This window comes from Engystomops pustulosus, chromosome 7 (assembly GCF_040894005.1).
Source record: "Engystomops pustulosus chromosome 7, aEngPut4.maternal, whole genome shotgun sequence".
Taxonomy (NCBI): domain Eukaryota; kingdom Metazoa; phylum Chordata; class Amphibia; order Anura; family Leptodactylidae; genus Engystomops; species Engystomops pustulosus.
Window position 1 is genome coordinate 25,775,209 of NC_092417.1, and position 72,089 is coordinate 25,847,297.

Genomic DNA, 72,089 nt, shown 5'->3' on the forward strand with positions numbered 1-72,089 from the left:
CAGGTCTAAATTTTAAAAGTGACTTATTGTATATTTATTAGCGTTATGCTGTTATTTACATTTATTGTCCTAGATCTGTCTAATATTTTTGATACTTTGTACTTTCCCATTTGATTTTGTTGTTCACTTGTTTAAACCTTTCCGCTCCTATGCCACAGGTGTGTTTAATTGGGTTTCTCTCCGTGTGAGCTGCTCTAGAGGGAGGTTCCGTTACAGTGACGTGTTTCCTCCTCTCCATAAAGCCAGCTCACACTAGACGAAATATAGGTATGAATAAGGACCTCTATTTGTTGGTCCGAAACGCGTAACCTTTTTCTCTCCCCAGTGATCACTTTTTAACCACCATGTATTGAAAATAAAGATGAATTTTTTTACATCACCTGCCTGTTGCCGATGACATCACTTTTTCCTTTTTCTCATTACCCATTTGGCCCCCGGGACCGGACCGGGTCTTGCATCGTTGCACGGCTTTTTCTTCACTGCAGCTGCTGATCAGGTGAGCTGACACCATTGCCTTTTTTGGCTTTTTCCTATAACTACTATAATACTGCCCCCTATCTACAAGAATATAACTACTATAATACCGCCCCTGTGTACAGAAATATAACTACTATAATACTGCCCCTATGTACAGGAATATAACTACTATAATACTGCCCCCTATGTACAATAATATAACTACTATAATACTGCCCCCTATGTACAATATTATAACTACTATAATACTGCCCCCTATGAACAAGAATATAACTACTATAATACTGCCCCATATGTACAAGAATATAACTACTATAATACTGCCCCCTATGATCAAGAATATAACTACTATAATACTGCCCCCTATGTACAATAATATAACTACTATAATACTGCCCCCTATGTACAATATTATAACTACTATAATACTGCAACAAAGAAAAAGTATGCAGTCGGTAACAAGTACCTCCAGCCCCGGCTCACACCACAAATGAGGACGACCCCTCTTGTCCTAATGTGCACGGACCGGTCAGGAGCATGACCGTAGACACAGCAGGCAAAGGCATATAGCCATAAGTCCAGCACAAAAAGGTGGAGAGGTAAAAGGATATTCTTTATTGTTCAAGGATAAAAGCCTCCATACAGGACATCACAGGCGGCGTCACAGACTGACGCGTTTCGACACAACAGTGTCTTTATCAAGGTCTGCTCCTTCCCCTGTGTCATTTGCTGCCTCTGCTAGTCAGCCCCCTGACCAGGACCCCGGTACAAACACCTCCCGGGCAAAAACCACACCTTTGCCTCCATGATCCTCCACAGCGTCCACCAATGTCTCCATGCGCAGCGTCCAGCTCTCTATAACCCAGACGCTGAAGCGCAAGAGGCAATATAGTGCAACCCACACACACGCCCAAGCCCTCAATGTCCACATCTCCAAATTACTCAGCCTGGAGATGCTGCCCTATAGGCTGGTAGAGACCGAGGCCTTTCACAACCTCATGGCAGCGCCCTCCCCTCGGTATTTGGTCCCCAGCCGCCACTACTTTTCCCAATGTGCAGTCCCAGCCCTGCACCAGCACGTGTCAGACAACATCACCCGTGTCCTGACCAATGCCGTTTCTGACAAGGTCCACCTGACCACGGACACGTGGATGAGTGCTGACGGGCAGGGCCACTATGTATCGCTGACGGCACATTGGGTTAACTTGGTGCAGGCTGGGACCGAGTCTGACCCTGGGGCTGCACATTTACTGTCGACGCCGAGGATTGCGGGGCCTACCTTGGTCCAGGTCTCTCAGGCCTGCTATGCCTCCTCCTCCTCCAACCCCTCCGCCTCCTCTTCCTCATTACCATCCATGGGCATGGCGCCATCAGTCGGTAGCTCTAGGCAAAGCAGCAGTGCCGTCAATAAGTGACAGCAGGCGGTGCTCAAACTGCTGAGCCTAGGCAATAAAAGGCACACCACCCAAGAGCTATTACAGGGCATCATGGCGCAGACTAATCTGTGGCTGGCACCGCTGAACCTGAAGCCAGGCTTGGTTGTGTGTGACAATGGCCGTAACCTGGTGGCGGATCTGCAACTCGGCAGACTGACACATGTGACATGCCTGGCTCATGTGTTAAATCTCATAGTTCAGCGGTTCCTCAAGACATACCCCAATCTGCGCCACATCTGTGCGCATTTGAGGAAGTCCAGCACAGATGCTGCCATTCTCAGGGCAGCGCAGCGCCGCCTCCAACTGCCCGCTCACCGACTGTTGTGCGACGTGCCCAAGAGGTGGAATTCAACATTAACCATGTTATCCAGAGTTTACCAGCAGTGCAGAGCGATTGTAGACTGCCAGATGTCAACTTCCACCAGAACTGGTAGTCAGGTCAGTTAGATTCCTGAAGTCTTCAATGAGGAGTGGATGTAGATGTCTCATATCTGTCAGGTGCTGAGTAACTTTGAGGAGTCAACACAGATGGTCAGTGGTGATGCCGCCATCATCAGCCTCACCTGACAATGGCCGTAACCTGGTGGCGGATCTGCAACTCGGCAGACTGACACATGTGACATGCCTGGCTCATGTGTTAAATCTCATAGTTCAGCGGTTCCTCAAGACATACCCCAATCTGCGCCACATCTGTGCGCATTTGAGGAAGTCCAGCACAGATGCTGCCATTCTCAGGGCAGCGCAGCGCCGCCTCCAACTGCCCGCTCACCGACTGTTGTGCGACGTGCCCACGAGGTGGAATTCAACATTAACCATGTTATCCAGAGTTTACCAGCAGTGCAGAGCGATTGTAGACTGCCAGATGTCAACTTCCACCAGAACTGGTAGTCAGGTCAGTTAGATTCCTGAAGTCTTCAATGAGGAGTGGATGTAGATGTCTCATATCTGTCAGGTGCTGAGTAACTTTGAGGAGTCAACACAGATGGTCAGTGGTGATGCCGCCATCATCAGCCTCACCATCCCGCTGCTTGGCCTGTTGAAAAACTCTCTGGTCAGCATGAAGTCGGAAGCTTTGCGCTCATCACAAGATTCCCTTGTTGATAGCCAAAGCACCCTCAGGTCTGTTTCTCAGCGCGTATCGGAGGAGGTGGAGGAGGATGAGGAGGAAGAGGAGGAGAATGTTTGCGAGACAGAAGAGGGGAGCATTGCTCAGTCCTTCACTGTTCAGCGTGTATGGGCAGAAGAAGAGAAGTTGGAGGAGGAGGAGGAGGAGGAGGAAATGGAGAGTCAAGCCAATGAGGGGAGTAAATTCTTGCGCTTTGGGACTGTGGCGCATATGGGAGATTTCATGCTAGACTGCCTATCCCGTGACCCTCGCGTTCAAAGAATTTATTCCAGCACCGATTACTGGGTATTCCCTCTCCTGGACCCACGGTACAAGCAAAATCTTTCCACTCTCATCCCTGTAGAAGAAAGGAGTGTGAGAATGCATGAATACCAGCAGGCCCTGGTGCACAAGCTGAAACAGTATTTCCCTTCTGACAGCGCTAGCGGCAGAGGGTGTACTTCTGGAGGACAAGTAGCGAGGGAGAGTAGGCAGCTTGTCCAGCACTGGCAGGGGTACACTTTACAAGGCCTTTGCCAGTTTTATGTCACCCCAACAAGACACTGTCACCTGTCCTCAGTCTCGACAGAGTAGGGCTGATCTTTACAGAAAGATGGTGAGGGAGTACGTAGCTGACCATACCATTGTCCTAAATGATCACACAGTTCCCTACAACTACTGGGTTTCAAAGCTGGACATGTGGCCCGAACTGGTGCTGTACGCCTTGGAGGTTCTTGCCTGCCCTGCCGCTAGCGTGTTGTCAGAGCAGGTTTTCCGTGCAGCTGGTGGCACCATCACCGATATGTGTACCCGCCAGTCGACTGACAGCGCTGACAGGCTGACGCTTATCAGGATGAAAAAAGCCTGGATTTTTGGGACTGCCACATACAGACACTATCCAAATGTAATTGTCTCCATAGCAGCCTCCACACGTCGTCTTTATAGCTGCCTCCACACGTAGTCTCCATTGCTACCTCCACACGTCATCTCCATAGCTGCCTCCAAAAATCGTCCACATAGCTGCCTCCATACATCGTCCCCTTAGCAAACGAGCTGTGTCAGGCAGAATTTTGGGTTGTTTTATCGGCTGTGTTATCCACAAAATATACCGCCAATCTTTTATCATTTACCGATATTATTTCAGCACTACTTGCGCATCTGTTTACTTTCCCCTCCCCTGCCATAACCAGGCCAATTACTTATAAGAACAGTACTGCACTTGATCTTATACAAAAGGTTCTTAGAAGTGCTGTTTGTAGCCCCCGCCTGCTTTGAAAATTATAATTTTTTCAAAGTAAACGCTTCTGGCTCCCAGGTCCATTTTGGATGGGGAGGAGCCGAGAGACAGGGGCTTGGACAGGCGAAAGCTCGCCTGACAGCGGACCGCCAGCTCCATCCCAAGATTAGGCAGCCTCAGAGGCATCCATGCATGCTGCCCCTGCTGTTTCCTGTCCATTTCGCCTCCACGATCCTCCACAGTGTCCACCAATGTTTCCATGCGCAACTTTCAACTGGCTATACCCCAGACCCTGGAGCGCGAGAGGAAATACACCACATCATCCCCTTATCAAACGAGCTGTGTCAGGCAGAATTTTCAGGTGTTTCACCAGATACATAATGGAACTCGGCCCATCTGTTGCCGCCATGCTGGAGACCTGAAGTTTCAGTTATAGCAGCGCAATATGGATGCCCCATACTGTCACTCTTTATCATGGAAGTCGTCTCCATGGCTGCCTCCACATGTCGTCCCCTTAGTAAACGAGCTGTGTCAGGCTCATTTTTTTTTTTTTTTTTAGTTTTCAAAAAAAACTTTATTGTAATAAAACTTTGCACTTACAATGTCTTTCTATAGTTCAGCCATCTTACAACATCATCAGATCAAGCTGCAGAAGGAGAGCTTTCTTTACATCAGCAAGACAATAGATCATGCAATCATGGAAATATTTCTTTGGCCCTCATCTCCCATAAGTCAAGGTCAGTTTGTGAGGTGGTAGCAGGAGTGCTTTGAAGGGGTTAGGGTGGGAGGGGTGGTGGGAGAGGAAAGGGAATGTAGATAAGGGAAAGGTAAACAATAGATTTCTAACCTTATCAACTAATAGAGCACTTTAAGGTAAGTAGCTTCCTATGGATAAATGGTAATGCACAGGTAACTATTTGAACATCTAATAGTGTCTCTGACTGAGTCAGAGTAGGTCCGAGTGGTCCACATCTCCATCCTTTTTTATATTGTTGTAGAAAAAGATATCTATTTGAGTCACTTGCAGTTCATCCATTGCTTGGCGCTTCTGGTTTTGTTAAGGATCAGGTTATCGGTTATCTCAGTTATCACCCACCTATGAGGAAAATGCAGTATAATGTGGGTTTTGTTTGAGAGGGCAAACAGTGTTAAGTTTGTTTACACCACAGAAGAGGCTCTGGTCAGCTTTTGTATTTAATCCACTTCTCCCAAATCTTTAGGAAAGATTCATATGTCCTATCTGTCCAACTAGCTATTTCCTCTAATCTATAGATCTGATTCATTTTGTCTCTCCATTCTTGGATTGTTGGGGGAGCTATGCTGGGCCATTTTAGTGGGATCAGATTTAGCTGCCTGGACCATAATTGTGGGAAGATGGTTTTTCTTAGGCTTCCAAGTTTGGTTTGGTAACCACAATAAAACCGATTCTGGAGTTAATTTAATATTTAGATTTGTGATGCTATTTATAGCGTGAGAGACTTTTTCCCAGAACGGTTTGATTTGGGGGCATGTTCAGAATATGTGGAGGTGGGACGCTCCATTCAAATTGCATCTCCAACATTTGCTATGTGGGATCAGTCCCATTAGTTGGAGAGAAGCCGGTTCTGTACCATCTCGATATAGTTTTATAGGAGTTTTCCTAAAATTTTGTACATCTGGAAAAACCATGTGAGTTACTCATGATTTTCCGTATATCACTTTCGGAGATTGTTAGGCCTAAGTCATTTTCCCATGCTAAGATATGTGCAGGCTTGGATCCCTGATCTTCCAGAGTCACTAATTGGTGATAGAACTTAGATAGTAGATGTCTTGTGGTGGATGTAAGGAGAATCTGTTCTTCTAGCCATGATGTTGATGTATTAACTTTTGCCATAGCAGTTACCTGTTTACATAGTGATGAGATATCCAGTTTGTGTATGAAATGTAAATTAGGGAGGATTCTGTTCAGATAGTTTAATAGAGTGTCTGGTTGATCTGCTAACTCTAGCAGTTCTTTTGTTGTGAGGTGTTTTAGGTTTTCCCAGGCCCCTGATATTGCTTTGTTACTTTTAATGCTGATATGTAGTATTAAATTAGCCGGCATAGCTGGCGATAGGGTATTTGGTTTTGGGGCAAACTGTTTGGCTACTGTCAGAGTACCCTTGGATATGTCACTTAGGAACTTAGGGTTTAAGTTGGAAATGGGGTCCCAGGCCCATGCTAGTGTAGTTGGGGGAAGGAGGGAAAGTTCTAAATCGATCCCTAAAATGTTAGCCGATTTGTTATTTAGTTGGACCCATCTCCTTAGGTGAACTGCAGAGTAATATTTTCTAGAGTCTGTGAGGCCAATTCCTCCCATATGCTTTGGCTTGATCAGTCTATTGTAAGCCAGTCTAGAACTCCCACCTTTCCACAAGAACTTCCTGAATAACGATCTTACAGAGGTGGAAAAGCTTATAGGTAAGTTTATGGGGATGATTTGCAGCATATATAGGAGTTTGGGCATCATAAATGTTTTCAATAAGTTTTTCCTGACCAGCCAGGACATGTATGGGGCAATTATTGATTTTAGTTGCTTTTCGATTTGGATGAGTAGTGGGTGGTAGTTATCTTTGTAAAGTGAGGAAGGATTACTGGAGATAAATATTTCTAAATATTTAATTTTTGTTGTTTGCCATGAGATTGGGTATCAACTTTGTAAAAAAGTGATGTGGGACGCCGGAGCTGTTATGTTCAGAGCTTCTGATTTATTGAAGTTTACTTTGAAGTTAGAGACATGTCCAAATGTCTCCATAAGCTGGAAAATATGGGGAAATGCTGTTTTAGGGTTGGTTATCATCATTAGAAGGTCATCTGTGAATGCAGCATTTAGGTGGACGTTGGGGCCTAGTTTAATTCCTTGGATATGAGGATGCTCCCTAAGGGCCTGTAATAGGGTTTCCATAACCAGTACAAACAATGAGGGAGACAAAGGACACCCTTGTCTAGTACCATTATTAATATTAAAAGGATCTGAATAAGTGCCATTTATCTTGATCCTAGCACTGGGTTGGGTATATAACATTTTGACTGCTCCTAGAGAGGGTTCCGGAAGCCAAACTTCCTCAGGGTTTCAAACATGTAATGCCAGCTTATCCTATCAAAAGCCTTCTCGGCATCAGTGCAAAGAAGGACCAGGTGTATATTTTTCTGTTTGGCGTAGTTAATAGCATGAATGACTCTGCAGGAGTTTTGGTTTCCCTCTCTACCTGGGACAAATCTGGCTTGGTCGGGGTGTAAAAGCCTAGGTAACACCTTGTTTAATCTCTGAGATAGCACCTTTGCCCAAATTTTAATATCTATATTTAAGAGCGAAATAGGGCGGTAACTACCACAATGTTCAGGGTCTTTGCCCTTCTTGTGGAGAACAGTAATGGTCGCCTCCAGTGCTTGCTTTGGGAGTTCTGCACCTGTGCGAAGGGCTTCGCACCAGTTAACTAAATGCGGAAGTAAGACATCTGTAATTTTTTTGTAATATGATGCGGAAAGGCCGTCCGGCCTGGGGCTTTTGTGTAATGGCAGAGAGTTTAAGATCTTCCGTATCTCTGATTCTGTTACCGGACACATTAATTCCTCTTTTTCTGCAGGATTAAGGGTGGGGAGGTGGATGTAATTTAGGAATTTTGTATTTTATGAGTTAAGTTTGAGCCATCTGTTGGGACATGGGGTGGTATGTTATACAGAGTATTATAAAAGTTTTTGAATTCTCTGGCTATTTCTCTAGTGTCTTTTGTTGTAGCAGTATTTGAATTAGAGATAGATTTGATATAAGAGGCGGCTCTCTGTTTATGGAGGAGCTGAGCCATCATTTTATTGCCCTTGTCACCATGAGCATAATGTAGGTATTTGGAGAACATGTGATTTTTTTCTTTAAGTCTTTAAGTTTATTCCTGAGAGTGGTGAGCTCCTCCAGATCAGAGATCACCTGGTTTCTCTTGTGGGCTAGTTCAAGGTGATATATTTTGTGTAGCAAATCATCAATTTGTTTTGTTTTCTGTTTTTTTACCGCTGCCCCAAGGGCTATGAAATCGCCTCTGATGAAGGTTTTATGTGCCTCCCATTACAGTGGGATCCAGGTATCCGTGGAGGAATTACGTGCAAAAAAGCTAGTAATTTCTCTCCTGTTTCATTTAGTCTAGTATCTGAGTCTATGAGAGCCTCATTCAGTCTCCATAGTCCCCGGGGTCGTGGTAATGTCTCTATTGTTATTTGTGCTGTTACTGGTGCGTGGTCTGAAACTGTCCTCCTCCCCAATTGACACTGATTGAACAGCCGGAAGCGTTGAATTCGGTAAGAATATATAGTCTAATCTTTGATAGGAATCATGGGGTGTGGAGTAAAAGGTGAAGTCCTTAATGGTGGGATGCGTGAGTCGCCATACATCTATTAGATCTAATCTCTGGAAGGCTTTGTGTAGTTTAGCTAAAGCTTTCCGAGATTGAGTTCAAGTTCCTCTAGATGAGTCTAGAGTAGGATGAAGGACTAGATTAAGATCTCCCCCGAGAACGATTGTGCCTTCTGCAAAGTTTTGTAATTTGTCTAATGTGTTTAGTAGCCACTCAATCTGGCCTGAGTTTGGGGCATATAAGTTTGCTAAAGTGACTTTCGTGTTGCCCAGACTAACTTTCACAAACAAAAATCTGCCTTCACTATCTTGGAATACTGAGTTCAGTTTGAAGGGTATATTCTTCGCTATGGCGATTGTTACACCTCTTGCTGCCTTCTCATAAGTGCTATGGAACCAATGTTGGTACCAGTGTGTAGGTAATTTGGGGGTTCTCTCGTGTTTAAAGTGCATTTCTTGTAGAAAGCATATACAGGTGTGTGACTTACGTAGTAGAGCAAATACCTGTGACCTCTTCTGCGGTGTATTCAGACACTTTGTATTGAATGTTGTCACTATTACTGTTGCCATATTTGGATTTGTCTCAGGTAAGAATGTTGGTTGACTGTTGGCGAAGGATGCTGGTGGAGATGTGGACCTTCCTGTGCGAAACAAGTTTGGACCTGTGTGAAAACATAAACAAGGACAATGAACAGAGATTTAAACACAAAAAGTAACGATAGGGTTTGGCTTTTTCATCTTAGAGTTCAGATGTATAAAGTGTTTTTTGTTCTATGTGTGTTAGCTATTAGCCTCTTCTTCTCAGTCCCCGGCTGAGAGGAGTTTAAGGGGGGGGGGGGGGGAGTAAAGTGTTCCTGATCGGTGGCTGTGGCCAATATAGCCTTTAGTTAAACAAACTAGCTAGCTAATGGTTACGAGCATGGGAATGGATACCTAGAATAAGTGTGAGAGAAGTGTATTTTAGCCTGCCTTTAAGGGGCATAGAGGCATTATAATACATTAAACTTTAGTTAGTCTATTATAGGTAAATATATTATATATAGATTTAGTCTCTAGGTAGTTAGTTAGAGGTTTTAGCTGCCGCGTTTTGTTGAGTGTGGTAGAGGATATATCTTGAAAAAGCAGATATTTTTCTCCTTTAAGTCTGATTTCTTCATTGTTCCTGGCAGCTTTCAAGATGGCAGCTGTATCCACGTATGACAGGAGCCCACAGACTACATCCCTTGGTGGTTCATCTTGCTTGGGAGGGGGTCTCAGAGCTCTATGTATTTGTTCTATTTGTATGCCTTCAGATCTATCTTTCCCTACTAGTAAGACAAAGATCTCTTTGGCTGCCTCAGGTAGTTCTTCATGTGTAATTGATTCAGGTAAGCCTTTGAATCTGATATTCTTTCTCTTGCTTCTATTTTCCTGGTCTTCCAGGAGGGTAAAAGCTGAGTTGAGCGCTCTTAATTGAGCCTTATAGACTGTTTCTAGTGCAGAGCTAAAGTAAATGACCGCTTCTTGCTTAGTCTCTAAGTCCTCCACTCTCGCGCCCACGTGTCGGAGCTCAGATTTGATATCTGCGAGCTCTCTCATGACAGGGGACAAGGCTTGCAGAAGGGTCTTTTTTAGAAAAGACCTGGTTATGGGTACCTCTGTGTCCCTCGGCGAGTCTCCTGTGGTGGAGAGGCTGTCTGCCTCCGAGTCGTCAGCCATCTCCATTTCATGCAGTGTGTCCGGCGCCATCTTGCGCGCCAATGCCAAGGGAGAAGGAAACCTTTTCTTGAGGAACTTGTCCATGTCCCCTTGCATTTTCCTCTGTCTAGGAGTGCTTAGATGATCCCCAGGCTTCTCTCTGCTGGAATTACCCATGTTTTCACCAGGTAGGAGCAAAATTTATAAGGCTTTATTGGCTAAGCCGCGAGAGCTCACACTGAAGCGTCCGTCTCTCTTTGCGGTCAGGCTTCGCCCGGCGCCAAAAGGAATTTTTTAAATTGGTTTGAAGCCTGAGTCCATTTGGGGTATGTCGCCATGCCACTCTCTAGCCTGCCGCTGCTTCCGCTGCCTCTGCATGCCATCCCCTATAGTGTCAGGGTCAATTATTGGATGTTTTAGATTCTATCTAGCCTCATTCGGTCACTCTGTCATCGCCATGCAGTTGCCCCTGCTGTTTCCTGTCCATTTCGATGGTGTTTCCATCATTTTCTGAGGTTTCCAGGTGTTTGGCCAAGCTTCCCTGTGCAGATCCTTGGTCCCCTTGAAAAATGCTTGAGTCTCCCATTGACTTCAATGGGGTTCGTTATTCGAAACGAGCACTCAAGCATCGGAAAAAGTTCGACTCGAGTAACAAGCACTCGAGCATTTTAGTGCTCGCTCATCTCTAGTTAGGGCCCTTTCACATTGTTTGCCATTATTTTTCACCTTCATGGTTCAGTGATTTTCACAGATGCCTCACAAAGCCATTGATTTCTATGGCATTTTCCTGGATGCAGATCACGGAAGACAATAGAAGTTTATGGTTCCCCTAAAAAATGGATACAACATCTGTTTTTTTTTACTGAAAAACCAGGTTATGATATTTGCAAATCATTGTTACACCTTCAGTTTTTTTTGCAGACACTGGGGCACATTTACTTACCCGGTCCCTGCACAATCCCCAATCCAGACTGTCCAACGAGGAAAAAGTCTGCCGCAATTCACTATGAGCGGGTGCCCGATATCTGCATGTGTCACTCCCCGCTCAGGTCCCCCAGAGTTCACCTCCTTCTTCCTGGTGCATGTAAGTGCATGGCTTGCGACACAATTTTAAATGTTAAATGCCGTGCGTTGTCCGAATCCATCGGATCATCCAACAGCCCGCCCCCCCCCCCCCCCCGATTTGTGTCGCCTGAAAGCCAGCGTCATTGAGACACAATCCGATCTTGTGCGACACAATCCCCAGCACGATCCCCGAAAAGTCAGGAAACCCAACGAAAATGCAGCCACGGGACACTTAGTAAATAAGCCCCACTGAGACAAAACAGATGCAACATGGAAACAGAGACGCAACAGATACAAAAGGCAAGGATACACAACTGAAGCTGAGCACCAACGCCGATATGAAAGAGCCCTTATTGTGTATATAAAGTTTCTTCTGCCATATAAAATAGTAATGAACTTTCTGTGCAAAAGACAACATCAAATACCGTTCCAACACCATATGATTTTTACTTGCTCTCTTGACAAATTTATATAATATAATATTTATTTTTTTCATAATTCTTCTATAAGCCTGTCCTGAGACATTACCCTTTTGTCTACACCACCCACTTACTCGAGTGAGGCTGTGACACTTACTGTGAGTTTATAAATAAGCTGCATTGGTTTGTCTACTGTAACGGGGCTGACCACGCCCACTTTTTTAAAAAGAGAAGTGAGAGTCAGAAAACTGCTTCATTTATGTAAAGGTATCCCAAAAACTCACAAAACCATAAGTTATGTCCCTGTTAAGACCAGGGTTGTGGTGGTCATGGATTCATATGTTAACTTTATTATGGTATATTATGTAATTTTGCCCACTTTTAGTGGATGCTTTTGTGTATGCTATAGTATATAGTTTTTGTGGTCAAACTTATCTTAAATTTTACTGTAAAATTCTGTTACCCTGCGGGGAAAGAGATATCATACATTGTAAGATTAGTGAAATCTCAGATGGCTAATTATTATTCCACCTCGTTTAATCACATTACAACTAATTTAATTTCACATCTGTATAAAAGCCGACGGTGAGGACACACAATATCCTTCTCAATTGCATGAAAAAGGCTGTCAATACGGTACGGTAACATGATATTTAATTATCACAAAATACACTCTGGATCCTCATTTTATCTTCTTTGCAGGTACAGACGAAACTTAAAATATTTTATTTGTATTTTAAGAAATAACTGGAATTTTAGTCAAAATCCATTAATTTTTATATTAGTTTTTATTAACTCAGCATGGTAATTTGTAATATTTAGTGCCACGTTGTTACTATACTTTTTGTTACTGTATTTGTAGGGAAAAAATGATAAATGCATCCACTTCTTTATTTTGTATGTGATTCTGGATAATTCCACTTAGGTTATTAATAGTATTTTTGACATAAAAATTGCTGTGAAAAAGAACTCTTGACCACATACCGTATTGAAAATTGTATCGAAAACCATATCGAAATCGAAAATCGCACAACTTTGCTCATTTTGATCAGACTTTGGTCAGAGTTTGGTCAAGTGTGTTCAGAATTTTTCGTAGATAATTCAGAGTTCAATAAAACAATGGGGGAACATTTATTAAGAATAATGCAAACTTCACTATGTGCAGTGTCCTGTGTAGTGTGCAGAGGGCAGCACATTCAGGATTTCGGGCACCTGTTCTGCATGAATCTGTTGCCTCCTAAACTGCCCTGACAGGGTGCACTTCTTTATTTGGTGCACCTGTAACATGGGGCATGCAACACATTTTATTAGGACTTTGGAATCTGGCGCGTGGTCTGACTGAGCACCGGAACGCCCCCCACAAAAGGGTCAAGTACAACAACCAGTGTGTTTTTTTTTTTTGTTGGTAGGAGAAATTATCTTCCACAGATTCTCACAGATTTCCTCTGCTCCCAACTACTTCCTAAACGCTCCTAAAAATAGTTTCTAAAAAAAAACCAGGATGATCCTAGTTCTGTCAGTTTTTTTTTCATACTTAGACTTCATTGGGCACATCAACGTAGAACAAGCTCTACTTTTGACATATCACATGGCAACGCAGACGCACAGAGAGCAAAAAAAGAATGTGTGTAAAGATCTAATGAATAGCTACAGAGTTTACCAAATACGATCTAACACTTCCTAATTGCATATCAATTAAAATGACTCACAATCTGTGTGCATGGTTGTGTAGGTGCAGCACACCTACGCGTTTCAGCTTAATTCAAACCCTAAGGCTACATTCACACTAACGTATGGGGGACGTATATACGGCCAACATATATACGGCCGATATATGTCCCCCATAGGCAGCAATGTGCGCACGGCACCCTACGGGAGCGGTACGATGCAGCACACGTGTGGCACCATACCGTTCCGTACCCGGGAAAAAGATAGGACCTGTCCTACCTTTACCCGTAATACGGCGCCGTACGCCATAGGTTCCTATGGAGAGGGGCGGAGGTGAGCTGTGCTCACCTCCTCCTCCTCTCCCCGTGCACTGCCGTTGCCCGCTACGGTGCGGTACGGGCGTGCAATGACAGTGTGAATGCAGCCTTAGCCTTACCATGGTGTGTTGGATCATATTGCATGGATGTGCTCTGGCTGTACTTCATTGTTTCTTGTGACTGCTCTACATGCCAGACGCCGTGGAAGCACTCACTTGGAAGGCTCCACCTTACAAATAAGCCAGGGTATACTCTTTTGAGACTCAGACTCTTTTTTCAGGGTAGGGTCTGTGAGACATTTTTGTGCTGCAGAGTTTAGTGTGAGTCTAATGTGATGACGGTTCACGTTGGACTCGCACAAGAAGAAAGCTTGTGGGCAAGAGGCCTAAGACTGATGCCTAAATACTGTACATCAAAATAAGGTCTGCACAACTGATCGAGTCTTCTTGGCTGACCAACATTTGAAATATTAGTTCTGCAGATATAAGAACGAAGCCTACTGGTGCATTCTGTAGCCCACCATGAATCGAGTTGATACAAAGACATTACGGGCAATTTGCTGTTTCCTCCATCGAATGTAAGGTAAAACAACTTCTATAAATGGTTACGCATGATAATACACTGGCAAAAGACAAAACCTGCCTATGTCATCTATTGTGTATGCTTCCCCCCCCCCCCCACCTTATTCACACACATACATTGAATGAAGGATTAAGTATGTTCGATTTTATCATCCCAAACTAATGTTTTATTACAATGATGACTGACAATATGTGAAAAGGTTTAAAAGAAAAAAATTCTCTGTGGATTTTCATCAGTGATTTATTTGTTTAATTATAAAACTTTCTTGCTCAGTGAAAGACAAAAATACAGATTTTATTGTTCTATGTAATTGACCTTCAGTGCTTTTTTTTTTTAAGAGAATCTACCATCAAAATCCATCATGATAAACCAGGGACACTTACTCATAGATCCAAGCACTCCGACAGTGGAAATCTTCTTTCATTTTTTATCCATGGCCTCCTTCTTTAACTTTTTAAATTATGCCACAAGGACTTGGAAGCCCCCCCCCTGTAGTTTCACAGAATTTTACACTGTCTCCCCCTGATTCCTCAACACTCCCCCCTTTCCTTTGCCTGATATAATCTCACAGAAGAAGATAAAGTTTGGAGGGGCTCTGTTAACATCCCAGAGCCCTTCCCACTCATTAGCATAATTATAAAAGATGATTTTACAAGGAAGGGGGCCATGGATAAGAAATATAAGAAATAAGAAGATTATTACAGTCTCTGTGCCTCAATCTATGAGCGAGTGTCCCTGATTTACTATGCTTGATTTTATTAATGGATTTCTTTTAAGTCCTATATTGAATATCATGAAGCCATGCTTAGAGCACCTGTATTAGAGCTGAAGGAAAAAATAGTAATGCTCCATTTTTGATTTCTTATAATTCTACATACAATAAAGGAATTTTAACACAACCTCGAGAGAGCACAGGAGTGAAATCTGGTTCATAGAAATCTCATTATACCGTTTGGTTAAAATTGTGACAGGCCCCCTGAGGAAGCGGCAATGCGAAACGCGCGTCGGGGTATCAGCGCCCACACCTAACAGAACATGGGTAAGCCAATTTTGTTACTCAGTACAATGCAAAAAAAAGGCATATAACATTTAAAAACTTTTATTAGATATTTATGTCGGGTTGCACTGCCATTTATCGTTGCAGTGGCACTTTATAGTATTTTCTGTGATAAGTTTACGCATGGAGTTTGTTGCACTGGCACTTTACATATACCTCTCTTTGATAAATTTATATGTGGCTAGCAACCTGGATATATTCCTGTGTTTCTGTGGAGTGTGGACGCTATAGTGGAACTCCCGAGGACAACTTATTTCTTGTTTGTACTTTACAAACTTTATTGTCATACTGTTGTTTTTAATGTAATGATTAAATAAAAGTAATTAAATTTTAACCAAACGGTATAATGAGATTTCTATGAACCAGATTTCACTCCTGTGCTCTCTCGAGGTTGTGTTAATGTATAATAGAGTGGGTTCGCATTAATTTACGAACAAATGTCACGACTGAATTTTGTGCTAACTTTTTGGTTCGGAATAAAGGAATTTTGTCTGATGTATTAAGACTGGCACATTTTGCAGTTCATGCTGTGGCATGTGCTTGGCTACTATAGATGTGACAGGTAAGTACTGTACATACAGTATGAAAAAAAAGATGAGAACCCACAAAAATTAAAGGAATTGCCACCTTCACATTAAATCTTTATAAATATGCCCATTAGCTTAAAATAAAGTTACTACTTCACCAGTCCCAGGTGCGGTGATAAACCCACTCAACACTTTTTTTCTATGGGTCCCTGGTCTCTTTCCCAGCTTCTGACAGTGTCCCCTACTGGACAGGTTCAGATGGTGCCATCCTCTTCAGTAGTTACTTCTGGAATCATCTGGGCTTAACTCTGTAACGGCACAGTTATGAACACTTAAAGTAGAGAATTGGTCTGCAATGTGGATGCACATACAGGACAGGAGGAGATCACATTTTCCTCCAGTGAGCGAGACTGGAAAGATGTCCAGCAACCAAGAGAGGACAGAAGATGGAGAAAAGTCCAAAGGTTCGCACAGAAGGATAGTGGCAAATAGAAAGAATTCCATATAAAAGTGGGGGACATAAATGTCACCAAAGCCCTACCAAAAGATAGATGAAATTTACCCACCCCTTTGTGGTAAAAATGGCATTATAACAATGGTGTTCATATATCTATATAACAAAATGTTACTATGATCTAAGTTTTAATAATACAGGCAGTCCCCGGGTTACGTACAAGATAGGTTCCATAGGTTTGTTCTTAAGTTGAATTTGTATGTAAGTCGGAACTGTATATTTTATAATTGCAGCTCCAGACAAAAATGTGTGCCGCAGTGACAATTGGAGTTTCAAAATTTTTTCCTGTAATTGTAGCAAGGATTATCAAAAAAGCTTCATTACAGACACCTTACAGCGGATCATTGCAGTCTTGGACTATAGTAAAGCATCCAGAGAGCTTCACCAGAGGTCACAGTGGGCAGAGGGATCCGTCTTTAACTATGGGTCGTCTGTAAGTCGGGTGTCCTTAAGTAGGGGACCGCCTGTATTACAGATTTTCTATGTGTCAATTGCATTTTTCTATATTACTTATGATGAAATAGATGTTTTTTTTTCAGGAACCCTCAAGATGATACCGACTAACTACACTAAATACGGAGACTTCATTTTATTAGGACTATCCAGTGACCCACACAAAAAGATTGCACTATTTGTAATATTCTCTCTGGTTTATGTCGTATCAATAACAGCAAATATGCTGTTGATTGTAATCACCCAACTCGTGAATGAACTCCGAACCCCAATGTACAGATTCATATGCTGTTTAGCTCTTTTGGATGTTACTTTTGCCTCGGTCACTGTCCCGAAAATGCTGATTGGACTACTTTCAGAACGTAACTATATCTCATACGCTGGATGCTTCACTCAGCTCTATTTCTTTCACTTCTTGGGAAGTTCTGAATGTTTTCTTTTGAGTATCATGGGCTATGATCGGTATGTGGCTATTTGCCATCCCTTACGTTACTCTCAAATTATGGACACGAAAACATGTATCCAGTTGGCATCAGGTTGTTGGATAACTGGGTTCCTCTACTCCTTTGTCCATACTATTCTTACGTCCAATCTATCGTTTTGTGCGTCGAGGGAAATCAATCACTTCCTATGTGACATGCCCCCCCTATTAAAATTATCATGTACAGACACAAAAACCAATGTCATTGTTATTTTGGGATTGGGTGGATTAGCTGCCGGTGCATCTTTTTTATTGACCATAATATCTTATTTTTATATAATTTCAACAATTTTGCAAATCCGTTCTAAAGAAGGCAGATATAAAGCCTTTTCTACCTGTGCATCCCACCTCATAATTGTATTAATGTTTTATGGCACCATCATAGTTATGTACTTACGGCCCCAATCAAGTTATTCAATGGAACATGATAAAATGCTCTCTGTATTTTATAATATAGTAACCCCAATGTTAAACCCGTTAATATACAGTATGAGAAACAAAGAAGTCAAGAGCGCATTCAAAAAAATTTGGGTAAGAAATTTTTTTAAGAAAAGGTAGAGCAAAATATTGTTTGATTGTTGAGTAGTTTTATGATTGTTTACAATATGAAAATGTGAAAATAAAAATAGAATAATAAAAAATGTAAATGTAGCCTAATGAAATACAGACAATCCAGTTATAATTAGAGATGAGCGAGCACTAAAATGCTCGGGTACTCGTTATTCGAGACGAACTTTTCCCGATGCTCGAGTGCTCGTCTCGAATAACGAGCCCCATTGAAGTCAATGGGAGACTCGAGCATTTTTCAAGGGGACCAAGGATCTGCACAGGGAAGCTTGGCCAAGCACCTGGGAACCTCAGAAAAGGATGGAAACACCACGGAAATGGACAGGAAACAGCAGGGGCAGCATGCATGGATGCCTCTGAGGCTGCTTAATCGCACCATTATGCCAAAAGTATGGGCAACAGCATGGCCATGACAGAGTGACCGAATGAGGCTAGATAGCATCTAAAACATCCAATAATTGACCCTGACACTATATGGGACTATGCAGAGGCAGCGGCAGCAGTGGCAGGCTAGAGAGTGTCTTGGCAACATACCCGAAATGGACTCAGGCTTAAAACCAATGGGTGGCAGAGAGGAACCAAAGGAGGTGAGCAAGAAGCGCTCAAATAATATTGATAAATGATAAAAGTTTGCCAGTATATTTTGTGGATTACACAGCAGGGTGGCGACAAAGTTAAAAAGTTTGATGAGGAAGCCATGAAAACAACCCAAAATTCTGCCTGACACAGCTCGTTTGATAAGGGGACCATGTATGGAGGCAGTGAACTAGTAGTAGATTAAAGGTGCTGCAGTTAAAACTATGTTAGTTGGATCTTGGGATGGAGCTGGCGCTCCGCTGCCAGGCGAGCTTTCGCCAATCCAAGCCCCTGTCTCTAGGCTACTCCCCAAACAGCACTTCTAAGAACCTTTTGTATAAGATCAAGTGTAGTAGCGTTCTTATAAGTTTGGGTTCTGGCGGGTGAGGGGAATGTAAACAGATGCGCAAGAAGCGCTGAAATAATATTGGTAAATGATAAAAGTTTGCCAGTATATTTTGTGGATTACACAGCAGGGTGGCGACAAAGTTAACAAGTTTGATGTGGAAGCCATGAAAACAACCCAAAATTCTGCCTGACACAGCTCGTTTGATAAGGGGACCATGTATGGAGGCAGTGAACTAGTAGTAGATTAAAGGTGCTGCAGTTAAAACTATGTTAGTTGGATCTTGGGATGGAGCTGGCGCTCCGCTGCCAGGCGAGCTTTCGCCAATCCAAGCCCCTGTCTCTGGGCTACTCCCCAAACAGCACTTCTAAGAACCTTTTGTATAAGATCAAGTGTAGTAGCGTTCTTATAAGTTTGGGTTCTGGCGGGTGAGGGGAATGTAAACAGATGCGCAAGAAGCGCTGAAATAATATTGGTAAATGATAAAAGTTTGCCAGTATATTTTGTGGATTACACAGTAGGGTGGCGACAAATTTAACAAGTTTGATGTGGAAGCCATTAAAACAACCCAAAATTCTGCCTGACACAGCTCGTTTGATAAGGGGACCGTGTATGGAGGCAGTGAACTAGTAGTAGATTAAAAGTGCTGCAGTTAAAACTATGTTAGTTGGATCTTGGGATGGAGCTGGCGCTCCGCTGCCAGGCGAGCTTTCGCCAATCCAAGCCCCTGTCTCTAGGCTACTCCCCAAACAGCACTTCTAAGAACCTTTTGTATAAGATCAAGTGTAGTAGCGTTCTTATAAGTTTGGGTTCTGGCGGGTGAGGGGAATGTAAACAGATGCGCAAGAAGCGCTGAAATAATATTGGTAAATGATAAAAGTTTGCCAGTATATTTTGTGGATTACACAGCAGGGTGGCGACAAAGTTAACATGGAAGCCATGAAAACAATCAAAATTCTGCCTGACACAGCTCGTTTGATAAGGGGACCATGTATGGAGGCAGCTATATGGACTACTTTTGGAGGCAGCTATGGCGATGACGTGTGGAGGTAGCAATGGAGACAACGTGTGAAGGCAGCTAAAAAGACGACGTGTGGAGGCTGCTATGGAGACAATTTAATTTGGATAGTGCCTGTATGTGGCAGTCCAAAAAAGTTTTCAAACCAGAGGAGCAGGTAGCTGGTCCTCCAGAAAAATTACATAGATTGAGTGCCTGTATGTGGCAGTCCAAAAAAGTTTTCAAACCAGAGGAGCAGGTAGCTGGTCCTCCAGAAAAATTACATAGATTGAGTGCCTGTATGTGGCAGTCCAAAAAAGTTTTCAAACCAGAGGAGCAGGTAGCTGGTCCTCCAGAAAAATTACATAGATTGAGTGCCTGTATGTGGCACTCCCAAAAATTGTTTAAAACAGAGGACAGGGTAGTTGGCCCTCCAGAAAAATTAAATACATAGAGTACTATAGCCAGAGCCAGTTGGCCCTGGCAAAAAAAATAGCCAGTTTCCTCTGCTTTAGTGTACAAAGAGGAGGAGAAGGAGGACAATGAGGAGGAGGAGTGCATACATTATTCAGGTTCAGCTTCTTTCACCTGGTGGAGAATGGAAATGCGGAGAAATCCAGGCTTTATTCATCTTGATAAGCGTCAGCCTGTCAGCGCTGTCAGTCGACAGGCGTGTACGCTTATCGGTGATGATGCCACCAGCTGCACTGAAAACCCGCTCGGACAACACGCTAGCGGCAGGGCAGGCAAGAACCTCCAAGGCGTACAGCGCCAGTTCGTGCCACATGTCCAGCTTTGAAACCCAGTAGTTGTAGGGAGCTGTGTGATCATTTAGGACGATGGTATGGTCAGCTACGTACTCCCTCACCATCTTTCTGTGAAGATCAGCCCTACTCTGCCGAGACTGGGGACAGGTGACAGTGTCTTGCTGGGGTGACATAAAACTGGCAAAGGCCTTGTAAAGCGTACCCCTGTTAGTGCTGGACAAGCTGCCTGGTCGCCTTCTCTCCCTCGCTACTTGTCCCGCAGAAGTACGCCCTCTGCCGCTAGCGCTGTCAGAAGGGAAATACTGTTTCAGCTTGTGCACCAGGGCCTGCTGGTATTCATGCATTCTCACACTCCTTTCCTCTCCAGGGATGAGAGTGGAAAGATTTTGCTTGTACCGTGGGTCCAGGAGAGTGAATACCCAGTAAACGGTGCTGGAATAAATTCTTTGAACGCGAGGGTCACGGGATAGGCAGCTTAGCATGAAATCTGCCATATGCGCCAGAGTCCCAACGCGCAAGAATTCACTCCCCTCACTGGCCTGACTGTCCATTTCCTCCTCCTCCAACTCCTCCAACTCCTCTTCTTCTGCCCATACACGCTGAACAGTGAAGGACTGAACAATGGTCCCCTCTTCTGTCTCGCCAACATTCTCCTCCTCTTCCTCCTCATCCTCCTCCACCTCCTCCGATATGCGCTGAGAAACAGACCTAAGGGTGCTTTGGCTATCAATAAGGGAATCTTCTTCCCCCGTCTCTTGTGAGGAGCGCAAAGCTTCCGACTTCATGATGACCAGAGAGTTTTTCAACAGGCCAAGCAGCGGGATGGTGAGGCTGATGATGGCGGCATCACCACTGAACATCTGTGTTGACTCCTCAAAGTTACTCAGCACCTGACAGATATCAGACATCCACGTCCACTCCTCATTGTAGACTTGAGGAAGCTGACTGACCTGACTACCAGTTCTGGTGGAAGTTGACATCTGGCAGTCTACAATCGCTCTGCGCTGCTGGTAAACTCTGGATAACATGGTTAGTGTTGAATTCCACCTCGTGGGAACGTCGCACAACAGTTGGTGAGCGGACAGTTGGAGGCGGCGCTGCGCTGCCCTGAGAGTGGCAGCATCTGTGCTGGACTTCCTGAAATGCGCACCGATGCGGCGCACCTTCGTGAGCAAATGAGACAGATTGGGGTATGTCTTGAGGAAACGCTGAACTATGAGATTTAACACATGGGCCAGGCATGGCACATGTGTCAGTCTGCCGAGTTGCAGAGCTGCCACCAGGTTACGGCCGTTGTCACACACAACCATGCCTGGCTTCAGGTTCAGTGGTGCCAGCCACAGATCAGTCTGCGCCGTGATGCCCTATAATAACTCTTGGGCGTTGTGCCTTTTATCGCCTAGGCTCAGCAGTTTGAGCACCGCCTGCTGTAGCTTAGCGATGGCACTGCTGCTGTGCCTAGAGCTACCGACTGATGGCGCCATGCCCACGGATGGTAATTCAGAGGAGGAGGTGGAGGAGGGGTGGGAGGAGGAGGAGGCATAGTAGGCCTTTGAGACCTGGACCGAGGTAGGCACCGCAATCCTCGGCGTCGGCAGTATATGACCAGCCCCAGGGTCAGACTCGGTCCCAGCCTCCACCAAGGTAACCCAATGTGCGGTCAGCGATATATAGTGGCCCTGCCCGGCAGCACTCGTCCACGTGTCCGTGGTCAGGTGGACCTTGTCAGAAACGGCGTTGGTCAGGGCACGGAGGATGTTGTCTGACACGTGCTTGTGCAGGGCTGGGACGGCACATCGGGAAAAGTAGTGGCGGCTGGGGACCGAATACCGAGGGGCGGCCGCCGCCATGAGGTTTCGAAATGCCTCGGTCTCTACCAGCCTATAGGGCAGCATCTCCAGGCTAAGCAACTTGGAGATGTGGACTTTGAGGGCTTGGGCGTGTGGGTGGGTTGCGCTATACCTCCTTTTGCGCTCCAGCGTCTGGGGTATGGAGAGCTGAACGCTGGTGGATGCTGTGGAGGATCGTGGAGGCGAAGATGGGGTTTTCGCACGGGAGGTGTTTGGGCCGGGGTCCTGGGCAGGGGGCTGACTAGCAGATGACACAGGGGAAGGAGCAGTGGTGTGCCCGGCCGGAGGTGAACGGGCTTGGTGCCATTGAGTGGGGTGTTTAGCATTCAGATGCCTGCGCATACTGGTGGTAGTTAAGCTAGTAGTGGTGGAACCCCTGCTGATCCTGGTTTGGCAAAGGTTGCACACCACAGTTCGTCGGTCATCCGGAAGAACCTCCAGACTTCTGAAAATCTAGCCCTCGCCACGGGAGCTTGACTACGGGCAACATTTGGCGCTGATGCACCAGCTCTGGCCCTGCCTCTCCGTCTGGCCCCACCACTGCCTCTTCCAACCTGTTCTGGTCGAGGACTCTCCTCCGTCTCAGAAGCACTGTGTTCACCCGGCCTATCAACCCAGCTTGGGTCTGTCACCTCATCATCCTCCGATCCCTCAGTCTGCTCCCCCCTCGGACTTCCTGCCCTGACAACAACTTCACCACTGTCTGACAACCGTGTCTCCTCATCGTCCGACACCTCTTTACACACTTCTTCCACTACGTGAATAATGTCATCATCACCCACAGACTGCGACTGGTGGAAAACCTGGGCATCGGAAAATAGCTCAGCAGCAGGACAAGTGGTTTGTGACTGTGGGAAGGGTCCAGAAAACAGTTCCTCAGAGTATGCCGGTTCAAATGCCAAATTTTGGTGGGAGGGGGCAGACTGGGGGGAAGGAGGCTGAGGTGGAGGAGCTGGAGGAGTGCCGATTTCGGTGACATGGGTGGACTGCGTGGAAGACTGACTGGTGGACAAATGGCTAGAAGCATTGTCCGCAATGCACGACATCACCTCTTCGCACTGTTCTGGCCTCAACAGTGCTCTACCACGAGTCCCAGTAACTTGAGACATGATGAACCTAGGGAGTGTACGTCTGCGGCGTTCCCCTGCACCCCCATCAGCAGGTGGTGTCTCACCCCGCCCAGGACCACGGCCTCTGACCCCTGCAGTAGTTGGACGCCCACGTCCACACCCTCGTCGTCTACCCCTAGCCCTCGGGTTAAACATTTTCCAAATTAAAGTGTAAACTTGAAAAAAAAAAAATTTTGTGTTTATTTTTTTTTTATTTTTTTATTTTTTTTAACAAAACAATGCTATCCTATTGCTATGGCTAGTTTCTAACCTACACTGACAGCACACAACTGGATTTTGTGCTTTGCAAGATGAGTTTGAGCTATAAAATGAAATAAAGGTAAAAAAAAAAAAAAATCTGCAGACTCTGCCTAATTCTACTCAAACCCCTAATAAATTGTCCCACTTCGGTGTTTGAGGTGGATATGCGTGTCACTAAGAGCTAAACACAACGGTCGCAGGTCTCCCAGCAAATTCCTCACAGTATGGTACTAGCTGCACTACTAGTGCCAGCAAGCCCAGCCACAAGCAAACAAAAAAAAGGAAAATATAACGCTATTGTAGGCCTAAGTAAGCCGCTGGGGTTCTCCTATGGCTATTTTGTAGCCTACAATGAGAGCACACTGCTTTGCAAGATGAGTTTGAGCTATAAAATGAAATACAGCTAAAAAAAAAATAAATCAGCAGACTCTGCCTAATTCTACTCAAACCCCTAATAAATTGTCCCACTTCGGTGTTTGAGGTGGATATGCTTTTCACTAAGAGCTAAACACAATGGTCGCAAGTCCCCCTGCAAATTCCTCACAATATGGTACTAGCTGCACTACTAGTGCCAGCAAGCCCAGCCACAAGCAAATAAAAAAAAAAAAGTATAACGTTATTGTAGCCCTAAGAAGGGCTGTTGGGTTCTTGTAGAATCACTCCTGCCTAACACTATTCTAATAGAACAGCCTAACGCTTTCCCTGACCAGCAGCAGCTCTCTCCCTAGCGGCATCCAGACACAGAATGATCCGAGCAGCGCAGGCAGGGGCTAGTCTATTCCAGGGTCACCTGATCTGGCCAGCCAACCACTGCTATCGACGTGTAAGGGTACCACGTCATGCTGGGTGTAGTGCAGAGTCTCTTGGCTTGTGATTGGCTCTGTTTCTGGCCGCCAAAAAGCAAAACGGCGGGAGATGCCATTTTCTCGAGCGGGCGAAGTATTCGTCCGAGCAACGAGCAGTTTCGAGTACGCTAATGCTCGAACAAGCATCAAGCTCGGACGAGTATGTTCGCTAGTTATAATCCAAAATAATACTTTGACTATTCGTCCTGTGCTTCCTGGACTGTTATGGGATTTCTGGCAAACCTCACAGAACAAGCTGATGCCACAAGTGATCTTTATAGAGCTTGTGGTCATCCATTTGCTGACTTCTGGGACACTCACAAAACCATAACCAACAACCCAACACCCATAACCCTATGATCAGTCAGAGCCAGGAGTTCATATTATAGTAAGCGAAGTAGAAGAAGGTAACGGCACTCACCAGATCCAGAAATGGGAAAGTCGTCCTTTATTAACAATCGAGCATACAGGGAGGTATTAAAGCAAGCCTCAGCAACGGGGCCTTTTCGCATGCTGCGGCGCTTTCTCAAGCCGATGGCCCACACGCGTCATCACATATGTACACGTGACCGCGAGTGGGCCATCGGCTTGAGAAAGCGCCGCAGCATGCGAAAAGGCCCCGTTGCTGAGGCTTGCTTTAATACCTCCCTGTATGCTCGATTGTTAATAAAGGACGACTTTCCCATTTCTGGATCTGGTGAGTGCCGTTACCTTCTTCTACTTCGCTTCGCGGGGCCATCAGCTTGAGAAAGCGATGCCGCGCATGAAACGGCCCCGTTGCCAAAGTTAATAAAGGACGACTTTCCCATTTCTGGAACTGGTGAGCGCCGTTACCTTCTTCTACCTTGGTTACTGTACTCCTTTGTGATCGACTGAGCACCACCAGAAGATCCTATTTGGTCACATTGGTCCCAGCACATAATTCAGGTGTGTGTTTGAAGCCTGATCTGACATAGCGAAGATAGTGCCCGTCAGCTATATCTTTTCTTGTACATTATTTCCAAGTATATTATATCTTCCAGATCATGTCTTTTCGATAGCCCAGCATAACAACATCTAGTGTCAAAAATTAGTGGCATAAAATCATGGGGGCGGAGAATTTACAAGAGCACTGAATTCATGCTCTACTCAGAGAACCACATAATTGATATCCCTACATCCATAGTCAGCAGTATCTTGCTCTACTGAAGTCTGGTGTACCACGTCAATCACAGCAAAGTAGACGTTCTGAACAGGGAAGGGCCTGACTTCCTTGCTGAACTCTCCACTTCCATGACTTTACACAACCAATTTACATCTCACTTTAAAGTTTTTTTCCGGAATAATGGCACCATGGCGGACCAAGAAGGAAACATGATCTGGAAGGTGTTTAACAACAAATTGATAGTGGTACATTAGGTTAATTTCTGCTGCTTATCGTTGTACTTTTTTTCTACCTTGTATGTGGTCATGTTTTTTATGTGGGACCAGCCGTAACTTTAAATTACATAATTTTGAGTAACATATGTCCTACCAATGAATATTTAGTAACCCACTTCAGTCCAGTATAGTTAAAGAAGAACACAAACTGTATGTTGATTTTTCTAATCATTTATCATGCAACATAAGTAAAATAAAAACAGGTTTTTTTCTGGGTTAATACAATTACAATAATTCCAATATGTCTCCAAAAAAATAACCTACATTTGCTAAGTGGAAAAAAAATATTTTTGCATCATTGTATTCTATAAGACATAACTTTTTGAATTTTTTACATTTTTGCTGTGTGAGGACTTATTTTTTGCATAGAGGCTGTAGTTTTCATTTATACAACCATGGGTTCATAAAGCTTTTGGATACATTTTAGACTACATTTTTGTGTGATGGATGATTTTAGGATATCAAATTGGTCAATGCTTTTCCTTTATTCTTTTAAAAGTTTTTTTGAAATATATACATACATAATTACTATTATGGTTTTATAGTTTGGGTTGGAACAAGTGTTGAAATAACTGTTTATATTCTTTGACTACTTTTTATTAGAATATTCGAGTAGAAATATTTAGTGTTTTGGTGTTTTTTTCTTACTTTTTTCATAATTCATAGGTTATTTTAACATAAAACTTTATTTTTTACCATTACAGACAAAGTAACTACTTTGTCTCACAAGAGGTTACTGACATCATTTTTTTGTTATTATTATATTTATTTACACCATTAATTTCATAGTGCAGTACAATCTATAAGGGTTTTATATACATTACATAAAAACAAGTACATATGCAAATATAAATACAAAAACTACAGAGATCTGGAACAAGTGAAGGGAGGACCCTGCCTGTGAGGGCTTGTAATCTATATGGGAGAGTAGAGGGAGATATGACTTGAGTGAGCAGAGCTGTTGCTATGTGTTGTAGGCAATCTTGAATAGTTGGGTTTTCAGGTTACGTTTGAAGGCTTGGAAAGTTGAGTACAGTCTTAAAGGACATCTACCATTTGTTTTCATGCATTGTGAATCAAACATACCTTGAGACTGCTGTAGCTACACTGATGCAGAAACGTATCTTGTTTAATCCCTGATCTGAGTGGTTTTGCTGATAAAATAATTATGAAATTCAGGACCTTGGGAAAGTTGGGTGCATACTGGCGGCTGTGTTTCACAGAGCTTCCTGAACTGTCCAGACTAATCAACCTGAGCTGGATCACTTATACATAGCAGATGGGGGATGGTGAAGCGATTGATTACTTCTGCCTCTCAGGGCCAGCACACTGACTACAGCGTTCTCTGAAGCAGTACATAATAAGAGTAAGAGAAGAAGTGCCAAGAGCCTCATTATCATTATTTTATAATAGTTTTGTTTAGCAAAACCACTCAGCACAGGGATTAAACAAGATATGTTTCAGCATCAGTGTAGCTACAGCATTCTCAAGATATGTTTGATTCACAATGAATAAAATCAAATGGTAGATTTCCTTTAAACATTTTGGTAGAGAGTTCCTGAGTATAGGAGATGCACGACAGAAGTCCTGGAAATGGTTGTGAGAAGGGCTAGTAATAGAATGAAGAAGAAGGTCCAGTGAGGAATGGAAACATTTAGGACAGTATTGGCTGATGAGTTCAGAGATGTATGGAGGCGAAAGGTTGTGGACGACTTTGAAAATCATGGTAAGTATTTTAAATTAAATTTGCTGCGCAATGGGTAACAAGTAGAGAGACTGCCAGAGAGCAAAGGCAGAGGAGTACCAAGGAGACAGGTGGATTAGCCGGGCAGCTGAGTTAAGGATAAATTGGAGGGACTTTAGTGAGTGAGCTGGGAGACCACAGAGAAGAATATTGCAGTAGTCCAAGCAGGAGATCATGAGGGCGAGAGATGTACTTGAGATGGCAGCGGCAGGTTGTAGTAAGGGACTGGATGTGAGGCTTAAAGGACAAGACAGAGTCAAAGATGACACCAAGGCAGCAGACTTTAGGGACCTGATAGGCCTGGTGGGGGAATGTGTTAGTTGGAGGAAAGATTACTAGTTCTGTTTTATCCATGTTGTGTTTTAGTTAACGTGAAGAGAAGAAGGCGGGTATGGCTGATGGACACTGTGGAATTCTGTGGAATAATATATAACATTTATGGAATATATAAAACACTTCACTAACTATGCAGTACAATGTATTACAGTTTAAGATAGTGAAAGGCATTCTTTTGGGCCATGCCTGTGACGTGCCTATGACATCATCTACATCCTGGGATTGCAGCAGAGGAATACTGATGGGTTACAGAGGATAGTATTGGTACTAACACTCAAGACCGGTAAAGCTCAGTGCCTAAGGGGTTAAACCACTTTGCGCGTAACTGTCTACAATTGTCATACCACCTGTGCAAGATGAGTTGTAAAAGGAAGGTATCATTTCCAAGGTTACTCTCCTATGTGAGGTAGCAGTCCAGAGTCTCACCTCCATGATGAAAGGGTGAGTATTTTACCTATGTAGAATAAAAGACAAGTATGCTAGTCCTGATTGGCTGGGGCTTACTGTGACCAAGTGATCTGCATCAGGAGGCTGGCTGTAACACACAACCTAATTGTCTAGGTCCTACGAGAGAGAGAGCAAGAGAGCTTATCTGATCTTTTGGAATTAAAGATAAGGATATAGTTTCCATTTTGGAGCACACAGAACCACAAGCAATATGAAATTCTTATCTTCAATATGATACAAAAAGCATGGTTGTAGGTACTATTGAGCCCAGAGCCTAATTTCAGGGGCACCTGAAATGACTTTTCTCTGTTCATGTGAGGGATTTTCTGCTTATAGGTAACTGAGATTTAACATAAAAGAGGGAATTCTAGAAAGCATATTTCATACACTGAGTAGGCTGATAGTTTAGTGGGATAAAACCTGGTTAACATTGGTGTTCCGTAAAGGACATCTACCAACAGGATGATTATAAACCAAGTACACTGACATACTGGTGTGTTCCCCCTCTGGCAGGATCCGCTTTTCTTTCAGCTTTTTATGCCCTATAAAATTATGCAGGGTCCATAGGGGTTAATGGAGCCTGGAGCCCTTTAGACTAATTTGCATAGTTTTTAAAGCTTTAAAAAAAACTAGGGCATACGAAGCTAACAAAGAACATATCCTGCTAGAGGGGGCACACATCTGCATGTATGTGTGCTTTGTTTACAGTCCCTGATCCTGTTGGTAGATTTCCTTTAAAGCTTACTAAGTATCTGTTAGGAAAACTCACGTCTGGAATACTGTACACAACACTACCACACAGGCTGACAGAATGGAGCAAGAGGGCGAACTAACCCTGTGCTGATCTACCAACTAGACACTACCAAGGCAGAAACTCCCTTGAAGGTAGGGAGCCTCTGCCGCAGGAACCTCCTAACTACCATGCAAGGTCTTGGGAGGTGAGAGGAACCCAAATAGGTCTGTCAGCCGGCAGTGAGGTGGTACAGACAGAAAACTGCAGTGTGGGATTTAGGACAGTATTCAGACAGGGGGAAAAAACAGGACGAAGAAGGATGAAACAAGCGGGGTTCAAGACAGCATAAGAAACCAAAGCAGACATGAGGAAAGAGAACTAAAAATGCACAGACACTGAACATAGAAAGGTAAGCAAAACCGCCAGGTCACACCAGAGGGTACGTCAAGGTCAAACCACAAGACAAGGAAGAGTAACCTAACTGGTGAATACATTACCAGGGTGAAGCAAACAATGCTACAGGAGACCAGAAAACCAGCTAGGTCGTAAGTTCCAGAAGGACAAACACTGGCACAGGTGGAAGTTCCAGATCCAATTTATCCGCCCCCAGAATCCCATAGGAGCAGGAACCCATGCTGATTCAGACAGACAGCTTTAATTTCCCTAAAGCGCACGCGTCCTGGATGCCCGCTGCCCCGTGCGTGTAGCAGGGTTAACTCGCTGCGGACCGGGAGCAGAGCCAGCGCAGAGACACGCAGAAACTCAGGGAGGACCGCTAGCATTGTCAGCATGGAGGGTAGACCAGCAGACGCGGTGTCCCTTCCAGCAGATCTGACAGTATCTTTAACATTTTTTCCTCAATCACATCAAGTGGGCCATCATACATTTGGACAGCCAAACCACATCTTGCATAGATGTACACATGCAAATAGTATATCAATTTCATATTAGGAACTTAGTAAGACTAGAACATCACAAAAATCTCCAAATCCAATATAAATCAGGACTTTACTGTCAGGTTACATCTTAACCCTCCTGTTCTACAAGTCTCCACTAAGGCTTTTTCACTAGTTTTCTAATGTTACCTTTAGAGATGAGCGAGTATACTCGTCCGAGCTTGATGCTCGTTCGAGTATTAAGGTACTCGATACGGCTCGTTGCTCGGACGAGTATTTCCCCTGCTCAAGATCGAGCATTTAATTAAACAAACACAGTGAAGAACAATGAAGAATAGAATAAAAACAGTGAACACAGGATCATTTAAGTGAAAAACACAGTGAAGAACACAGTGAAGAATAGAGTACAGATGTTCGGCACATCTGCTTACTTGTCGGAAGATACACGCGGAACGGCAGCAGGGAGACATCGCGCACCAAGGAGACATCGGGCGCAGCAGGGAGACATCGGGCGCAGCAGAGACACATCGGGCGCAGCAGAGACACATCGGGCGCAGCAGAGACATATCGGGCGCAGCAGAGACACATCGGGCGCAGCAGAGACACATCGGGTGCAGCAGGGAGACATCGGGCGCAGCAGGAAGACATTGCGCGCAGCAGGGAGACATCGCGCGCAGCAGGGAGACATCGGGCAGCAGGGAGACATCGGGGAGACTTCAGTGGAAGAAGAGGAGCGGATCCCGGGACAGCGTATCTCCCGACAAGTAAGCAGATGTGCCGAACATCTGCAATCTATTCTTCACTGTGTTTTTCACTTAAATGATCCTATGTTCACTGTTTTTATTCTATTCTTCACTGTTCTTCACATCTGTTAACTTGTTGGGAGATGATATACGCGCGGAACAGTGAAGAATAGATTGCAGATGTTTGCATACATCTGCTAACTTATCAGAAGACATTCATTTTCAATTAAATAACACATTTTATTCCCGAACCATGGTCCCTTTGAAAAATGCTCGGGTCTCCCATTGACTTTAATGGGGCTCGTTATTCGAGACGAGCACTCGAGCATCTGGAAAAGTTTGTCTCGAATAACGAGCACCCGAGCATTTTAGTGCTCGCTCATCTCTAGTTACCTTACATCATACAGAATCTAATCACAGAACCAAACGTACCACCAATTCTTACCACCAACAGCTCCCTTAAATGCCATGTGACATGTCCATTCCCTTTAAATCAGCAAAGGGACATAAAAAATCTGTAACACAAGTGCATTGTTGGACCAGAGAATGATACCAATATTTGAAGACAGCAACTGCAATTACAATCTGTAATTGGATTTTGGAAGAACAAGCTGGTTGTACTCGTTCTGCTCGTTCTCAGAAACACAGTCTCACAACGCCATGACTGGCCACCAAATAATATATATATATTTTTTTACAGCAAGCATGGGTAGGGGCATGTATTTATTTGTGGGGAAAAAGAGGAACACATTCTTGAGTTCTCTAGGTTTTTCAACCAGTATACCAAAATACAAGTTGACTTAATAAATATGGTTTAGTTTTACTTTTACAGGAGGCAACTGTTTTTTTTTCACCTACCAATACAATTCTGGATATGACTGGCAATTAGTCCCACTCTCAACAGATGTCTAATTTCAAAGTCCTTGTGGATTAATTATTAGGAATGCAATACCAATTTACTCTATAGAGAGGCATTCATTTATTTTATTATTAGTAACTTTTTTTCATCCTAGTACTGATCACACATCTGTAAAAATCCCCAAAGACTACCATGGTATAACTTTTGTCTAAATCCCATCGGACATTTCAATTAGTATATATAATTGTTGACGAGACAGTTGTATTGATTTGGGTTGCATCTGGCTGTTGAAGGACTCTCGAGTTTAAGATGTAAGGTCAGTAATTATAATATTGTTCATTCTTAGCAACAGTACTCAATCAACCCCCCACCCATTTAATTGCTAAATAGTAAACTGGAATTGGAATGTTCCAGCAACAATAAACAAAAAAATAAAATCAATACAAAAATATTGAATCAGAATAGTACAAACACATAAACTACTACACTTATGATTAAGATTATGGTTATTTAAGTAGTAATTTTTGTGCCATAACTGGTCCTTGCAAAAATTGCAACATCTGGTACATTGGCACCATTTGTATATTACTACTAGCTAAAGATGAAATATAATACCCATTTTTTATCCATATAATACCCATCTATTTTTAGTAATTTTGATATTGAGCTTACTTGTTGTTGAGAAATTTTTTACTTAGCTACTTTACCTTCAGACTCCTCCTCTGCCCCAGGTTAAAAAATAATAAATGCATACAAGGGCGTAACTACAGTGGTAGCAGCCATAGCAGTTGATATGGGGCCCACATTGTCAGAGGGCCTCAGAATCCAATCGGACACACTAAAGAGAGGAGGATGTGCACCATTATATACATATTATGCTGCACATTGTACAGCATAACATATATGTGATGTATATATGCTGTATGGGTATACAGTGTAATACTCCAATATATATATACTACTCTACTATTCTACTGTATTTGTGTACACATGGTGTACATTTGTATATGACCCTGTTTGTGTGTATGTGCTCTATATATGTATGTACATGAGTGTTATAGATGTGGGATTATAACTTGCATGTGTGGGTGTACAGAAGCCTACTATGGTGCCCTGCCTCTCCTAGTTACGCCCTGGTATTCATAAATCTCTTTTGCTCCTCCATGAGCCCTGATTTGTCACCTGGCATATATGAGCCCTCTCCGGCTCTAGGCCCAGTCGTGGTCACACTCCCTTCAACCATTATTGTTATACCACTGCCCATAAAAAATGTTACAATATTGACAATTCCTAAGAAAAAAAGGTAAATACCAAAATACCCCTGTCTGGGATGATGACATCTAACATGTTTATCTTTCTGTTTATTAGGCCCTAATGATGAATTAAATCATATTTAACAATCTCAAGAATCCTCCAGTCGTAACTTGGGTGGTCGGAAATTCTGTGCAGTTTAATAAAGAAATTTTAAGGAAGGTGAAATATTTATAGAATTCTGAAATCTATTGATTGTAGTTCTTTGGGAAAGTATTATTTGGTCCCTATTGATATTTTTTTTAAATAACACAAATTTTTGCTACCTGTTTGATAGAAATATGCTAAGATTCGGCTAAGACACTGAAAAAGAATCCAGAAAATGTCACATTAGTGTCAATCATTAAATCTTATTTCTTACCATGCTTAATAATCAAAGTGTCACAGAATTCATAGTGGTTGGCTTCACCAGCATTACCCGATACCACTCATTCCTCTTCATATTATTTTTTTCCCTCTATATTATTATCACTTCCGGCAATGGAATTACATTCATTATCATCCTTTTGGACTACAACCTTCACATTCCTATGTACTTCTTTATAGCTGCATTATCTATGGTTGAGATCTTCATTGTTACGACGGTCTACCCAACAATCTTTGATCTTTTCCTGAAAGGAAGAGCCTCTATTGCTTTTGATTTTTGCCTTTTGCAAATGTATGCCTTTGATGCATTCTTGATAACAGAGAATTATATTCTGAGTATAATGGCTTTTGACCGATATGTGGCCATTTGTAATGCTCTCCGATATCATGCCATAATGACGTTAAAGTTATGTAAAGCGTTGATATGTATGTGTTGGCTTCTTGGTTTGCTGACTCCATTGGCCATGATCGCCATGATTTACAGATTACCATTCTGTGGGCCAAACGAAATTGAACATATATTCTGTGACTCTTCCCCACTCTTGACTTTAGCTTGTACCGACAGTAGTCTAGACGTTTCGATGGACTTAACCGTTAGTGCCTTCTCCATTATCATCAATGCTATCATTATTGTTTTCATATATGCAAACATCTTATTCACAATACTGAAAATGAAAACATCAGAGGAACGTAGAAAAGCTTTCTCCACCTGCATGTCTCACCTTTTTATGTCACTCTTTTTCTATGGAAGTGTTGCCTACATGTACATCAATCTTCAGTCATCCTATTCTGCTGCATTTGACTTAGCTGCATCCATACACCATTCTGTCCTGACTCCACTTTTAAGTCCACTTGTCTACAGTTTTCGGAACAAAGAAATCACAAACTTTTTGAAAAAACAACTTAGGCCTAAAACTCTATTGCTTTGGAAGGAAAACAAGATTGTTCAATAAAAAATAGATGATTTGAAATATAAAGGTTTTTTTCTGACCATTTCACCAAATAAATTGGAGCTATGAACATTTGCCCAGATTTATTAGAAGGGTTAACCGAGATTGTCAATAAATTAAGGCTGGGCTGGGGTGGGCTTTTTTAAAAAAAAATAAACGTGTACTCACCTCCACTGTTGCTGAAGATGTCCCGCCATGCGGGTCGTCTGATCCGAGCCCTTGTTTGCTTGTGGAGCTTCCAGCTGGCAGAAGGTGGCCGGCCACTCCCATCCGTCCATATCTCTCAGCATTGTAGGCGTTGGGATATGGTGACAGATGGCAGTGCTTAGCCGGAAGCTCCCCGAGCGTAGCTTCTGTGCCCCTGTAAACAAACAGCGACAAGGATCAAACAGATCAGACTGGAAGTGTGTCAAGGCATATACACAGGGAAAAGTAGTTTGCAATGCAATTATGGCAAACATTTTGAGTCTCTTGTCCACTGCATGTTACTAGATTGACTTAAGTCTCCATTTTTCACTTTGATTGCATTTACATAGAGAAAAAAAAGTATTGTAAAATATAGGCAGTACTCCCATTAGCAATTGGGGTTTAAAAAAACTCTGTCATCTCAAAGTCTATGAAATTGATAGAGGTCAAATTCTGTAATTCCCTATCTTTACCAGTGACCTACTGTCATTTTAGTGGCAGTGGCTGGCTGTTACTCAATTAACCTTTTAACAATCTGGTCTTTTTTGTTTTTCTGCTTCCATTTTTATTCTTTTATTTTTCTATGTGCAGGCCTGTATGAAGTCTTGTTTTATGTGTAAATTGTACTTCTTAGTGCTGGTATTTAAAGGGGTTGGTCACCTTCTCAAGAAAAACTTTTACTTTTTTTAAATTTGTTTACCCCCAATTTCCTCCAATAGATAATCCCTTCCAGTACTAATTGTGTGTGCTAAAAACCATTCACTAGATCCGTCTGTCCATTCCCTGGATCTGCGAGAGGTTTGCGTCGCCGGGCCATGGTGGCCGGAACTAGCGGCCACCATTTTAGGTGCGTTTCTTCACACATCAGGGGCAACGACATCACTGTGTTTTACAGTAATAGCTACTTAGAATATTCCTAACCAATCTCTTCACACATGCAGTAGGTCACAGACGCTAACTTAGCGGAGAGGCAGCTGTGAGCACTCACAGCAGAGGATGGGCATCATCGTGAGAGCGTGCACAAGACAGTAGGGACACGTGGTGTTCCTCCTTTCCAGGTCGGTTGACAGGAAGAAGATATAAGAAAATGCGAAAGAGGTAAGTTACAATGCCCAATTTTTATATTAAAGTGGCAATCCCCTTTATACGTCATGGAATGTACTGGGAAGCTGTAAAAAAAAATTAAATGTTGTTAAAATTTACCAAAAAACTAATTTGCGCCATTTCCTTTGTTGATGTATTTGTGGCATCCATGTGCACTCCAAGTGACTCTTCTGCTTTATTCTTTTGGTCAAATCGATCAAAGGGATTCCAAATCTTGTTTTTTTTTATGTTTAATCATTTTTAAAAATTTGGATATGTTGCAAAATTGCAAACATTTTAACTTTCGGATTCTATAGTCCTTTATGAGTTACCACAAGGAATAATTGTTTTAATAAAGATCTGCACTTTTGGGATTTGGTGATATTTAAAATGTTTATTTTTATTTGCTTATTTTTACCTCAGTTCTCAAGAAGGGGGGATTTCAACTTTTGAGGTTTTTATTAAAGGACATCTACCATCAGAATCACTGATGGTAGATGATTAGTATTCACCTCCCCGCAGTCACCTACAATGTTTGCAGGGAGATCATGACATGACAACTGCCTACGTAGTAATAAGTGCAAGATTTGCAGAGAGTCAGTGATTTCACCAACTCTCTGCAAACATTGTATGAAGAAGTGCTGGGAGAGTAAATACATTAATTCCGGGCAGCGTTGAGTGGTGCTCTACAGAGCACCTCCATCTAATTTGAAAAATAAATAAAAGCATTTTACTTAAGCTGTTCCAGCTCATAACAAAAGAAGATTCCAGCACAGCAGGACGGGACGGGAAGGTGAGTACTAATCATCTACCATCTGGTAGTAGTTTATTTGAACTTTTTTTTAAAGTGTTTTTAATTGCATATTTATTGCATTTAGGTTAAGTTGAACCCTAGGGGGTCTGATTGCTCATACCGATTATACTGTAAATAAACATTTTTAATTCTTTTAACATACCATAAATAGATGTTTAAAGGAAATCAACCACTTACTGTTCAGCGTGTGCTTATTGATAAAGATGGTATTTTTCCTTTTACCCGAGACAAACAAAATGTTTTAAAATTGGCCTAGAGTACTCCTGTTAGCCTTGGTGTTTTCAGCTGTCTCTCATGCAGCTGACAGTCAGAGAGGGAGGAGCTAATGCTTATGTACACAGGAGGTGTGCATAACTATGCAAAGACAGCACACCAAGCACCCTAGCAGTGAAGTATGGGGCGCCTGATGTTGACTCAAGCTCCCGAGCACAATTTTAAAACTTTCTATTTTTCTCTGCAAAAGATTGTTGCCTTTAAAAAGAAAACATAATCAGTAAGAAAACGCTGAACAGTAAGTGAGCTTAATTAAAACAAGTGATTGATTTCTTGTAGTTCCTAAAGGTTTTTTTTAGAATTGTGTAAAAATTGAAAAATTGTACAGTATCATTTAAATAGTCATTTAAAATTTGGGGATATTTTTATACTATTTAAATTTTTTTATTCGCTAAATATCTTTGATTTATAACATTTGCATTTATTTAATTTTTTTTTTTTTTTTTTTTGCATTGATATTTTTATTGTATCTGTATCATAATATATGAGTTTTAGGAAAGATTCTCGTCCAGTCTAAACTCCTACAGCATCTTTACCATAAAAAACACTTAGGCTATGTGCACTTAATTGTGTGCAAAGACGGGCCGCAAACAGCGTAATGAGGCTGCTCATCTCTTCCTTCTCCATAGGAGCTGAGCAGCTGTGCCCCAATACATGCAGGAATACATCATTTGTGTCGTGGATCGTTTACTGTGCAGAAAACACAGAGGGGCACATTTACTAAGGGCCGAGCGCCAGTTTCCTGCACGTTCTTTTTAGTGCAAACTACTTGCACAGGTATTTAAGAAGTGTCTGCACCACATTTGTGTCACACACGACCCTTTTGTGCTGCATCTGGAGCACACTGCACAATACACAGGCAAACGGCACATAGCTACTCAACCAACTATTACAGGCACATGTTATATATAGATAGGCTGACACACATGTGTCCCTTCTATAAATCAGTGTGACCAACTCTTTGCATAGAAATATAAATATGTTAATCAAGCTGAGATACGCACCTGTGGCGAGATCCCGGCCTCGGAAGTGGGGGAGACATGGTTCATCGTGGATCTATTGGTGGAGATATAGATTGATAGCAGGAGTTCTGAGCCATGTTTGGTTAAAATAGTGAGAGGAGTTCAATAAGTCATATGCCCCCTGAGGAAGCGACAACAGCGCGAAACGCGTGTTGGGGAAATATTGACCACAGCTCAGGACCCAGGAGTCTTTCTTGAATGGGTAACTAATCTCTATATGTTGATGTATACTGAGCACGATTTCAACAAGGCCATGGTGCCATAATGATTTTTATGATGAAAGAGTAATGTTTACTCATTAGTATTTATATATATTTTGCACTTGCACCTTTTCCTCCAATATATTTCCTGGGTTTTAATCCGGATAGGTAGCAATATAGTCTATTTTTGGAGTACCAACAATGATGTTTTCTAATATGTGTGTTATTCATATTTATCTTTAGGTCTTTTTTCTTAATAAAGTATTGATTTAATTGGAACTGAATACTCTTGATTCTTTTTGTGGTTTTAAACTGCACATAGTGTAGTTAGCACTATTATTAGTAAATGTGCTCCAGTGTGCTCACCATACACCATGGACATGCACTGGTTTTTTTTTGGGGGGGGGGGGTTGCCTTCTTTGGGAGGCAAAGAAGCACTAAAATGGATTGTTTGCCTGGGTTATTTGCAATGTTAAGTATGTAATGTGTTTTGTTTTTGTTATTGTTTTATTGTGTTCCCCACAAAATGTGGCATATGAGACCTAATGGTGCGTTATGCACCTTAAAGTCACAAAAGCAGGAGGAAAAATATGAAAATGGAGGGGAATGGGAAAAAGTATATCAATGTATAGATACCCAAAAGAGATGTTGAAAGCAGTGTAATTGAATTGCCATTCATGTAAGATGTGTTATTTGTCCATCGTAATCTGCTTTCATGACCTATTTTCCCAATAAAAAAGTTTAAAAAAATAATAAATAAAATGGATTGTTTTACAATTGGAGTCACATGTTCAAAGAGTTACAATTTCTTTCCAACTTGGTTCATGACTAGAGATGAGCGAGCACTAAAATGCTCGGGTGCTCGTTATTCGAGACAAACTTTTCCCGATGCTTGAGTGCTCGTCTCGAATAACGAGCCCCATTGAAGTCAATGGGAGACTCGAGCAGAGAGGAACCAAAGGAGGTGAGCAAGAAACGCTGATATGATTTCCTATGTGAACAAAAGTTTGACGGTATATTTAGTCGATAACACAGCATGGTGGCAACATAGTGACCAAGTTCCATAATGTATCTGGTGAAACACCCGAAAAATGAGCCTGACACAGCTCGTTTGATAAGGGGACGACATGTGGAGGCAGCCATGGAGACGACTTCCATGATTAAGAGCGACAGTATGGGGCATCCATATTGTGCTGCTATGATTGAAACTTCAGGTCTCTAGCATGGCGGCGACAGATGGGCCGAGTTACATTGTGTATCTGGTAAAACACCCGAAAATTCTGCCTGACACAGATCGTATGATAAGGGGATGATGTGCTGTATTTCCTCTCGCGCTCCAGCGTCTGGGGTATAGACAGTTGAAAGTTGCGCATGGAGACATTGGTGGATGCTATGGAGGATCGTGGAGGCGAAATGGACAGGAAACAGCAGGGGCAGCATGCATGGACGCCTGTGAGGCTGCCTAATATTGGGATGGAGCTAGCGGTCCGCTGCCAGGCGAGCTTTCGCCTGTCCAAGCCCCTGTCTCTCGGCTCCGCCTCACCCAAAATGGGCCTGGGGGCCAGAAGCGTTTACTTTGAAAAAATTATAATTTTCAAAGCAGGCGGGGTCGTTTGAATATTTCATCTAGGAATAATGGAATAGCATAGCGGTTCTATTTTTTATTTTTTGGAAATAGTTCCATGATTAAGAGCGACAGTATGGGGCATCCATATTGCGCTGCTATGATTGAAACTTCAGGTCTCCCGCATGGAGAACTTTTGTAAAAGATCAAGTGTAGTACTGTTCTTATAAGTAATTGGCTTGGTTATGGCGGGTGAGGGGAATGTAAACAGATGCGCAAGTAGCGCTGAAATAATATCGGTAAATAATAAAAGTTTGGCAGTATATTTTGTGGATAACACAGCAGGGTGGCGACAAAGTTAACAAGTTTGATGCAGAAGCCATGAAAACAACCCAAAATTCTGCCTGACACAGCTCGTTTGCTAAGGGGACGATGTATGGAGGCAGCTATATGGATGACTTTTGGAGGCAGCTATGGAGATGACGTGTGGAGGTAGCTATGTAGACAAGGTGTGGAGGCAGCTATAAAGATGACGTGTGGAGGCTGTAATGGAGACAATTAAATTAGCATAGTGCCTGTATGTGGCAGTCCAAAAGTTTTTAAACCAGAGGAGCAGGTAGGTGGTCCTCCAGAAAAATTAAATAGATTGAGTGCCTGTATGTGGTAGTCCAAAAAAGTTTTCAAACCAGAGGAGCAGGCAGGTGGTCCTCCAGAAAAATAAATAGATTGAGTGCCTGTATGTGGCAGTCCAAAAAAGTTTTCAAACCAGAGGAGCAGGTCGGTGGTCATCCAGAAAAATTAAATAGATTGAGTGCCAGTATGTGGCAGTCCAAAAAAGTTTTCAAACCAGAGGAGCGGGTAGGTGGCCCTCCAGAAAAATTAAATACATAGAGTACCTGTATGTGGCACTCCTAAAAATTGTTTAAAACAGAGGACCCAGTAGGTGGCCCTCCAGAAAAATTAAATACATAGACTACTATAGCTAGAGCCAGTTGGCCCTGGTAAAAAATAGCCAGTTTCCTCTGCTTTAGTGTACAAAGAGGAGGAGAAGGAGGAAAATGAGGAGGAGGAGTGCATACATTATTCAGGTTGAGCTTCTTTATCCTGGTGGAGAATGGAAATCCTGAGAAATCCAGGTTTATTCATCTTGATAAGCGTCAGCCTGTCAGCGCTGTCAGTCGACAGGCGTGTACGCTTATCGGTGATGATGCCACCAGCTGCACTGAAAATCCGCTCAGACAACAAGCTAGCGGCAGGGCAGGCAAGCACCTCCAAAGCGTACAGTGCAAGTTCGTGCCACATGTCCAGCTTTGAAACCCAGTAGTTGTAGGGAGCTGTGTGATCATTTAGGACGATGGTATGGTCAGCTACGTACTCCCTCACCATCTTTCTGTAAAGATCAGCCCTACTCTGCCGAGACTGGGGACAGGTGACAGTGTCTTTCTGGGGTGACATAAAACTGGCAAAGGCCTTGTAAAGCGTACCCCTGCCAGTGCTGGACAAGCTGCCTGCTTGCCTACTCTCCCTCGCTACTTGTCCCGCAGAAGTACGCCATCTGCCGCTATCGCTGTCAGAAGGGAAATACTAATTCAGCTTGTGCACCAGGGACTGCTGGTATTCATGCATTCCCACACTCCTTTCCTCTCCAGGGATGAGATCGGAAAGATTTTGGTTGTACCGTGGGTCCAGGAGAGTGAATACCCAGTAATCGGTGCTGGAATAAATTCTTTGAACGCGAGGGTCACGGGATAGGCAGCCTAGCATGAAATCTGCCATATGCGCCAGAGTACCAACGTGCAAGAATTCACTCAACTCACTGGCCTGACTCTCCATTTCCTCCTCCTCCATCTCCTCCTCCTCCAACTTCTCTTCTTCTGCCCATACACGCTGAACAGTGAAGGACTGAACAATGGTCCCCTCTTCTGTCTCGCCAACATTCTCCTCCTCTTCCTCCTCATCCTCCTCCACTTCCTCCGATATGCGCTGAGAAACAAACCTGAGGGTGCTTTTGCTATCAACAAGGGATCTTCTTCCCCCGTCTCTTGTGACGAGCGCAAAGCTTCCGACTTCATGCTGATCAGAGAGTTTTTCAACAGGCAAAGCAGCGGGATGGTGAGGCTGATGATGGCTGCATCGCCACTGACCATCTGTGTTGACTCCTCAAAGTTACTCAGCTCCTGACAGATATCAGACATCCACGTCCACTCCTCATTGTAGACTTGAGGAAGCTGACTGACCTGACTACCAGTTCTGATGGAAGTTGACATCTGGCAGTCTACAATCGCTCTGCGCTGCTGGTAAACTCTGGATAACATGGTTAATGTTGAATTCCACCTCGTGGGCACGTCGCACAACAGTCGGTGAGCGGGCAGTTGGAGGCGGTGCTGCGCTGCCCTGAGAGTGGCAGCATCTGTGCTGGACTTCCTGAAATGCGCACAGATGCTGCGCACCTTTGTGAAAAAATCAGACAGATTGGGGTATGTCTGGAGGAACCGCTGAACTATGAGATTAAATACATGAGCCAGGCATGGCATATGTGTCAGTCTGCCGAGTTGCAGAGCCACCACCAGGTTACGGCTGTTGTCACACACAACCATGCCTGGCTTCAGATTCAGCGGTGCCAGCCACAGATCAGTCTGCGCCGTGATGCCCTGTAATAGCTCTTGGGCGGTGTGCCTTTTATCGCCTAGGCTCAGCAGTCTGAGCACCACCTGCTGTCGCTTAGCGATGGCACTGCTGCTGTGCCTAGAGCTACCGACTGATGGCTCCATGCCCATGGATGGTAATTCGGAGGAGGAGGTGGAGGAGGGGGGGGGAGGTAGAGGAAACATAATAGGCCTGAGAGACCTGGACCGAGGTGGGCCCCGCAATCCTCGGCGTCGGCAGTATATGAGCAGTCCCAGGGTCGGACTTGGTCCCAGTCTCCACCAAATTAACCCAATGTGCTGTCAGCATTATATAGTGGCCCTGCCCAGCAGCACTCGTCCACGTGTCCGTGGTCAGGTGGACCTTGTCAAAAACGGTGTTGGTCAGGGCACGGATGATGTTGTCTGACACATGCTGGTGCAGGGCTGGGACGGCACATCGGGAAAAGTAGTGGCGGCTGGGGACCGAATACCGAGGGGTGGCCGCCGCCAAGAGGTTGCAAAATGCCTCGGTCTCTACCAGCCTATAGGGCAACATCTCCAGGCTGAATAATTTGGAGATGTGGACGTTGAGGGCTTGGGCGTGTGGGTGGGTGGAACTGTATTTCCTCTTGCGCTCCAGCGTCTGGGGTATAGACAGCTGAACTCTGCGCACGGAGACATTGTTGGATGCTGTGGAGGATCGTGGAGGTAAAGGTGTGGTTTTCGCACGGGAGGTGTTTGGGCCGGGGTCCTGGACAGGGGGCTGACTAGCAAAGCCAGCAGATGACATAGGGGAAGGAGCAGTGGTGTATCCGGCCGGAGGTGAACGGCCTTGGTTCCATTGAGTGGGTTGTTTAGCATTCATATGCCTGTGCACACTGGTGGTGGTTAAGCTAGTAGTGGTTGAACCCCTGCTGATCTTGGTGTTTCACAGGTTGCACACCACAGTCCGTCGGACATCCGGTTAAACATTCGGCGCTGATGCACCAGCTCTGGCCCTGCCTCTCCGTCTGGCCCCACCACTGCCTCTTCCAACCTGTTCTTCTCGAGGACTCTTCTCCATCTCAGAAGCACTGTGTTCACCCGGTCGAACAGCCCAGCCTGGGTCTGTCACCTCATCATCCTCCGATCCCTTAGTCTGCTCCCCCCTCGTACTTCCTACCCTGACAACAACTTCACCACTGTCTGACAACCGTGTCTCCTTATCGTCCAACACCTCTTTACACACTTCTTCCACTACGTCAACAATGTCATCATCACCCACAGACTGCGACCGGTGGAAAACCTGGGCATCGGGAAAGAGCTCAGCAGCAACTGGACAAGTGGTTTGTGACTATGGGAAGGGTCCAGAAAACAGTTCCTCAGAGTATGCCTGTTCAAATGCCAAATTTTCCTGGGAGGGGGCAGACTGGGGGGAAGGAGGCTGAGGTGGAGGAGTGCTGATTTCGATGACATGGGTGGACTGCGTGGAAGACTGACTGGTGGACAAATGGCTAGAAGCATTGTTCGCAATCCACAACATCACCTGTTCGCACTGTCCTTGCCTCAACAGTGCTCTACCACGAGTCCCAGTAACTTGAGACATGAACCTAGGGAGTGTAGCTCTGTGGCGTTCCCCTGCTCCCTCATCAGCAGGTGGTGTCTCACCCCGCCCAGGACCACGGCCTCTGACCCCTGCAGCAGTTGGACGCCCATGCCCACGCCCTCGTCCTGTACCCCTAGCCCTCATGTTCAACATTTTCAAAATTAAAGTGTAAACTGTAAATTTGTTTTTTTTTTTGTGTGTGTTTTTGTGTGTGTGTGTTTTTTTTTTTTTTTTTTTTTAACAAAACGATCAGAAGAAATCACACAGCAACCACAGAAGATGATGATGATTGCTATGGCTAGTTTCTAACCTACACTGACAGCACACAACAGGATTTTGTGCTGTGCCTGTGACTTTCAGTCGTCAGACTGTGCCTAATTAAAGGATCAAATAGCGATCCTGGAAACTACAGACCCGTAAGTCTAACTGCTGTGGTGGGGAAAATATTTGAGGGGTTTATTAGAGATGCTATCCTGGAGTATCTCACTGTGCACAACCTCATAACCCAGCGTCAGCATGGGTTTATGAGAGATCGGTCCTGTCAGACTAATCTGATTGGTTTCTACGAGGAGGTAAGTTCAAGACTGGATCTGGGGGACGCTGTGGATGTTGTATATCTGGACTTCTCAAAGGCATTTGACACCGTGCCACATAAAAGGTTGGTATACAAAATGAGACTGCTGGGAATAGGAGAAAATCTGTGTATCTGGGTAAGTAATTGGCTTAGTGATAGAAAACAGAGGGTGGTCATTAATGGCACATTCTCAGATTGGGTTGATGTTACCAGTGGAGTGCCACAGGGGTCAGTATTGGGGCCACTTCTTTTTAATATTTTTATTAATGACCTTGTAGTGGGTTTACACAGTCAAGTTTCAATATTTGCAGATGATACTAAGCTGTGTAAAGTAATAAATACTGAGGTCGATAGTTTAGCATTACAGAGGGATTTGTGGAAGCTTGAGGGATGGGCAGAGAAATGGTTGATGAGGTTTAATGTAGATAAATGTAAAGTTATGCACTTGGGCCATGGAAACAAAAAGTATAATTATGTTCTAAACGGTCAATTACTTAGTAAAACTGAAGCTGAAAAGGACTTGGGGGTATTGGTGGATGGTAAACTTAATTTTAGTGACCAGAGCCAGGCGGCTGCTGCTAAAGCAAATAAAATAATGGGATGTATCAAGAGAGGAATAGATTCTCATGATAAAGACATAGTTTTGCCCTTATACAAATCCCTGGTCAGACCACACATGGAATATTGTGTACAGTTTTGGGCACCAGTGTATAAAAAGGATATAATAGAGCTGGAACGGGTGCAAAGGAGAGCAACCAGGATTATTAGGGGAATGGGGGGATTAGAATACACTGACAGATTACAAAATTTGGGATTATTCAGTTTAGAAAAAAGACGACTGAGGGGAGACCTCATTACAATGTACAAATACCTGAACGGACAGTACAAGGATCTCTCCAAAGATCTTTTTATACCTAGGCCTGTGACCAGGACAAGGGGACATCCTCTACGCCTAGAGGAGAGGCGATTCTACCATCACCATAGACAAAGGTTCTTTACTGTAAGAGCAGTGAGACTATGGAACTCTCTGCCGCAGGAGGTTGTTATGGCCGACTCTATGTACATGTTCAAGAGAGGCCTGGATGACTTTCTGGAGAGAAAAAATATCACGGGTTATGGGGATAAAACATTTATTTAATTCTTGAAGGTTGGACTTGATGGACTTGCGTCTCCTTCCAGCCTTATATACTATGATACTATGATGATAATTCAATCAAACCCCTAATAAATTGTCCCACTTAGGTGTTTGATATGGATATGTGTGTCACTAAGAGCTAAATAGAACTTTCGCGAGTCTCCCTGCAAATTCGTCCCAATATGGTACTAGCTGCACTACTAGTGCCAGCAAGCCCAGCCACAAGCAAATTTAAAATATATATATATAACGCTATTGTAGCCCTAAGAAGGGCTTTTGGGTTCTTGTAGAATCACTCCTGCCTAACAATAATCTAATAGAACACCCTAACGCTATCCCTGACCAGCAGCAGCTCTCTCCCTAATGGCATCCAGACAGAGAATGATCCAAGCAGCGCGGGCAGGGGCTAGTATATTCCAGGGTCACCTGATCAGGCCAGCTAACCACTACTATCGACGTGTAAGTGTACCACGTGATGCTGGGTGAAGTGCAGAGTCTCCTGGCTTGTGATTGGCTCTGTTTCTGGCCGCCAAAAATCAAAACGGCAGGAGATGCAATTTTCTCGAGCTGGCAAAATATTACTCTGAGCACGAGCAGTTTCGAGTATGTTCGCTCATCTCTATTCATGACCATTACATTTTATTAATACCATTCCATAGAAACTAAACATAAAACATATTACATCATAAGGGTCATACTAAGTCATCTTCATGTTGCTAATATGCCAAAAACTTAAAAACCAAAGAAATATTTTACTAATTTTTTAGCAGAATATACATTTTATTAAATTGCTTACAGATCATCATTCTTCTATAGATAACTGGAAATTAAGCAACATAGGGATCAAACAAAAAAAGGGAAAAAAATACTTGATTAGACACTCAATTACTGATATGTTAATTCTATTTAAATTTTTATTCTTATTCTTTATTCCAGATTAGCATTGGGTATATTGTGTGAACTGCCATTGCTTACATTGAAGTTTTGGTTGTATTAGAACATCTCCCTTTATTTCATAATTTAAAGCTCTCCAGTTTATCACATTTCCGTTATAATCATTAGTCATCACTTTCTGAATGTCTCCTGGTGACAGAACGTAATCCCACATGTGAATATCACTTAATTCACCCACAAGGCTTTGACTCTTAACAAATCCGCCTCCAAATTGATCTTGCTCCTGTCCAAGGATAATACTTACTTTTGTGTCGATAGAAAAACCTTTACTTGAGACAGTTCTAGGGTACAGTTTTCCATTGACCCAAAGCTGAATTAAACCAGTTTCCGAGTCCCAGGTCACACACGTATGTTTCCACTCTACAACTTCTGGATCTGTCTTGATTGTATTTTGTTTGTTATTTACGTAGACAGAACAAGACTGTGGTGGCGAGACCATGATGACAAATGCATTCGACTTCTTAGGCTCAGACATGGCAAGAGAAAAAAGGCTGTGACCACGAGAAAGATCAGTGTAGGACCTCAGGCAGACAGAAAGCTTCTGCAACGGTGTCTTTAATGTGGGCTTTAAGACCACGTGTGCAGTGGCAGTCTCTTTTGGGAAGAGGAACACTTTTTTCTCCAAATCTGTAAAACATAATCAGTAATTAATTCAGCATCTTTAATTTTGCAACCTCTCTTGAAGTCCCCACTAACACTAAAAACCAAATTACAAACCTCACATATCTGTTAACGCTGCATTTATAACACCCGATCTATAAACATAATCCATTATTCAAACTGCTTAGTGAATTAAGTAAATAAAATTCCTTTACAAATTGTGTTAAAATTCTGTATTTTTAACCCTCATCTCCAAAATATTTTTATATTGAGTTGAAAAATTATAGGCTATTAGACTGGCCCTATTCTTATTTCTAGATCCACAGCTGTGTCTATGAGGGACTGTACCAATCACCTACTTAATTCAATATAGTATCGCAAGGTGAAAAAAGTAAAACTTAACATTTATTTCAAAATACATAAAAACCACTATTGTCACAAATAACAATGTACCAACACCAACACCAATTAGCCACTGTAATATACTAAAAGAACATACAGGGCCCATAAAGATATGCCATCTTGGCCACTGATAGCAAGGGGATCATATATGCACAAGGTTGTACACGCAATGTATCATGACAGACAGCTCCAGTATAGGCACTGGTAGAGAACAAGCAGTTGGCAATCAATCCTGCATATATGACAGCTAACCTGTATTCAGTGCAGTACAAGGGAGGAAAACAGGTGTATGCTACAACAATGATAGCAATAATGGCAGTAGAAAATTCTTACCAATCCTGGGCATGAGATTCGGACCATCAGATTCTCACAGGTATTGGAAAACCTAGGTATCCCTAACATACTAGAATATCACCTTAATATCGTCCAATAACTCCCGTCCTAACAAGGACGGTCCACAGCTGTCCCTGACGTGTAACTCGCCCTTGCTGTAGAAACTCCACGTTATCAGATAGTCTCATAACAGAAAAAGTTGTCCCAACGCGTTTCTTCCGCAATCCCGCGGATTCATCAGGGGATACACATGTCACAAATGTCGGTAACTCTTAAAAATCATAGTGGTAGAGACCAGGCAGTGGCTCCAGGCCGTTCAGCTTAGTGAAGCACAGAGCGACTGGCGTGTGCAGCGTTTTTACTGCGCCTAACCAGCTGTTTTTAAAACAGCCGGCTAATGCACGCCATTACGCCGCCCACTTCCGGTTGGTGCCGATCACGTGACTAGTCACGTGATCAGTCACATGACAACAGGGAGGCGGCGCAGAATGCCGTGACATCAGATGAGGAGGTAAAAACACATCCCTCGATCTAATACATTGTTGCGTACGGTAGTCACGGCGGTGTGCAATACTATATCGTTGGCCGATAGTAACTAAAGGCATGCAGTGGGCCTGTCATGTGTGTACATATGTAATGGCTCTAAAACTGCAAGCTCGCTGAGCGGTAAGTATAAACAAAATGTACAATTTAGAGGTACTTAGTATGATATTTCCGGCAGTATCTAAATTATTGGTATGAAGAAAGAAAAAATTAAACAATCATATATACACAGTAACTTGAAGGAGAAAATAAAGGTCATACCCAGAAAAGATCAGATACGATTGAAGAAAAGATCAGATTACACATCAATAAAAGATGCAAAGCTTAGGGTTTCATTAAGCCCATTGGGGGCAACAGTGGCTAGCCTGTAAATCCATCGGGTCTCAGTTTGTAGTATTTTCTGATTCCAGTCTCCCCCTCTAACATTTCGAGGTACCTGGATAAAGCCATGAAATCTTACTACATCTGCACAACCTTGGTGACATTCATGAACATGTTTTGCCACCGGGGTATCTCTCGAGTGTCTAATGTCAGCCAAGTGCTCACCCACTCGTCTGCGGAATTCTCTAAAGGTTTTTCCGATGTATTCAATTCCGCAGATACATACAACCCTGTAAATCACTCCCTTTGTTTTACAGTTAATAAAGGAGTTGATTTGGATTTCCTCACCAGTCACATTTGCCACAAATTTCTTTGTTACCTGGATATAAGGGCAGGCTATACATCCATTGCATTTAAAAGAGCCATTCGGTTTCCTAGCATCCAGCCATGTGTTTCTAGGATTTGTGGCAAAATGGCTGTGTACTAGGCGGTCCCTAAGGGACCTACCCTTCCGATAGGTGATAGATGGTAGTGGAGTCAAGACATCAGCAATGTCAGTGTCCATCAATAGAGTCGACCAGTGTCTAGAGATAATTTGCCTAATGGTGTCAGATCCATTATTGAACGTGGATCGGAACCAAAAGATGTCTTCTATCTTTGTTAAGGGCGTTATGAAAGGCACTCCTCAATATTTTGTCCGGGTAACCTTTCTGCAAAAATCTCACTCTAAGATCGTCAGCCTGCTTCAAGAATGAACACTTATCAGAGCAGTTCCTCCGTAAACGAAGATATTGGCCCCGAGGTATTCCTCTTTTTAGAGGAGCTGGGTGGCTGCTCTCCCACCTCAGTAAGGAGTTTGTGGCAGTAGCCTTTCTAAATACCTCTGTCTGTAATAGACCATCAGGTCCTTTAGTAAGGAGTATGTCCAAAAAGGCCAGTTTCTCGCCACTGATCTCATAGGTGAATTTAAGGCCAATGTCGTTACCGTTCAGATGCTCGACAAAGTCAGAAAAGGCTGATTTGGATCCACTCCAGATGATCAAAATATCGTCAATGAAGCGTAACCATAATTCTATATGCCCTTGATAGAGATCAGTTTCTGGTAAAAAGACCATGGTGTCCTCCCACCAGCCCAGGAGCAAATTGGCATAGGTTGGCACACAAGGCCAACCCATCGCCGTGCCCCTGAGCTGGTGGTAGTACTTACCATTGAACAGAAAGTAGTTATGTGTAAGACAAAATTGAAGAGATTTGAATAGAAAATCGTCATGTTGCCTGTATTGGACCCCTCTTGTACTCAAAAAGTATGACACTGCTTCAAGACCTCTATTGTGGGGAATAGAGGAATATAAGGCCTCAACATCAATGGAGGCAAGAAAGTATCCCTCATCCATTGCAATGCCCTCCAATCTTCTTAGAAGATCCATGGAGTCTTGTAGGTACGATGGAAGGGATTCAACATAGGGTCTCAGGATTTTGTCTAGGTAAACTCCCAAATTTTGAGTGATGTTATTAGTACCTGATACAATTGGTCTCCCCTTTAGTGGCTCCAACCCCTTGTGGACTTTAGGGAGCCCATAAAAAGTGGCAATCGTGGGGGTTACTGGTTCTAGGAACCTCAATTCATTAGTGTCAATTAACCCCTGGCTAAAGGCTTCAGTGGCCAAGATGGCATATCTTTATGGGCCCTGTATGTTCTTTTAGTATATTACAGTGGCTAATTGGTGTTGGTGTTGGTACATTGTTATTTGTGACAATAGTGGTTTTTATGTATTTTGAAATAAATGTTAAGTTTTACATTTTTCACCTTGAGATACTATATTGAGTTGAAAAATTAACACAAACGCCCCAGTAAAACCAATGAAAAAAAGAGCTCATCACAAAAAAATCCCTCAACTACATCAGTTGGTTAAAAATATAAAACCGTGACAAATTAATGTTGATATGAAAACAAATAATTTATTTAGTAAAAGTGTTTTTACTGTATAAAACAACACAAAAATAGACATTCCATTATCAGACATTCCAGTCTCGGTTGAAGATCAGTCGCACGGAGTGTGGGAGTCTGGCTGCTCCGAGACACATACAGGCGGTCCCCTACTTAAGGACACCCGACTTACAGACAACCCATAGTTACAGACGGACCCCTCTGCCCACTGTGACCTCTGGTGAAGCTCTCTGGATTCTTTACTATAGTCCCAGACTGCAATGATCAGCTATAAGGTGTCTGTAATGAGGCTTTATTGATAATTCTTGGTCCAATTACACCAAAAATTTTGAAACTCCAATTGTCACTGGGGCAAAAGAAAAAAAATTGTCTAGAACTTCCATTATAAAATATACAGTTTCGACTTACATACAAATTCAACTTAAGAACAAACCTCCAGACCCTATCTTGTATGTAACCCGGGGACTGCCTGTATACAGAAAAAATGGGGAACTCCAGTGAGGATACAAAATAAATGTTTAGCAGTGTATAGGTGTATACATTGTAGATCAAAATTAGGGAACAATACACCATTTCCTAAATGTTAAGGTCATTGTGCAGTCCTTTGATACTATATCCTAACATGAGTAAAATAACAGTATTTTTTACTATTTCATAAATTGTATATATACCAAAGCACAAAATAAAAATGTAAAATAAATTTTGTTACTGAATTTTGTCAAAGCACTGATCAAAATTAGAGAACATTTTTAGGTACATGTAAGTTGTGCTGATTTGGCATAAGTGCTTATTTCCTCAATTATCTAAAATACCACTTATTTTACTCCAGCTGTGGCTTGTCCAGATGAAGAACCTATCAGCCAAAGCAAACAAACTTGGTTGCTTCAAGTCTTTGATTTCTAGAATATTGCAATCTCACAAATACATTTAAGTCCCTGAAAAGGGCTGATCACCCTTGAAAGACAAATGCAAGAGAGGATAGGATAATGCAGAGAATTTCCATGGTTAAACGTTTGAACACTGCAGCTGGAAGGGCTTGCCAGTTAAAGAGGACCTATCACCCAGAAAGTAAGCAGCTCCTAGTGCTACAGCATATGCTGCAGTGTTACAATGATAGCATTAACCTCCGTTAACACTATCTAACACTGCCGCTCTGTACATTTCAAAGCGGTCCGGCGTTTTCATGAGGGGCCACCGCCGCCCTATGGAGCAAGCAGGGCGGTCTGGGGAAGAAGCAGCGCCTCAGACCGCCCCCTCATGAATACACCGGACCACTTTGAGAGTGGTCCGGCATTTGTAGGGTACAGCACAGCGGTGTTAGCGTTATCGGAGGTTTCCGATAATGCTATCATTGTAACACTGCAGCATTTGTTGCAACACTAGGAGCTGCTTACTAAAGTAAGTGCTGAATTTCTGAGTGACAGGTCCTCTTTAAGGTTGAGGATCTGACTCATCGTATAGTGCCTTGATGTTCAAGAAAATTTCGAGTGGTAGCCCAGTGACCAAATTCCACATTAACAGAATGAATCAAGGGATAGACTAACCTTTGTACTCTGAGGAGTATGTTGTGGGGACTGACAAAATGGGGTCTGCAGTTTATTTTATTGATGACAGCAGGTTTAGGCCCCTTCCACCCTAGCGTTGCATTTCACGTCAGGGTGCAATGCGTGAAAAACTGACGTTTTTGGCTGCGTTTTTGTTCCATTTTTCCTTGGAGTAATTAACGTTTTTGCGTTTTTCACGCGCGTGTTGTTAGCGTTTTTTTTGCGTTTTCGGCGCGTTTTTCACGCGCGAGTCAATGGGAGACTCGAGCATTTTTCAAAGGGACCATGGTTTGGGATTAAAATGTGTTATTTAATTGAAAAAGAATGTCTTCTGATACGTTGCAAACATCTGCAATCTATTCTGCACTGTTCCCCGTGTATATTATCTCTCGACAAGTTAGCAGATGTGAAGAACAGTGAAGAATAGAATAAAAACATTGAACACAGTGAACACAGTGACCACAGGATCATTTAAGAGAAAAACACAGTGCAGAATAGATTACAGATGTTCGGCACATCTGCTTACTTGTCGGGAGATGCGCACGGAACGGTGCGCCCAAAATAGCATGTGAAGAACAATATATATGTGTGTGAAGAACACATTGCAGATGTTTAAATACATCTGCAATGTGTTCTTCACACATATATATATTGTTCTTCACATGCTATTTTGGGCGCACCGTTCCGCGCGTATCTCCCGACAAGTAAGCAGATGTACCGAACATCTGTAATCTATTCTGCACTGTGTTCTGCACTGTGTTTTTCTCTTAAATGATCCTGTGGTCACTGTGTTCACTGTGTTCAATGTTTTTATTCTATTCTTCACTGTTCTTCATTGTGTTTTTTTAATTAAATGCTCGATCGCGAGCAGGGGAAATACTGTTATTCTGGTCACCTAGCAACCCTTACGTTTAAAACGCATTGCACTCGCATTGCACTTGCAATGATTGCGAGTGCAATGCGTTCTTGATGCGTCTCCATAGACTTGAATGGGGCGGGAAAAACGCGCGTGACACGCAAAAGTAGAGCATGCTGCGATTTTGACGCGCGTGAAAACGAACGCAAGCACGCGCGTGAAAACCAACGCTAATGAAGAAAGACCCATTGAATACAATGGGACAGAGTACAATGCAAGTTCTGCGCGTCAAATGCACGCGCAGAACTCGCGCATGAAAAACGCCAGTGTGGAAGGGGCCTTAGTTTATTTGAATCTGCTGGGAAATAGTATGTTCGTAGATAAACTGAGGAAAGATTTAACCCAAAGTGTGTAATGAGGTCAGTGAAAGGTGGTCAAGTGTAATGGTTTGGGGAATGTCTTCTGCAGCAGAAGTTGGACCTCTCATACAGCTACATGGCAGAGTGATTGCAAATGTTGAACTTTCTTTAACAACAATTGGTAAACATGTAAACTTCTTAATGATTGGTGATAGTTGTAACCCTAAGAAAATGTAATCTTTCTCTGTTCTACAAAACTCACTGGGGCACATTTACTTACCCGTCCCGTTGACGCCGCATGATCCGGAATGTCCGACGAGGATTCGGAGCTGCCGCGATTCACTAACATTGTGCGTCCAATTTCCTGCATGTGTCGCTTCCACGCTCAGGTCCACCGGAGTTCACCTGCTTCTTCCCAGTGCATGCAAGTGCTGATCTTGCGACACAATTTTGAAAGTTATATTCCGCGGTTTTTCGGAATTAGTCGTGTTGTCCGACGCCCCCCCCCCCCCAATTTGTGTCGCATGCAAGCCGGCGCCGATGCGCCACAATCCGATTGCGTGCGCCAAAAACCGGGGTCAATTCAGGGCAAATCGGAAAAATCCGCAAAACCTGACAGAAATGCGTCCGACAGACCCTTAGTAAATGTGCCCCACTGTTCTGTAATTATGTTCAGAAAGTTTGCAAAATAAAGATTTTACGTTGATACTTTGGTAATTTTGTAGAACACTGTTCTAAAGACATGGTTTACCCCTTGCAAAAAAAATCCATCAAATCTTGATCAATGTAGATTTAATAATAATGATTTAAAAAATTCAAGTGATCCTACATATAATTAATTTGGGGGCAATAATTATTATATAAATAATTAATATAGACACGGCAAAAAAATAGAATTCATTCAAGGGAGTAAAGCAATAATTAATTTAGGGGTAGCCCCGGCTCCTGGTGCGCACGCCAGCTCTGTAAGTTTTAAAGGGTAGGCGCGCCCTGATAAATTGCCAGCCCCTTCCTGTGTCCCCTGCTGGATCTTTGCACCTAGTGCCCTAGAGAAAGCTTGCTCCCGATGCTAGATGCTGTACCATACTGTACCTCTTTGAGCCTGACATCTCATGAGAACCACCAACAGCAAAGTGTAGAATGTGTTCCACCTAAAAAGTAAAATTTTTATTAATTAAGATTGAATTTCATATTTATATAAAAAAAAATCTGAAAAATACATAGAGGAGAATTTATCATATGCCGATTCTCTCTCCTATCTGTTCTTGAAGACATTGGCCATGCCCTCCGTCCTAGCGGAAACAGCAAGAGGCATAGGTCTGTTGATGTATTCATTGGCAGCCATGCTGCCAGGCAAAACTATGCCGGGTCTAACCTGTTTGCAGTTTTTTGGAAGTGTGCAGTCAGGGCATAGAATTCCAGATCACTGTCTACTCTGCCAACCACAGCTCCCTCCACTCTCTTTGGAGGTATTGTAGACATAAAAATAATCTTAATTTTTTGCAGTGGGCAAATTGCAATTATTTGAGTGCTTCTACATCAAAAAACTTGCATTGCAGTGCTGATGAATCTCCCCCAGAATATTTAATTTATGACCAAAATAATACATTTTGATTCCATAGTGAATTTGTCATGAAGGAATGTCACAAGGGTAGAAGAGTTCTTTTGAACTGACATTTTAGGCAGCAGTGTTGCTCAAGTGTTACTCTGGTTATTGCCGGGACCAAAAATTTTATAATCAGAATTCAGTACAAGCACTGGCATCAACTTATGACACTATACTAAGAATTTTTTTTAAAAAATCAATTTATTGCTAGCTATTATAGGGGTAAAATAATAATACATAAAATAATAATAAAAATACACATAAATCACTCCAAACCATTGTATATGTAGAAAATACACAAATACATTATCAAACATCTATATGTATCGGATGAATATGCATAAAACAAAAGAAAAGGTATGTTAGAAAAACTAAAAATATATAAAAATATATACCACTTATGAATATGTGTGTATACTCATACAGTAGTAGCGAGATTGCATTGTTTTATCAAATAATGTATAGTTTATACAGAAAAGTAAATCACTCCAAACTCCAAGTAGTTTGGAGTGATTTATGTGTATTTTTATCATTATGCCTATTAGTCATCTACATTTGAACCTATAAGTAGAGCTCAGCGGACTCAACGTTCCCGTTTGGGTTGAGGGTTTAGATTCAACAGTTAATCCGGTAAACTGACAATGTCCTCCTGGCCAATCCTGCCCATGACTAGTAGCTAGGGGTGTTATACGGCCCTCAATACAGCAATACGTCAGGGTAAGATGGTGAAACCCGAACAGGTCGAGTCTGCTTGTCTCTACATATAATATTACTTTGGGAAGGTTTGCATGCATTTTTATTATTGTTTTTATGTACAGTTTTTCCCCCTCTAATAGTTATCAATAAATTGAAAACTTAAAACATTCCCTGACCATGACCATGGTGAAAAGTGGTGGCCACTATGCATGACATACCAACGGCATCATCAGCTCGCTGCTTACATGTAAAATCTCTTAAGTTCCTCATAGTCACAGGAGTCATAGGAGTCACAGGTTTCAGGAAACATTTAGAGAACCAGGAAATGAATCAACCAGGTAAGAAGAGAATCAAAGTTATACTGTATATTTGTGGGTATGATGCTCCTGGTTTATGTAACAGATCAGATACGGCATCAGTTTTAACCTCACTATATCATGAAGCATTAATAATTAACTTTTTACTACCTGAGAGAAACTAAAATGAGGAGAAGCTACTGCGGGAACCTGAGGGGACCCTAGAATTTTAGTTACTGTGTAATAATAATTAATTTATTCATATAGTGCCCACATATTCCCCAGCGCTGTGCAGAGCTTGTCACATAAGTCCCTGTCCTTAAAGGGGCTCACAATCTAATCAACCTATCAGTATGTTTTGGAGTGTGGGAGGAAACCAGAGGACCCAGAATAAACCTATGCAAACACAGAGAGAACATACAAACAATTTGCAGATGTTGACCTGGTTGGGACTTGAACCCTTGACAAGGCTGTAGTTCTAACCACTGAGCCACTGTACTGAAACGTGTACCACTCATATAGACACATAGGGGGTCATTTACTAAGGGCCTGATTCACGTTTTCCCGACGTGTTACCCGAATATTTCTGATTTGCGCCGATTGTACCTGAATTGCCCCGGGATTTTGGCGCATGCGATCAGATTGTGGCGCATCGGCACCGGCATGCACGTGACGGAAATCGGGGGGTGTGGCCGAACGAAAACCCGACGGATTCGGAAAAACCGCCGCATTTAAAAAAGTAAATTGTGTCGCGGAGCTTGCACTCACCTTCATCCAGGATAGGATCGTGAACTTCAGTGCGTTCCGATACTCTTCAGCGCAGCAGCGCCACCTGGTGGACATCGGAGGAACTGCCTTGATGAATCCCGTCCGGACCCGAATCCACCGCAGAGAACGCGCCGCTGGATCGCGAACGGACCGGGTAAGTAAATCTGCCCCATAATTTCAACAAAACAATTGGTAGCCAAAAGGAACAAAAATGAAGGTGAAGAGAAATATTATTTGCCCCTTACAACCCCTGAACTACTGTATGTCATAAACAATACAATATTTATAAAATAACGTGTATGCGTAATGTAAAATAATACATTAAAGTTATATAATTCAATGCAAGTTATAACTTATTCAACTGCTCAAAAAAAGTTACAAGCTACTTATTGGTTAAAAGAGTTCCACAAATATAAAAAACATAACAGTGTGTCGTGCTCTCTACCTCATTTTGTCCAGACGAATGTACTTTCCTGAATGTCTTCAGCTTCTTCTCCAGCTTCTGATCTGTTGTTATGATCTGATCCATATATTTTATACCTCAGACTTGCAGCCGGCCAATATTTGCTAAATGGTTTTCACCAGAAAAGCTGCAAAAAGTTCTACACACAAAATTGAACTTCATTGACATTTGAATGAAATGAAAATATTTATTTGTGAATAGATAAGATTTTATCTGCACTTTCAGCCTTGACCCCTTGTGGACTGGTTTACATTGTCTTTCGGAATATTATGAATTTTTGTGCAATGGGGGATTCTTAAAGGGGTATTCCGGGAATATAAACGTCTGACACAAAAACCCATGGTGATATAACTAAATGAATACAACAATACTCAATGTCATTAGTCACAAAACGGAGCTTAAATAATTTGATTTTATCATCTAAAAAGTTTATGGCCTCTCTAAAGTAGGTGGAGTTATCACTAAGATGGCCGCCACTGGAAACTACAAGTTCCATGATCCTTTAGTTCTCAGTAACTCCTCCTACCACTTATGCTCTGCTAACAGTGATGATATAACAGACTTTCATTGCCATAGTAATGATGTGTAACTGCCATCACCACAACACCGGCCATACTGGATGCACTTCAACCAACCGACAACAGCCAAACATAGTGGTGATCACATGACCTGCCCAGGCAGGTGCAGGACATGTGATGTTGACATGTGACCAGCAGCCATCTTCTGTCTTGCAGCGGACCGCGCGGAGGAAATTAACGGACTGATTAAAGGGCCATTAGCATTTTAATTCTTCTTTACAGTCTATGTCAACAGCATTTTCTGCTAAGGGGAGCAAAATTTTAAGTAACAACTAATTACATTTTAGCTTATATTGTGAGTGCCCATTTGTATATGAATTATGCTTATTCCTGGAATACCCCTTTAAGGCTGGAAACTTTTTTTAAAATTTTTTTGTACTAGACCAGTTGTGTTTTTTTGATATATGATTTATATAATTTTGAAATGTTTTGCTTAACACTTAAAAATATTTGGTAGTTGTTTTTTCTTTTGCTGAGGTTATTTTATAACAAAACCATCACTTTTTGTTCAGATGGTTTGTTCATTTACTAGAGGTGTGAAGTACGGATGAGTGGATCCATTTGGATTTGAGTTCTTTGAGTTTGAGTTGAATAAAAGTCTGGCTCAGGTATCCCTACCCAACGGATACACCTACAATTGGTACTGGTGCTGATTGTGGGTATTTACCCTTTAAAGGAAACCTACCACCATGATCTACCTATTAAGATAGATCTGGTGGTAGTTACCTCTAGTGTATGTAAGGAGAGCCCTTTTTAGGGCTAATCCTTTAGTGCCCTTTATCTTTTTTGATCTTTAACTGTGATAATATGCTAATTTACTAAAGAGGCTACTGGGGCATGAAGTAGCCAGAGCTGAGGCTACACAGCACGGTTACTCCACGCCCCAGTAGTCTCATTGATCCTCCTACCCAAATATCTTCAGCGCGCAGCACAAGGAGCTTTGCGCCTTTGTCTGTGAAGCCGGCATTCTACTCATGTGCAGAATGCAGGCCGACGGCTGCGTGGTCTAGAGTCCAAAACCGGAGCTACTGTGCATGCGCAGAACGCCGTCTTCACGAACAAGGGAGAGCAGCTCCTCGTAGCTGCGCGCTGAAGATATCTTGCTATCCTTACATTCATTAGTGGCACCTAGCACCGGATCTACCTTCACAGGTAGATTTGTGGTGGTAGGTTCCCTTTAAATGCGGCTAGCAAAGCCAACAGCAGGATTGAATATCTAAGTGAGAAGACCAGAAAATAGAATTGCTTATGTTTTTTTAGTTTTATTTATTTACTTTTTAATGATGTCAGGCCGATGGTATGGTGGGTTAGTGTCCCATATCGTTCTTTACCAAATCTCTCTGTGGCCGCGATCAAAATTAAAAAAAATATATTCTGACCTAGAGATGAATCCGCTGAGACACATTGGACCTATCCGTGATTCCAGCACCTGCACAGTTCTTTAATGAAGCTGGAGCGCTACACCCCGGCTTCATTGCGTAAGCACCATAGCTACAGCACATGCACAGTGAAACCATGGTGTAGTACACTGGTACACAGGTTTCATTGTGCGACTGCACAGGTGCACGGAGCATGAGACCAAGGTAAGTATAATGATTAGAGATGAGCGAGCACTAAAATGCTCGGGTGCTCGTTATTCGAGACAAACTTTTCCTGATGCTCGAGTGCTCGTCTCGAATAACGAGCCCCATTGAAGTCAATGGGAGACTCGAGCATTTTTCAAAGGGACCATGGTTCGGGAATAAAATGTTTTATTTAATTGAAAAAGAATGTCTTCTGATAAGTGATCAGATGTATGCAAACATCTGCAATCTATTCTTCACTGTTCCGCGCGTATATTATCTCCCGACAAGTTAGCAGATGTGAAGAACAGTGAAGAATAGAATAAAAACAGTGAACACAGGATCATTTAAGTGAAAAACACAGTGAAGAACACAGTGAAGAATAGATTACAGATGTTCGGCACATCTGCTTACTTGTCGGGAGATACGCTGTCCCGGGATCCGCTGCTCTTCTTCCACTGAAGTCTCCCCGATGTCTCCGTGCCGCTGCCCGATGTCTCCGTGCCCCGATGTCACCGTGCCCCGATGTCACCGTGCCCCGATGTCACCGTGCCCCTATGTCTCCGTGCCCCTATGTCTCCGTGCCCCTATGTCTCCGTGCCCCGATGTCTCCGTGCCCCGATGTCTCCGTGCCCCGATGTCTCCGTGCCCCGATGTCTCCGTGCCCCGATGTCTCCGTGCCCCTATGTCTCCGTGCCCCTATGTCTCCGTGCCCCGATGTCTCCGTGCCCCTATGTCTCCGTGCCCCCATGTCTCCGTGCCCCTATGTCTCCGTGCCGCTCCGTGCCGCTGCCCGATGTCTCCGTGCTGCTCCCCGGTGTCTCTGTCCTGCTCATCGTGTTCTTCAATGTGTTCTTCACACATATATATTGTTCTTCACATGCTATTTTGTTCGCACCGTTCCGCGCGTATCTTCCGACAAGTAAGCAGATGTGCCGAACATCTGTAATCTATTCTGCACTGTGTTCTGCACTGTGTTTTTCACTTAAATGATCCTGTGTTCACAGTGTTCACTGTTTTTATTCTATTCTTCATTGTTCTTCACTGTGTTTTTTTAATTAAATGCTCGATCTCGAGCAGGGGAAATACTCGTCCGAGCAACGAGCCGTTTCGAGTACCTTAATACTCGAACGAGCATCAAGCTCGGACGAGTATACTCGCTCAACTCTAATAATGATTTTTATTTTAATAGTGACCATGGAGGAACTTAATAATGGAAAATTTGGGGTACTAAACGATGGCTCCATAAGGACCTGTGGGTGGTTTAGTGTCCCAAATCGCCCTGACATGTCCTCTTTAACCACTTTTACCATGTGCAGTAAAAATGTGTAAGGTCGATGGTGCAGATCAACACAGGACTGAAAACTTTTTCCCCTTTATTTTCCATCCTACTATGGGACTTAATAGAATCCTCTGACTACATATATAATGGAGCATGTTATGTTTTTCAAAATAAAAGTAACAGTAGACTGAGGCAGAAGTGTAACTTGAAGATACTCTGCAACATCGTTAACTCTGATAATTGCACCATGATGATAGATTTTCACATGAGGAAGTATTCAGGACCCAGGTGGGACCAAATTGTATAGTTGAGACACAGTGGGGCAGATTTATCAAGGTGTCTGAAAGTCATATTTCTAGTTGCCAATGGCAACTAATCACAGCTCAGCTTTCATTTTTCCAGTGCTCATGAATATTTTAAAAGGGAGCTGTGATTGGTCGCCATGGGCAACTAGAAATATTCTGACTTTCAGACAGCTTGATAAATCGGCCCCAGTATGTGAAATGCAATTTGCAAAAATATTTCTTTAATGTAATAGGCCCTTTTTGGCTTCGTATTGTGTCAATCCTATTTATCTGATTTTTTTGGAACTAGTTTTTCTCATAATATTTGCTAGCTTTCAATTGATGCCAGAGGGTAATGTGATCTTAAAAAAAACAGTGCAGTCATTCACGGTCAGGGACATGGTATAATAGTGGATTTTAGTGCTAGCAGTTAGATTTATCACTTGTTAAATGAATAAAGATAGTTACAGATAAATCTGGACATAATTTTACAAGGAAAATTAGTAAGAGAATTACAGAATGGGGCACATTTACTTCCCTGTCCTGATGCATTCCCCGAAAGTGCTTTGTCCAAGCGAAATGCAATTTGCTGCGATTCACTAAGATTGTGCGTCTGTTATGCTGCATGTGTCGCTTCCTCGGATAGGTTGGACGGAGTTCACCTTCTTCTTCCCGGTGCATGTAAGTGCATTGTCTTGCGACACAATTTGAAAGATAAATCCTGCGCTCAGTCCGAATCAGTCGGATCGTCTGATGGCACGCCTGCCGATTTCGGATGCATGAAAGCCGGCGCTGCTGCGCCAAAAAACTATCACATGCAACACAATCCCGAGCCAGATGCCTCTCACAGTGGTGAAACTCCCATAAAATGTCAGAAAATCCGACGAAAGTGTGGCCGCGGACCCTCAGTAAATAAGCCCCAATGTGTCCACCTCAAAATATATTTAGCAGAAAATCAAGTAGTTTAAGTAGTATTCTTTAAAGGAGAGTAAATCTGCTGAGACTTGTGTTTCAGCATTCAAAACTTTATTTTCATCTACATAGTGGGTACGGAAATGTTAGAGCAGATATTTTTTCTTCTTTCATCCTACACTCTCTCCAAAAGAGATCCCTGCACCTACAGATGTAGCCATTGACAAGATATCTGCAGAAACACTGCTTGTCCGTCTTGTATTGTACCTTCAGTCATTTGCTGTGGCCGCCAGTAAATTCAAGCAATGTAATATAAGGGTCAAGCGGCCAGTCATTGGAAGTGATGGAGGTTATTTGCGGTCATCCATGTGTAAAGTAGTAAAGAGCAGACTCATTCGGGTTGACAGAGTTTGGCCAGACCATGAACAAAAGTTTGGTTCTAGAAACAAACCTGAACGCCCACTCGTAACACCTTATTGTGGGTGCTAAATCATTGAATGCCATTGGCAAAGCTGCCGGTGACATTTAGATGCTGGTGGCGTGTGTATATTGCCATTTTCCCTTGGGTCATCATTCCCTGTGACATCAAGTCCAGTGTGGAGAGCTTACAGTCTATTTGTATGAAGACAGGACTCAAGAGCTTACAGTCTATTTGTATGAAGACAGGACTCAAGAGCTTACAGTCTATGAGGATGAGGGGGTGACACAAGAGCTTACACTCTATGAGGATGAGGGGGTGACACAAGAGCTTACAGTCTATGAGGATGAGGGGGTGACACAAGAGCTTACAGTCGGAGGATGAGGGGGTGACACAAGAGCTTACAGTCTATGAGCATGAAGGGGTGACATAAGAGCTTACAGTCTATGAGGATGAAGGGGTGACATAAGAGCTTACAGTCTATGAGGATGAGGGGGTGACACAAGAGCTTACAGTCTATGAGGATGAGGGGGTGACATAAGAGCTTACAGTCTATGAGGATGAAGGGGTGACATAAGAGCTTACAGTCTATGAGGATATGGGGGTGACACAAGAGGTTACAGTCTATGAGGATGAGGGGGTGACACATAAGCTTACAGTCTATGAGGATGAGGGGGTGACCCAGGAGCATACAGTCTATGAGGATGAGGAAATGACACAAGAGCTTACAGTCTATGAGGATGAAGGGGTGACGCAAGAGCTTACAGTCTATAAGGATGAGGAAATGACACAAGGGATTACAGTCTATGAGGATGAGGAAATGACACAAGAGCTTACAGTCTATGAGGATGAGGGGTGACACAAGAGCTTATAGTCTATGAGGATGAGGGGGTGACACAAGAGCTTACAGTCTATGAGGATGAGGGGGTGACACAAGAGCTTACAGTCTATGAGGATGAGGGGTGACACAAGAGCTTACAGTCTATGAGGATGAGGGGGACACAAGAGCTTACAGTCTATGAGGATGAGGGGGTGACACAAGAGATTACAGTCTATGAGGATGAGGAGTGACACAAGAGCTTACAGTCTATGAAATGAGGGGATGACACAAGAGCTTACAGTCTATAAGGATAAAGGATGGGACACAAGAGCTTACAGTCTATAAGGATGAGGGGGTGACACAAGAGCTTACAGTCTATGAGGATAAAGGGTGACACAAGAGCTTACAGTCTATGAGGATGAGGGGGTGACACAAGAGCTTACAGTCTATGAGGATGAGGAGGTGACAAAAGAGCTTACAGTCTATGAGAATGAGGGGGTGACACAAGAGCTTACAGTCTATGAGGATGAAGGGGATGACACAAGAGCTTACAGTCTATGAGGATGATGGAGTGACACAAGAGCTTACAGTCTATGAGGATGAGGGGGTGACACAAGAGCTTACAGTCTATGAGGATGAGGGGGTGACACAAGAGCTTACAGTCTATGAGGATGAGGAGGTGACAAAAGAGCTTCAAGTCTATGAGGATGAGGGGGTGACACAAGAGCTTACAGTCTATGAGGATGAAGGGGGTGACACAAGAGCTTACAGTCTATGAGGATGAGGGGGTGACACAAGAGCTTACAGTCTATGAGGATGAGGGGGTGACACAAGAGCTTACAGTCTATGAGGATGAGGGGGTGACAAGAGCTTACAGTCTATGAGGATGAAGGGGGTGACAAAAGAGCTTACAGTCTATGAGGATGAGGGGGTAACACAAGAGCTTACAGTCTATGAGGATGATGGAGTGACACAAGAGCTTACAGTCTATGAGGATGAGGAGGTGACACAAGAGGTGTAAGATTTTGGATAATGGTCCAGCCATTTTTTTAAGGGGATGGAATAAAAATAATTTAATAAATAAAAATAAATCCTGCTGCTTGAACCAGCCATCAGCATTTTGCGGATAACAGACACGGGGAGTACGCATAATTGGTTAATAAAGAGTTAAAGTTGCATGCAGCGAGCGAGTGTGATAGGCCTGCCTACATAAATGAGTTTTAAGAGAACATTTGAAATCTGCATATATCAAAGATAAAACGTTTACAAGGATTTGCACAAGCAAAAGTTTAATCAAAATTCCATCTAGCTGGGGCGGAATAACGGAACCTGTCATCGGATCTAAATTGTTAGGTAGATCCATGATAGTGGCTTTCTTTTAGCCCCTTAACAACTTGGTTATTGTGCATCTTCCCGACGCGGCCTATTTATTCAAATGTGACATTTGTCACTACACGTGATTATCACTTTATCACATGCAGGTGATTTTAAAGATAATTTTCTCGTGACACATTGCACTTCATGGTAGTCGAAAATTTTGGGTGATATGTAGAGATGAGCGAACATGCTCGTCCGAGCTTGATGCTCGGTCGAGCATTAGGGTACTCGAAACTGCTCGTTGCTCGGACGAATACTTTGCCCGCTCGAGAAAATGGCAGCTCCCGCCGTTTTGCTTTTTGGCGGCCAGAAACAGAGCCAATCACAAGCCAGGAGACTCTGCACTCCACCCAGCATGACGTGGTACCCTTACACGTCGATAGCAGTGGTTGGCTGGCCAGATCAGGTGACCCTGGGATAGACTAGCCGCTGGCCGCGCTGCTCGGATCATTCTGTCTCTGGATGCCGCTAGGGAGAGAGCTGCTGCTGGTCAGGGAAAGCGTTAGGGTGTTCTATTAGCTTACTGTTAGGCAGGAGTGATTCTCAAAGAACCCAACAGCCCTACTTAGGGCTACAATAACGTTCTACTTTTTTTATTTTAATTTGCATCTTTTACCATTTTGTGAGGAATTAGCAGGGGGACTTGCTACCGTTGTGTTTAGCTCTTAGTGGCACACATATCCATAGCAAAGACCGAAGTGGGAAAATTCAGTAGGGGTTGGATTTCTATTAGGCAATAACTCAGTGTCATCTCATCTGGCATAGTAGTGTGCTTCCTTTGATACTTGGCTAGAAAATAGCCATAGGAGAATACAAATAGCTTCTTGAAGCCTACAGTAGCGTTCTATATATTTGATTTCTGGTTGATCTGCTGGTGGCTGTAGTTTCTGCAGTGCATGTACTTGCCAATTCTGAGCAATTTGTAGTGAGACTTGCGACCGCTGTGTTCTGCGCTTAGTGGCGCACATATCCATAGCAAAGGCTGAAGTGGGAAAATTCAGTAGGGGTTGGATTTCTATTAGGCAATAACTCAGTGTCATCTCATCTGGCATAGTAGTGTGCTTCCTTTGATACTTGGCTAGAAAATAGCCATAGGAGAATACAAATAGCTTCTTGAAGCCTACAGTAGCGTTCTATATATTTGATTTCTGGTTGATCTGCTGGTGGCTGTAGTTTCTGCAGTGCATGTACTTGCCAATTCTGAGCAATTTGTAGTGAGACTTGCGACCGCTGTGTTCTGCGCTTAGTGGCGCACATATCCATAGCAAAGGCTGAAGTGGGAAAATTCAGTAGGGGTTGGATTTCTATTAGGCAATAACTCAGTGTCATCTCATCTGGCATAGTAGTGTGCTTCCTTTGATACTTGGCTAGAAAATAGCCATAGGAGAATACAAACAGCTTCTTGAAGCCTACAGTAGCGTTCTATATATTTGATTTCTGGTTGATCTGCTGGTGGCTGTAGTTTCTGCAGTGCATGTACTTGCCAATTCTGAGCAATTTGTAGTGAGACTTGCGACCGCTGTGTTCTGCGCTTAGTGGCGCACATATCCATAGCAAAGGCTGAAGTGGCAAAATTCAGTAGGGGTTGGATTTCTATTAGGCAATAACTCAGTGTCATCTCATCTGGCATAGTAGTGTGCTTCCTTTGATACTTGGCTAGAAAATAGCCATAGGAGAATACAAATAGCTTCTTGAAGCCTACAGTAGCGTTCTATATATTTGATTTCTGGTTGATCTGCTGGTGGCTGTAGTTTCTGCAGTGCATGTACTTGCCAATTCTGAGCAATTTGTAGTGAGACTTGCGACCGCTGTGTTCTGCGCTTAGTGGCGCACATATCCATAGCAAAGGCTGAAGTGGCAAAATTCAGTAGGGGTTGGATTTCTATTAGGCAATAACTCAGTGTCATCTCATCTGGCATAGTAGTGTGCTTCCTTTGATACTTGGCTAGAAAATAGCCATAGGAGAATACAAATAGCTTCTTGAAGCCTACAGTAGCGTTCTATATATTTGATTTCTGGTTGATCTGCTGGTGGCTGTAGTTTCTGCAGTGCATGTACTTGCCAATTCTGAGCAATTTGTAGTGAGACTTGCGACCGCTGTGTTCTGCGCTTAGTGGCGCACATATCCATAGCAAAGGCTGAAGTGGCAAAATTCAGTAGGGGTTGGATTTCTATTAGGCAATAACTCAGTGTCATCTCATCTGGCATAGTAGTGTGCTTCCTTTGATACTTGGCTAGAAAATAGCCATAGGAGAATACAAATAGCTTCTTGAAGCCTACAGTAGCGTTCTATATATTTGATTTCTGGTTGATCTGCTGGTGGCTGTAGTTTCTGCAGTGCATGTACTTGCCAATTCTGAGCAATTTGTAGTGAGACTTGCGACCGCTGTGTTCTGCGCTTAGTGGCGCACATATCCATAGCAAAGGCTGAAGTGGGAAAATTCAGTAGGGGTTGGATTTCTATTAGGCAATAACTCAGTGTCATCTCATCTGGCATAGTAGTGTGCTTCCTTTGATACTTGGCTAGAAAATAGCCATAGGAGAATACAAATAGCTTCTTGAAGCCTACAGTAGCGTTCTATATATTTGATTTCTGGTTGATCTGCTGGTGGCTGTAGTTTCTGCAGTGCATGTACTTGCCAATTCTGAGCAATTTGTAGTGAGACTTGCGACCGCTGTGTTCTGCGCTTAGTGGCGCACATATCCATAGCAAAGGCTGAAGTGGCAAAATTCAGTAGGGGTTGGATTTCTATTAGGCAATAACTCAGTGTCATCTCATCTGGCATAGTAGTGTGCTTCCTTTGATACTTGGCTAGAAAATAGCCATAGCAATAGGATAGGATTGTTTGGTTCTAAAAACTCAAAAAAAAACAAAAAACACAAAAAAAAACAAAAAACACAAAAAAACACACAAAAAAAAAAAAAAAAAGTAAAAAAAAAAAAAAAGTTATAACTCTCATTTTAAAAATGTTTAACCCCAGGGCTAGGGGTAGAGGACGAGGGCGGGGACGTGGGCGTCCAACTACTGCAGGGGTCAGAGGCCGTGGTCCTGGGCGGGGTGAGACACCACCTGCTGATGAGGGAGCAGGGGAACGCCGCAGAGCTACACTCCCTAGGTTCATGTCTGAAGTTACTGGGACTCGTGGTAGAGCACTGTTGAGGCCAGAACAGTGCGAACAGGTGATGTCGTGGATTGCTGACAATGCTTCGAGCAATTTGTCCACCACCAGTCAGTCTTCCACGCAGTCCACCCATGTCACCGAAATCCCCACTCCTCCAGCTCCTGCACCTCAGCCTCCTCCCCCCCAGTCTGCCCCCTCCCAGGAAAATTTGCCATTTGAACCGGCATACTCTGAGGAACTGTTTTCTGGACCCTTCCCACAGTCACAAACCACTTGTCCGGTTGCTGCTGAGCAATTTTCCGATGCCCAGGTTTTCCACCAGTCACAGTCTGTGGGTGATGATGACCTTCTTGACGTAGTGGAAGTGTGTAAAGAGGTGTCCGACGATGAGGAGACATGGTTGTCAGACAGTGGGGAAGTTGTTGTCAGGGCAGGAAGTCCGAGGGGGGAGCAGACTGAGGGATCGGAGGATGATGAGGTGACAGACCCAAGCTGGGTTGAGAGGCCGGGTGAACACAGTGCTTCTGAGACGGAGGAGAGTCCTCGACCTGAACAGGTTGGAAGAGGCAGTGGTGGGGCCAGACGGAGAGGCAGGGCCAGAGCTGGTGCATCAGCGCCACTTTCAACTAGTGAAGCTCCCGTGGTGAGGGCTCTTGCGGCGAGGGCTAGATCTTCAGAAGTGTGGAGGTTCTTTAAGGAAACACCGGATGACCGACGGACTGTGGTGTGCAACATTTGCCAAACCAGGCTCAGCAGGGGTTCCACCACTACTAGCTTAACTACCACCAGTATGCGCAGGCATATGAATGCTAAGCACCCCACTCAGTGGCAACAAGCCCGTTCACCTCCGGCCGTGCACACCACTGCTCCTTCCCCTGTGTCAGCTGCTAGTCAGCCCCCTGCCCAGGACCCTGGCCCAAAAACCCCATCGTCGCCTCCACGATCCTCCACAGCATCCACCAGCGTTCAGCTCTCCATACCCCAGACGCTGGAGCGGAAACGCAAATATAGTGCAACCCACCCGCACGCCCAAGCCCTTAATGTGCACATCTCCAGATTGCTAAGCCTGGAGATGCTGCCCTATAGGCTAGTAGAGACCGAGGCCTTTCGCAACCTCATGGCGGCGGCCGCCCCTCGGTATTCGGTCCCCAGCCGCCACTACTTTTCCCGATGTGCCGTCCCAGCCCTGCACCAGCACGTGTCAGACAACATCATCCGTGCCCTGACCAACGCCGTTTCTGACAAGGTCCACCTGACCACGGACACGTGGACGAGTGCTGCCGGGCAGGGCCACTATATATCGCTGACGGCACATTGGGTTAACTTGGTGGAGGCTGGGACCGAGACTGACCCTGGGGCTGCTCATATACTGCCGACGCCGAGGATTGCGGGGCCTACCTCGGTCCAGGTGTTTCAGGCCTACTATGCCTCCTCCTCCTCCCACCCCTCCTCCACCTCCTCCTCCGAACTACCATCCGTGGGCACGGCGCCATCAGTCGGTAGCTCTAGGCACAGCAGCAGTGCCGTCGCTAAGCGACAGCAGGCGGTGCTCAAACTGCTGAGCCTAGGCGACAAAAGGCACACCGCCCAAGAGCTATTACAGGGCATCACGGCGCAGACTGATCTGTGGCTGGCACCGCTGAACCTCAAGCCGGGAATGGTTGTGTGTGACAACGGCCGTAACCTGGTGGCGGCTCTGCAACTCGGCAGACTGACACATGTGCCATGCCTGGCCCATGTGTTAAATCTGATAGTGCAGCGTTTCCTCAAGACATACCCCAATCTGTCTGATTTGCTCACGAAGGTGCGCCGCATCTGTGCGCATTTCAGGAAGTCCAGCCCAGATGCTGCCACTCTCAGGGCAGCGCAGCGCCGCCTCCAACTGCCCGCTCACCGACTGTTGTGCGACGTGCCCACGAGGTGGAATTCAACACTGACCATGTTATCCAGAGTTTACCAGCAGCGCCGAGCGATTGTAGACTGCCAGATGTCAACTTCCACCAGAACTGGTAGTCAGGTCAGTCAGCTTCCTCAAGTCTACAATGAGGAGTGGACGTGGATGTCTGATATCTGTCAGGTGCTGAGTAACTTTGAGGAGTCAACACAGATGGTCAGTGGCGATGCCGCCATCATCAGCCTCACCATCCCGCTGCTTGGCCTGTTGAAAAACTCTCTGGTCAGCATGAAGTCGGAAGCTTTGCGCTCGTCACAAGAGACGGGGGAAGAATATTCCCTTGTTGATAGCCAAAGCACCCTGAGGTCTGTTTCTCAGCGCATATCGGAGGAGGTGGAGGTGGAGGAGGATGAGGAGGAAGAGGAGGAGAATGTTGGCGAGACACAAGAGGGGACCATTGTTGAGTCCTTCACTGTTCAGCGTGTATGGGCAGAAGAAGAGGAGTTGGAGGAGTTGGAGGAGGAGGAAATGGACAGTCAGGCCAGTGAGGGGAGTGAATTCTTACGCGTTGGTACTCTGGCGCATATGGCAGATTTCATGCTAGGCTGCCTATCCCGTGACCCTCGCGTTCAAAGAATTTATTCCAGCACCGATTACTGGGTGTTCACTCTCCTGGACCCACGGTACAAGCAAAATCTTGCCACTCTCATCCCTGCAGAGGAAAGGAGTGTGAGAATGCATGAATACCAGCAGGCCCTGGTGCACAAGCTGAAACAGTATTTCCCTTCTGACAGCGCTAGCGGCAGAGTGCGTAGTTCTGCGGGACAAGTAGCGAGGGAGAGTAGGCGAGCAGGCAGCTTGTCCAGCACTGGCAAGGGTACGCTTTACAAGGCTTTTGCCAGCTTTATGTCACCCCAGCAAGACACTGTCACCTGTCCCCAGTCTCGGCAGAGTAGGGCTGATCTTTACAGAAAGATGGTGAGGGAGTACGTAGCTGACCATACCATCGTCCTAAATGATCACACAGCTCCCTACAACTACTGGGTTTCAAAGCTGGACATGTGGCACGAACTGGCGCTGTACGCCTTGGAGGTTCTTGCCTGCCCTGCCGCTAGCGTCTTGTCCGAGCGGGTTTTCAGTGCAGCTGGTGGCATCATCACCGATAAGCGTACACGCCTGTCGACTGACAGCGCTGACAGGCTGACGCTTATTAAAATGAATAAAGGCTGGATTTCTCAGAATTTCCAATCTCCACCAGGTGAAGGAAGCTCAACCTGAATAATTGATCCACTACTCCTCCTCCTCCTCATTTTCCTCCTTCTCCTCCTCTTTGTACAGTAAAGCAGAGGAAAATGGCTATTTTTTGACAGGGCCCACTGGCTCTTGCTATACTTCATGCATTTAATTTTTCTGGAGGGCCACCTACCCGGTCCTCTGTTTGAAACAATTTTTGTGAGTGCCACATACAGGCACTCAATCTATTCCATTTTTCTGGAGGGCCACCTACCCGGTCCTCTGGTTTGAACAATTTTTGGGACTGCCACATACAGGCACTCAATCTATTCCATTTTACTGGAGGGCCACCTACCTGCTCCTCTGGTTTGAACAATTTTTGGGACTGCCACATACAGGCACTCAATCTATTCCATTTTACTGGAGGGCCACCTACCTGCTCCTCTGGTTTGAAACATTTTTGGGACTGCCACATACAGGCACTCAATCTATTCCATTTTACTGCAGGGCCACCTACCTGCTCCTCTGGTTTGAACAATTTTTGGGACTGCCACATACAGGCACTCAATCTATTCCATTTTACTGGAGGGCCACCTACCTGCTCCTCTGGTTTGAACAATTTTTGGGACTGCCACATACAGGCACTCAATCTATCCCATTTTACTGGAGGGCCACCTACCTGCTCCTCTGGTTTGAAAAATGTTTGGGACTGCCACATACAGGCACTATCCAAATTAAATTGTCTCCATAGCAGCCTCCACACGTTGTCTCCATTCCTACCTCCAAAAGTCGTCCATATAGCTGCCTCCATACATCGTCCCTTTATCAAACGAGGTGTGTCAGGCAGAAATTTGGGTTGTTTTCATGGATTCCACATCAAAGTTGTTAACTTTGTCGCCACCCTGCTGTGTAATCCACAAAATATACTTGCAAACTTTTACCATTTAGGGATATTATTTCAGCGCTTCTTGCGCATCTGTTTACATTCCCCTCACCCGCCATATCCTAAACTTATAAGAACGCTACTACACTTGATCTTATACAAAAGTGCTGTTTGGGGAGTAGCCTAGAGACAGGGGCTTGGATTTGCGAAAGCTCGCCTGGCAGCGGAGCGCCAGCTCCATGCGCATCATGCGCTTCTTGCGCATCTGTTTACATTCCCCTCACCCGGCATATCCTAAACTTATAAGAACGCTACTACACTTGATCTTATACAAAAGGTTCTTAGAAGTGCTGTTTGGGGAGTAGCCTAGAGACAGGGGCTTGGATTGGCGAAAGCTCGCCTGGCAGCGGAGCGCCAGCTCCATGCCAAGATCCAACTAACATAGTTTTAACTGCAGCACCTTTAATCTACT

General features: G+C 43.7%; 3 protein-coding genes across 3 annotated transcripts; 2 read left to right on the forward strand and 1 right to left on the reverse strand.

The window, feature by feature from the left end:
- Nucleotides 1–16,994: 16,994 nt before the first annotated feature.
- On the forward strand, nt 16,995–17,936 carry LOC140070135 (olfactory receptor 5V1-like). Its single transcript, XM_072116468.1, has one exon. The coding sequence runs from the start codon at nt 16,995–16,997 to the stop codon at nt 17,934–17,936; it is 942 nt and encodes a 313-aa protein (XP_071972569.1).
- A 15,805-nt stretch (nt 17,937–33,741) lies between these two features.
- LOC140070136 (olfactory receptor 6N2-like) lies at nt 33,742–34,503 on the forward strand. Its single transcript, XM_072116469.1, has one exon. The coding sequence runs from the start codon at nt 33,742–33,744 to the stop codon at nt 34,501–34,503; it is 762 nt and encodes a 253-aa protein (XP_071972570.1).
- An 11,802-nt stretch (nt 34,504–46,305) lies between these two features.
- LOC140069445 (C-reactive protein-like) lies at nt 46,306–57,373 on the reverse strand. The gene is made up of 3 exons (XM_072115147.1): nt 57,235–57,373; nt 54,516–54,574; nt 46,306–47,144 (listed from the first exon to the last, which is right to left on the reverse strand). The coding sequence occupies exons 1-3, from the start codon at nt 57,237–57,239 to the stop codon at nt 46,501–46,503; spliced, it is 708 nt and encodes a 235-aa protein (XP_071971248.1). The 5' UTR covers nt 57,240–57,373; the 3' UTR covers nt 46,306–46,500.
- Nucleotides 57,374–72,089: the final 14,716 nt, after the last annotated feature.

Coding starts and splice junctions, on each gene's coding strand:
- LOC140069445 (XM_072115147.1), bottom strand. Junction 47,145..54,515: donor GAGATGTCAGGCTCAAAGAG/GTACAGTATGGT, acceptor TATGTTTTACAG/ATTTGGAGAAAAAAGTGTTC.
- LOC140070135 (XM_072116468.1), top strand. CDS start 16,995: ATGATACCGACTAACTACACTAAATACGGAGACTTCATTTTATTAGGA.
- LOC140070136 (XM_072116469.1), top strand. CDS start 33,742: ATGGTTGAGATCTTCATTGTTACGACGGTCTACCCAACAATCTTTGAT.